This window comes from Squalius cephalus (genome assembly GCF_949319135.1).
Source record: "Squalius cephalus genome assembly, chromosome: 15".
Classification (NCBI taxonomy): domain Eukaryota; kingdom Metazoa; phylum Chordata; class Actinopteri; order Cypriniformes; family Leuciscidae; genus Squalius; species Squalius cephalus.
Window position 1 is genome coordinate 7,473,103 of NC_137136.1, and position 60,948 is coordinate 7,534,050.

The 60,948-nt window shown below is 37.3% G+C and overlaps 4 protein-coding genes and 1 long non-coding RNA gene across 6 annotated transcripts in view; 3 read left to right on the forward strand and 2 right to left on the reverse strand.

The window, feature by feature from the left end:
- Nucleotides 1-3,479, reverse strand: part of LOC307172508 (uncharacterized protein) — a 7,612-nt gene extending 4,133 nt beyond the window's left edge. The window contains exons 1-5 of the mRNA XM_079894934.1: nt 3,460-3,479; nt 2,845-3,026; nt 1,704-1,777; nt 1,482-1,621; nt 345-1,114 (exon numbers count right to left, since the gene is read on the reverse strand). Coding sequence (XP_079751060.1) covers nt 345-1,114; nt 1,482-1,621; nt 1,704-1,777; nt 2,845-3,026; nt 3,460-3,463 — 1,170 coding nt within the window. The 5' untranslated portion in view covers nt 3,464-3,479. The remainder of the gene's footprint in view (nt 1-344; nt 1,115-1,481; nt 1,622-1,703; nt 1,778-2,844; nt 3,027-3,459) is intronic.
- A 3,150-nt stretch (nt 3,480-6,629) lies between these two features.
- On the forward strand, nt 6,630-24,138 carry mtx1a (metaxin 1a). 2 transcript variants are annotated; one of them, XR_013823638.1, is made up of 9 exons: nt 6,630-6,772; nt 16,719-16,788; nt 17,564-17,643; nt 19,528-19,620; nt 19,699-19,881; nt 20,949-21,025; nt 21,166-21,323; nt 21,453-21,968; nt 22,642-24,138. XR_013823638.1 is itself a non-coding variant. In XM_079893991.1 (8 exons), exons 1-8 carry the CDS (start codon nt 6,692-6,694, stop codon nt 21,674-21,676), a joined length of 966 nt encoding a protein of 321 aa, XP_079750117.1. In that variant the 5' UTR covers nt 6,630-6,691; the 3' UTR covers nt 21,677-24,138. The 2 variants fall into 2 exon arrangements, 1 of the variants encoding a protein (XP_079750117.1); XM_079893991.1 differs by having other exon boundaries at nt 21,453-24,138.
- LOC307172006 lies at nt 10,775-15,743 on the reverse strand. The gene is made up of 5 exons (XR_013823639.1): nt 15,071-15,743; nt 14,804-14,835; nt 14,390-14,636; nt 13,815-13,980; nt 10,775-11,253 (listed from the first exon to the last, which is right to left on the reverse strand). It is a non-coding gene; the product is annotated as an uncharacterized lncRNA (long non-coding RNA).
- A 2,113-nt stretch (nt 24,139-26,251) lies between the features above and the next one.
- On the forward strand, nt 26,252-43,849 carry thbs3a (thrombospondin 3a). Its single transcript, XM_079893989.1, has 23 exons — nt 26,252-26,455; nt 27,751-27,957; nt 28,310-28,563; nt 29,472-29,574; nt 29,682-29,708; nt 29,805-29,887; nt 29,966-30,017; nt 30,853-31,001; nt 31,185-31,325; nt 32,471-32,545; nt 32,630-32,782; nt 33,447-33,557; nt 34,099-34,206; nt 35,092-35,251; nt 35,341-35,459; nt 36,308-36,360; nt 37,200-37,402; nt 37,484-37,662; nt 39,644-39,692; nt 39,770-39,966; nt 40,053-40,225; nt 43,148-43,287; nt 43,459-43,849. The coding sequence occupies exons 1-23, from the start codon at nt 26,380-26,382 to the stop codon at nt 43,518-43,520; spliced, it is 2,874 nt and encodes a 957-aa protein (XP_079750115.1). The 5' UTR covers nt 26,252-26,379; the 3' UTR covers nt 43,521-43,849.
- A 791-nt stretch (nt 43,850-44,640) lies between these two features.
- On the forward strand, nt 44,641-59,499 carry hjv (hemojuvelin BMP co-receptor). Its single transcript, XM_079893990.1, has 6 exons — nt 44,641-45,361; nt 47,092-47,271; nt 48,909-48,986; nt 49,896-50,064; nt 54,765-55,264; nt 57,799-59,499. The coding sequence occupies exons 4-6, from the start codon at nt 49,962-49,964 to the stop codon at nt 58,414-58,416; spliced, it is 1,221 nt and encodes a 406-aa protein (XP_079750116.1). The 5' UTR covers nt 44,641-45,361; nt 47,092-47,271; nt 48,909-48,986; nt 49,896-49,961; the 3' UTR covers nt 58,417-59,499.
- The last annotated feature ends 1,449 nt before the right edge of the window (nt 59,500-60,948 follow it).

The following is a 60,948-nucleotide window of genomic DNA, read 5'->3' on the forward strand; positions in this document are numbered from 1 at the left end:
ACTGTTGCAAAACATATAACATTTTAGAAACATAATAATCACAGCAATAATAATCCAATTATAGACTCTTAAGTATTTGCCTATTTAAATCCAAACAGCGACTTATTTTTTGTCTTAGATGAATGTGGTAATCATTTAATAGTATGGTATATATCAAAGGTTAAATTGCATATAATCTGGTATGTACCGCCACTATAATTATAGATGGTAATATAGATGTTGAATACATTTTTATTATTTATTCAGATGAATGTACAATCAATACAATTTTAAAAGTTGCTACCATGTTCTCCTATAAAACCAAAGGTTCATACAATATTGATCCTACACCCTCGATCACTCACCAGAATGATGAGGATGATGAGGATGAAGAGACTGACAGCCGCCAGCGCTAAGAGGGCGATGCCCCATCCCGGCACCAGAGCGGAGGCAGTGGGAGATGGATAATTCACAGGCGTGGTCTTCGAGGACTGTGCTGTTGGAAATGGAGTGGAGCTGAATGTCGGGTTCACAACAGTGATGTGGATGGAGGTAAAAGTGGACTTGAGGGCTGTAGTGGTGTTATTGGGCGCAGTGGTGGTGGTGTTATTGGGGGCAGTGGTGGTGGTGTTATTGGGGGCGGTGGTGGTGGTGCCTTTTGGGGTTGCAGTGATGGTGGTATTTGGGACTGTAGTGATGGTGTCAGTGGTGGTGGTGCTATTGGAAGGGAACGTGATGGTACCAGCTTCTGTGGTGGTCTCAATAGGGACTTCAGTGGTGGTCCCATTGGTTACTCCATTGGTGGTGCTGTTGGGCGCTGCAGAAATACTTGTATTATTCATCAGTGAGTTGGTTGTGGTGTTTGGGTGCATTGTGGTGGTGTTAAAGGGAGTGGAGTTGGTGGAGTTGATGAAGTGTGTGATGTTTTCCACAACAACAGAGGTGGACATGTCAGGTGTGTGTGTGGATGTAAGGCGGCTGGTGAGGGATTCGGCGTCCGTTATGATCGCAGGAGTGGATGTGAGGGGCATGGCCATAAAGGGTGTGGTTGTAAAGGGTGTTCCTTTGTGTGTTGTCGTTGGTGGACTGATGAAGTTCTTCTCTTCTTCAAAAGGTTCTTCAGTTGATAGTTTATCTGCAGGTAGGATTGAATGTACTTTTCATTAGTTGTTGATGTATTTGTCAACACAATCTCATGACAATTCATATCTATTTTACATTTTGGCAAATCGGTGGCTAAATTGTATGAATGTGAACAGTCTCATTTGTACATTTTCCTACTTTCAGCTTATGCCCTAGTAATGGTTATGTTTAGGGGTTTTCACATTGCATGGAATCATACAAAATCGCCATCTTGTAAAATGGTTACTTTTTCCTGTGAAATGGGGTTGTGTTTGTCTGTTTTAGATGGTAATTTCTTTAACTTTTAATCCTATAAGTATAAAAACCCCAGTCAATGTGAAAACAAATCTGAAAGCAACCATTGTTGACTGTTATTTTACTTTCAATGTAGCTGAGGTCGATCTCTAGTGCCGGCGATGGAATTTGCTTGTACGCAGGCAAAAAGATGTCTCTCACAATCTCTGGATTGACTTGTGTCGGCCCAAACAGCAGTCGAGAAGTGGCGATCACAGACCCATTACTGCAAGAGAAGCACTTATAAGATCAGATATTCTCTGTCGCTTGGTTGTATTGGATGTAAATCTAAGATTAGTTGATCAAACCTGAAGGTCATCTCCTCTGTCCCCCAATATATCAGGTGAGTGGTGTTAAATGGTGGAGCATAAACATCTTCAAACTGGAAAAAGGAAAGAACAATGGTGAAAAAAGTCAAAATTCTTCAGAGTAAAACCAATTTAGGGGCCGTTTACATGACACCAGTTTCAACTAAAAACTGATTTTTTGTTTTGTTTTTGTGTTTTGTCTGTTCATTTACACTACAACAGCGTTTTGGGTGCCTGAAAACGAAAACTTTTTTAAAGGGGTTTCAAAGTGCAAGTTTTTGAAAAGAATACCATTGCCGTCTCTGTGTAAAATACAAAAACGCGAATTTGTGAAAATGGTGACATCATGCACATTATGTGTTCCTTTACAAAATGACATCGCCAACTACTGGCCTGGCATTATTAATACAGAGTTTTCATCATTTTCGCAGATCCGTGTAAATGGGGATCGTTTTGACAACGTTGTCGTCCGTACAAAGGAACTCCGATTTTAGTACATTGTTGTTGTGTAAATGTACCTTCAGTCGTCTCAACTGACCCTTTAAAATGCTCACTAATTTTGATTTAGTTTTGTTGATAATTACACTTTAAAAGTACCTTGGAATCACAATTTGTTTTTGGTCTGGGTACCATGGTAATGATATGGTTTCCATTACATTTATGCATTTGGCAGATGATTTTATCTAAAGCGACTTGCATTGCATTCAAAAATAGAGTACGTTTAATCAGTTCAATTTATCACATTGATAATACTGTGATATTCTATAAAGTACTTTAATTATTAGCATATTTTATTTTATTGGTACCATGGTAATAGAAGTGCCATGGTATGTCATTCATCATAATATCTTGTAAATACTATGGTACATTAATCTGGTACATTTACAAAAAATACTGTAACATGGCAGTATGATGGTATTACCATGGTACTTTAATATAAACTGTGTTATTAACATGGTATTCTAAGGCAAATGGTCCTTTTCTGTTAGTGTAATCATGGTATTTCCATCTGAGACCATCACTGTACCATTCACTTTCATGGCATACTGTATCCATTGGATGTATGTAATATATCCCAGAATACTGTAAATACCCCATGAATGCTTTACATACACAAGCATGATTAAAAAGAGACCCTCACCAGTCGTTCCACCTCTTGCTTGAGTGTTGTATACTCTGCTGATTGCTGGTCAGCCAGTGAGTCATTATAAACACGGTTAGTGATTCTGAGATCCATGATAACTGAAGTAAAAGCATGTGGAGTCAAGGCATCTGTGCTTTCAGTTGGGGAATCCCACGCAGAGATATTGACAGACTTTACACCTGAATCAGATTTTGATATATTCATCACAAAAAGTTTTTTTTGTGTGACTTTATCCTTTTCGCATAATATTTAAAATGTATAATTTAATTATTTCATCAAAAATGAGAAAATGTCATCAGTTATTCACCCTTGTGTCGCGAGACAAAAGAAGACATTTTGTACTGTGAAAGTCAATGGTGTCAAAAACAACAAATACAATTACTTTCATTGTATGGACAAAAAAAAACAAAAAAAAAACACAGACCTTTTTTAAATTATCTTCTTTTGTGCTCCACAATAGAAAGATCATCACACAGGCTTGGAACAACATGAGGGTGAGTAAAAAATGACAGATTTTTCATTTTTGTGAAAACTATCCCTGTTACAATGATACATAAAAGGTAATTGTTATATTTTGTGATTTAACATTTTTAAAACATAGCTGCTACTTACCCATGAAAAGTGCAATCCAAACAAAAGCTAAGGTGGTGGAGGCTCTTAGGATAATCTTCATCATCTTTGAAGACGAGTAATCCTTCAGCATGTGATCTGTGCCAGCGGGTTGAGTCAACATCAACTAATGTTCTGGACTCTAGAGAAAGTGCCTCTTTATCAGAGTGAACAGTCCTTTTATTGTTTGAGCACCTGAGCAGGTACCACACACAGGTGGGTGGAGCTCCTGCACTGCATTTTCTCTGATGCATTTTATAAAACCTCACAAATGAGATCTCAGTCATTTCTCCTTGACCGCAATTAGATTAAATGTCGACCTTTTTCTCATGTCTCATGCTTTTCAGATGGTTGTCCTGAGAGAAAAAAACACTTGTGATCCCACATGGCTCCAGTAGAGTTTAAGAATAGGTCTCACCAATGTCTTACAGTGTGCTTAAATTGGCCAGTAAGTCTGTCAAAAGTATTTTTTTTAAAGATTTTTTTCTCTCTCCAAGAACATGATCTGAGCTATGTTATCCACATTGATTTTATAGCATCTGAGACAAAAGGTTTTTCTAACATTGCCATTTAAAACATTGTTTATAAATGTTCTCTGAATGTAGATATGCACAAGTGGCTGTGGAATATCTGATTTACTTTGAATAGAGATATGAAATTGTGAGTGAATAAGAATAGCATTAACAGAATGGACATATATATATTCACATGAGGTTTGGTCTAAATGCATTTCATGAACCTTAAATTCAGTTTCTCTCCAGAAGACATTTGACGTTCAGCTTTATGGTCATAGCTTCTCACCATAAATAGCACATCTCACCTTTGCTGAATTGTGTGTGATGAGATCACCCGTGACATCAGCAGTGGCATTATCCAGCAGGGTAAGTGTGTGTGTGTGTTGTGTAGTGTATGTTTCCTCTGGCTTTAGCAGGAGACATCTCTTCTCCTGACCATTTCAACAGCTGTAAACCACATCTGTCTGCATTTTTTTAAAGTATCCACTCAGATAAACAAGATAATAACAGGGTCTCTTACTGTGTTCTAACAGAAATGTGTTCTAAGAATGTTTTGCTAACGTTCCCTTTAAGTTATGAAAATGTAATTTCTGACTGTTCTCTGAACATTCAAAACTTTTTTTTTTTCTTGGTTATGCGATCATTAAGGAAACAAGTCGTATCATCCTTCTAACATTATGAGATTGTTACATTTTTATGTTATCCAAACCTTCTGAAACCAGTAACGTAGGCTATAAAAAAACCTTTAGACAAACATCCAACTAAAAAATTTCAGAAAATAAAATATGCATAAATAATATTTTTTTTTTGTGCTAATATTTTGAGAACATTACTAAAGACCAGATAACAAACGTTCTATTAACGTTACAGGAAGAACATTTATTCATAACTTTAAGAGAACCTTGCCAGAATGTTAGCTAAAGTTCTTAGAACGTTCCCTGTTAGATGGGTTGCCAGATTGCATTAGTTAAATCATTGTGGCATGTTTGTATCAGATGGTTCAACAAAATCATCTGTATTCACATAAATATTTTAAACCACTTGATGTTTTTTTACTCCAGGTCAGAGAAAATACCACACTGTGGTAAGAACTCTTCCCCTTGGGTCAGGGATGTTTTATTCACTTGAGGTTTGAGTGTTTGTCTGTGTCTGAAATTTGAGTTGTTAAACGGGTCATTTGGTTTTTCCACAGGGCTTCAGTGAAGTGCTTTATGCCACCCTGATGTTTGCTCATGGGAGGAAGGACGTCATCTTACCACACACAGTCTAAAATGTTTAGTGACACTCAGTTTAGTGACTGAATTTACACTCTTCACTGTCTTATTTGCTATTTTAGTTTATTTTCCAGTCTTGTGTTTTTGTATATTTAAAAATCCACACAATGCGGTCTGTTAAATCTGGAGAACATTATCCATCAACATTTCCATTCATGGCAGTTGCCTGGCTGGTGCAGGTGTGCATAATTTAAGTACTATTAAAAGTGCTATTATTTTTTTTAAAACTTATTTTAATGTTGGGAAAATGATTGCATGTCTTTAAAAAAATAAGTAATACACATAGTGAAAATATGCAAGGTTCCTTTTGTCCTTTAGTTGTTCTTGGAACAATTTCAAAGAATTCCAGAATGTCCCAATGATGCCCAAAGCCCTTTTCCAGAGATTTTCACAATATGTTGAACTTTTCTTGTCTTTACCCTTGATGAAACTTAATTATCTAAATGGGAACACACAGTTATATTAAGTGGTTACATATGTGATTTTTTTTTTTTCAGGCCATAGCCTACATTGAGTAAATGTGGTCTAAGAAAGAGAAGAGGATTAAACTCAGAGTTCACACAGACGGACGGGATGGGTGCTCATGGCCGGAACAGGAATGTACTGGACTCTATCAGTCCCTTGGGACTCTGATGTCTTCATGTGTGCATGTGTTTTTTGCTCATGAATTCTTGGCAGATTCCTGGGATGGAGAGTTGCAACACAAGCGGCTGATTGTCCATTTAGCCAGATCTCTGCTGTTTCCTACAGGCCCACTGCAAGCAATGATAAAACACAATTACCTCATGAAACCATGCCATGGTATCCAAATTGTGTCTTATTTTCTGCCAAGATATGATACACTGCTACTACAAAAGTAAACAAAGTTACTAAATTTATATTCAAACACACTAGCTACTGTTTAATGTTTTTGAAGAAAAAAAAAGTATCTTATGCTCACCAAGGCTACATTTATTTGTACAGTAATATTCTTAAATATTATTACTATTTAAATGAACTCTTTTCTATTTTAGTTTATTATAAAATGATACCTGTGATGGAACATCTATATTTAATGTTACATGATCCTTCAGAAATCATGTTGATGCTTAAGAAAAGGTTCAACAGTTGTGCTGTATTCCCCCTCTATTTTTTAATATATAAAATCATACTTGTCACAAACGTTTGAACTAAACTTGTTCAATCAGTTTGGACAGTGTGAACACGACCGTTTTTCCCCCATAAAATGTCAAATCCAACGGCCAACTTGTTTGTTAGTGTTTGTCTGTGCGGTGTGAATTGGCTTAATACACCATCCAAGACTCTCATTGTGGACGGTGAAGCCTTCACAGAAAGAATAAGGGCATTGGCATGATCATCTTAGAACACCGTCCACATCCACTTAGTTATTGGGACTTTTATTTGTCAAAGCAGCAGCTCCGGGTCATAGGTGTTTGGTCTGTGAAGATGGCGGCTCCCTGTGAGCTGTTTTGCTGGAAGGCTGGTTTGGGTTTACCGTCAGTAAATACGGACTGTCTCATCGTGCTGGTGAGTTTTTATCACAGGCTCATGTACACTGGATATTTATATGGGTTGGTTCTGCTCACCTGCCTATATTTGTAGTACAGCGATTCGGCTCGGTACCGCACTTACTACAGTGTAACGTTAGATGGTAACGTTACAGTGATGCCATGGCACCTAACGTGTGTATTTACTGTATATATGCTTGTTTTTTAAACACAAGGGACTTAAAATGTAGTTTTATTTGAGTAGTGGTCGCAGGTGTTGTTATATGTGTGTAACGTTATATATTATTATGTAAAATAATGAATAATAATGCATCCATCCATTCTCCAAACTGCTTATCATATGTCCTGTATAGGGTAACGTTACTAACGTTAGAAAATATATATACTTTTTAAATATCGTTAGCCTCATAGCATAATTGCCAGTCTTTTTTTTTTTTTTAAATAGGACATAGGCAATTATGCTATGAGGCTAACGATATAATATATTTAATATTACTATTCGTGTTTAAATAATAATAATTATTATCAATTACAATTTTGTTTAATTTCTCTCTTCTGTGAAACACCATTTTCCAGAATGAAAGTCTGGAGATTATCAAGATGAGCACTAGGGCCCCAGCTAACTTACTATTTTTATCCTTTTTATTTAAAGCATACCAAAATATGTAGGCTATACTAATAAAAAAAATTACTGGTTGCCCAGGGCCTCACATGACCACGATCTGACCCTGTCTAAATGCCGGTCTAGCCTTTGAAACTGCAAATCTCCATTTTTTACTCTTCATGATTTAAGCTCAATTTTCAATCTCAGTTTTATTCCAAAGCCAAGGTGCTTATCAACAGATATTTCTATTGCATGAATCATCATGTGGGACATTTGCTCCACTTTTCTTATTTTTCCACTTCAGTTTGGTCACACCAGGGCGCCACCTGTCTGTGCTACTGTAAACCACAAACCCACCACTGTCATCTGGAGTTAGCATCAATCTCATCCCCTATCGGCAGTTTTGGAGACTGAATTCAGATCCATTTTATTCCTAATCAGCAAAGGTTGTATGTGGGTAAAGAACCAGGTTACTATTGCTGAAATCGCATGTTAAAGTGATTAGGTTACATCAGTGCTGTATGTTTTGGACTCTCTGAGTGTTGTGGGATTTTTCCAGCTCGCCAGCGGTCGGGTTGATGTCTGTGCATTACAGTCTGTCTGCACCTACTGAGGGCGCTTTAAAAACCGCAGGCATGTTTTGTTCCCTCTGTCTGATGGTTTGGTAATGTGAAGTTCATTCAGAATTTTCCAGATTATCTCACTGCACCAGAAAGGATATAGTTGCATTAAATTGTGACTGTATGTGAAGGTCTGAGGATGTTTGGAGATTTGCCTGTCTGCTGCCAACTTGAAGTTAGGCCTGTCATAACATTATAACAATATAACCATATTTTGGCAGTGATACATTTTTGAGCACGTAATTGTGATAAATAATTTTATTATAACTTTTTTTCATTAGTCTCGCGTGTATGCTTATTACACATACATCTTTTAAGTAGATGTTCATTAGTAATGTTAACTTACATTTCTATGCCATGAATAAATGCCATACAAATGTAAAAAATAAATAAATTAAAAATACTTTTTAGTGTTCCCATATCCTATTACTGCACCTGGAAGGGAGGAATGAAATTAAATAGAAACAGAATTTAATTATTCAGTTCAGTATTTGTTTAAAACAATGTGTGCAACATATGAATGGAATTTAACATTATTTGATCAAATAATATAATATAATATTAAAAACAATAATATAAGAAATTAATCAAAGAATGACCAGGCTAAATGAGTAATAATTATGACAGGCCTACTTTTAGTTAAAGGTGCTGCATGTAATTTTTTGACTGTGCTAAAGCATAATAATTACATAATATGGTCGCAGATATTTAGGAAACATGCTTGTTTCTCTGAAAAAGAAAATGCTACAGCCAGTTATTCTATTTCTACTTTTTGTTTTGGTCTGTGTGATCCCGCCCACTGCCAATTTACCCAATAGTATTTCCGGAAAACCGCGTATTGCAGCCATGGAAGCCAGCAAACGAACTGGGTCCAATATCGCAGATTCTACCTCACCTAAAAAGTCTCAGCATCAATCTAAAAAGCTCTAGGACCAGAGTCATTTTAAAATGCAGATACGTTAGATGATCAACTTAGTTTGAAGCTTGTCGCTTCCCGTTGTCAATTGTGCTCGTTCTTGTTGCGTTCTCAAACTGGCAACCCGTGTGAGCGCTGAGTCTGAGGAGGAGGAGGAGGTGCGGAAACAACTGCAATACCGATGTCAACCACTAGCTGTCAATATTACATACTTCACCTTTAAGAGATTTTTTGTGATGGTTTGTGTTTTATTCTACACGTTTCAGCCTAGATCTTAAAATATAGTATGCTTATTTGACATTTAGGAAGTAATTTTTTTCATTATGTTATGCTTGATGTTTTGCAGTGGTCTGTTAATTTATACTAACACCTAATGTGGATCCAGTGTAATCTATGTAATACTATGTAGTACTATGCTTTTCTTTTCGTGGTAAACCTACAATTTAGTTACTTGGAACTGGAATAATATTTGAATGCTACCGATCCCGATCTGAATTCTGACTTGTGATGCAGCCTAAGTCATAATCGCACCGTGTTTGTTCATTGGCCAGAGGAGAATTTGCCCCCCGACTGCTGGTTTCTCTGCTGGTTTCTGCTGTCACCTGATGGAGTTTGGGTTCCTTGCCACTGTCGCCTCTCGCTTGCTTAGTTGGGGACACTTAATATTCAACAATATTATTGATCTGACTGTACTGACGCTGTTGTATGAGAACTGAACTCAGCTGGACGATGACATTATTTTTTTGCAGAACTGCTGAAAGATGAAATGAACTAATTTAATAATTGAGGATCTTTACAACAGAACTGAATTGACACTGAAGTGACTTCGGCTGAACAACAGCCAAAATGCATAATTTCCCTGTTATCACTGTAAAGGTGCTTTGAAACAATCTGTTTTGTATAAAGAGCTATATAAATAAAGGTGACTTTGACTAGAGATGACCTTGAAATCAATGAAAAAGTGCTCTAATGTGGAAAAAAACAGTGAAATGTTACTGTTCAGTAAAAAAAAAAATCTGTAGGGTTTTTTTATTAATAAATTAACCCCTGCTGTGGCTGCTTGTGCTGGTGTATTAGAACACTCCCTTAACGACAGAGCAGTGATTGGATACACAGCAAGACATGGGCGGGGCTTAAAATCAAGAGAGTCCAATCATAATCTGCGCCACTCTATTTAAGGATCTTATGAAAGGTTCAAACTAATTATTACCATCTGCACTTTCTAGAGAAGCTGTTCTGTCATCCGTGGCCTAATTTCAGTGTGTTTATGTGTACAGCAGGAGTCTGATGAACTGCTTTTACTGTGGGCAAAGTGGACTTCAGCCAGCTGTAGTTTTCCTCCTCATGTTTGTTTTGGACTCTAACAGTTGTTCTCGTAGGAATGATTTATTTTCAAACTTGATCCTCTCCACTTTACGAGCCACAATTTAGGATCCTGTACACTGTAAAACTTTTCACTGTAAATTTACAGTAAAATACTGGCAGCTGGGTTGCCAGCCACATACTGTATTTTTACAGAACTAGTACTGTAAACAGCATTTACAGTATTGTACTGTAAAACGTTGTACTGTAAATTTACAGTAAAATACTGGCAGCTGGGTTTCCAGCCACATACTGTATTTTTACAGAACTAGTACTGTAGACAGCATTTACAGTATTGTACTGTAAAACATTGTACTGTAAATTTACAGTAAAATACTGGCAGCTGGGTTGCCAGCCACATACTGTATTTTTACAGCACTAGTACAGTAAACAGCATTTACAGTACTCCACTGTAATTACCAAATACAGAATATACCACATATTTTTACAATATTAAACTTGTCTACAGCAATAAATTGTATAGTAGTCACACTAGGAAAAAGAAAACAACATTTTCTGGGTTTTAAAACATTTATTTTGGTTAAAAGCAAAGATCAGAAAATTGCCTTCTGTGAACATGTTGGCTGAATTTTTTTTAAACATAAAATGCAATTTTAACACTTAACAACAAACAGATAACACTTAGCACTTAATTAAAGGGATAGTTCACCCAAAAAATTAAATTAGCTCAAATTTACTCACCCTCAAGTCATCCTAGGTCTATATGACATTCTTCTTTCAGACGAATACAATCGGAGATATATTAAAAAATGTCCTGGCTCTTCCAAGCTTTATAATGGCAGTGAATTGCTGTTTCTGTTTTGAAGTCCATACAAGTGCAAACGAAATCCCATTCAAAGTCTTCAAGTTTTCGCAGAAGTGAGGACACCTGTAGGCTTACAGTGTTCTTTTTTTGCACAACTTGGCCAGTTTTGTTTGAAGTTACTTGTCCTTTCTTTGTTTTTGATCCACGTTCAGGATTGATGTCAGGAAATCGTCTAAAAGGCAGAAAAGAAAGGAAAAAAAACAATGAAATATTATGGACTGAGTTTATATATTTTGACAGAGAGAGACAGCACAAAAGATGTGTAAATAAAAAACAGATATCGGTTTTAACGACTAATCTGTTTGGATAAAACTGAACAACATAAAAAAAAATGCAATGTTGGATGTTGTGATCAATAACTGATATTTTTTCTGCCCTGGTTAAAATACATCAACTCAATGTGTCTGTTTACATGTGCACTGTCAACTAACTAAACTTTTGGAAGTGGGGTTGCCAGATTTAAAGTTTTATTCTACAACTTTTAATATCATCCCCTCATCAGGTCCCATCAGAGTATCAGTGGAAAGGCAGCCATAGACTCTGTTTATATAGAGCACACATTGCCAGAATCCAGCCCAAACCTTTGTGACAGAAATAATTTAACTTTAATTGCAAGCCTTGCAATGTTTATTGCATACATGACTACATGATAATGTTAAACATGACATTTACCAGACTAAAATGCATGTTTGCACCCAAAAATGAAAATTCTGTCATTATTGCTCACCCTTAAGACTTTCGTTCGTCTTCGGAACACAAATTAAGATATTTTTGATGAAATCTGGGAGGTTTCTGTCCCTCCATTGACATCAATGTCATTGCAACTCTCAAAGCCCAGAAAGGTGGTAAAAACATTGGTAAATAGAACATATAACTACAGTGGTTCAACCTTAATATTATGAAGTGACGAGAATACTTTTTGTGTGCAAAATAACCCCAAAATAACCTCTTCTCTTACATGTCATTCTCCTACACTGTTTTGTGAGGATGAGTAGGCCGGAGTGTATTAAAGGGTAACTCTCGCCAAAATGCAACCTAGGGTCTTTTTGTTAATCTACCAGAGGCAAACTTTCATTTAAAAGCATAATTAGGATGGAAACGCCACTTAAGTTTGACCGTATTTTCGTTTTCGGTCTAATTGCCTTTTGAATGGGAGTGCTTGGACTATGATAGCATTAAAAATCGCTATTTTTTAAAACACTAAGGAGGCTCGACACAACATGAAACTGTGCTCGAAGTATCACCAGGGGCTCTACACATGAACTCCAGCATTGAGAACATTGTTTGTGTACACAGAGTTTACCAAAAATAAAGATTTTGAACAACTCACGGAAGCTGTGTCCGCCTGCATTTTGACAGTCAAAAATAGTCGATCTAATAACTATATTCTAGAGCTGCTGTAAAGCCAAAACAATCTATGTTACTGTAATTTCCTATTATCACTGTAAAGCTGCTTTGAAACAATCTATATTGTTAAAAGCGCTATATAAATGAAGGTGACTTGACACTGTTTACACTACGTCAACAGCGTAGGAGAATGACGTGAAAGAGTAGAGATTGTTGAATAATGTCGTTATTTTTTTGTATTTTTTTTTGTGCACAAAACAGGTTGCACCACTGTAGTTGCATGGATTATTTAAACAATGTTTTTACTACCTTTCTGGGCCTTGAAAGTTGCAAAGACATTTCTGTCTATGGCTGGTTCAGAAACCTCTCAGATTTCATCAAAAATATCTTCATTTGTGTTCTGAAGATTAACAAAGGTCTTACAGGTTTGGAACAACATGAGGGTGTGTAATTAATGATAGAATTTTCACTAATCCTTCAACTGAAAACAACTTGCACTGACATATCTTAAATATGTGACTGCCACTGTTTTGTCTCAAGATGCACACCAGTAATGTTTTTTTTTATTAGACATTTTTATAAAAGCTGCTTAAATACCCTAATTTTATTGAGGCCTAGACCTGTCTTAAAGGGTTAGTTCACCCAAAAATGAAAATGATGTCATTAATGACTCACCCTCATGTCACTCCAAACCCGTAAGACCTCTGAACTCTTCTGAAGACATCTTAAGATATTTTAGATTTATTCCGAGAGCTTTCTGTCCCTCCATTGTAAGTCAATGGACGTGTCACTGTTCACGTCCATAAAGGTAATAAAGACATCATCAAAGTAGTCCATGTGACATCAGTGGGTTATTTAGAATGTTTTGAAGCATCGAATATACATTTTGGTCCAAAATGAACAAAAACTACGACTTTATTCAACATTGTATTCTCTTCCGGTCTGTTTTCCATCCGCGTTCACGAGTCCATATTGACGCACCAGATAACACGTCAGCAGCGTCAATGTGGACTCGTGAACGCGGATGGAAAACAGACCGGAAGAGAATACAATGTTGAATAAAGTCGTAGTTTTTGTTCATTTTGGACCAAAATGTATATATTCACTTACAATGGAGGGACAGAAATCCTCTCGGAATAAATTTAAAATATCTTAAGATGTCTTCAGAAGAGAAACGGAGGTCTTACGGGTTTGGAGTGACATGAGGGTGAGTCATTAATGACATAATTTTCATTTTTGGGTGAACTAACCCTTTAAGCTAAGCCCAGTATGGAAACCAGGGCCATATTGTTCATACCAGTAGTCAGTCAGCTTAATAAATACTGTCAAGACAAGTCACAATTCAGTCTAATAGTTATATGAATGGCAAATATGCTAATGACTAACCTCTGAACAAACTCAAGGTGCTGCCTCTTCCTGGTACTGCAAGCTGAAGTTATAGGAGGAGGCAAACAGCGCTGCCAGGCCAGCGATGAAGCTAGGCTGTGATCCTTTCCACACACACCTTGACCTTCCAAACGTAATGTCCAGCACTGGTTGCTTAGAGATTGACCTGTAATTGAAAAAAAATAAAATAAAATGAATTAATAAATAATATTAATAATTAAAATAACTATTGTGGGTTCCACTGTGGTTCGATGTAGTTGTCTATCTATTCATAGTTCTATAAATTAAAATTTTCACCTAAAAATTAAAATTGATTAGGGTTAGAAGAACACTAAAACGCACTGCCATATTATTTTGCTTGTTTTAAGCATAAACTCACAAAATTTTTACTTATTCTTTCAGAAAACAAGACACTTTTTACTTGTCAATGAAATGCTTCTTCATGTAAGAATTTTAGATATCTGGACTGGAAACAAGAAAAAAACACTAATTAAGAAAAACATATTTTGCAGTGGAGTGAGTAAATGATGGCTTTTCATTTTAGGTTTAAACTTAAACCTTTAATGTTTACATACCAGGAAATAAGGCGTGGACTCTCTGGCAAATGTAGATTGCTGGACATCAGCGTTGCAAATTCCTGAAACAATTTTTAAAAAGGACAGCACAACCATGATCAACAGAACCAAAACATAAAACATATATTACAGATTAATGAGATTTGTTGAATATCATCTACTTATCTGCTTGAAGGATAACACCGTCTAACTTCTCTTTGAATTGTTAGGCAATTTGTAGGAACATATGGCATGGCAATCAGGAATACTACATTTGAAAACAGCATTAACATGGATTTTTTTATGCTAGCAAAATTGAAAATTCTGACAATGATTCAAAAGCACGATCACAGAACTGACAGCATTTGATAGCATTTTTTTTTTTTTTACCACATAGACTATAACTGTAACACTAAGTTACTTAAAAGCACTTACATTAGCACTGGACCGTCATCAGATTACAAAGCCTGAAACGAAAAATATATATCAAAAGCAGGTCATGCAAATAACATGGTAACGTTATATGTTGCCTATTATGTGAAATATCGAAGTTAACGTTAAGTTACTTGGTAAACAGGTGGAACAGAGTGAATTGTTTGCGCGGCCGCGGTAGAAAACCGCGATCGCAAAATCAAACCAAATAAGCATTTGTGAAAACAATGTAGAAATGCGAACGCAAAAAAACAAAATATATTGGCTTACCGTATCACTCAGTTGAACAATTTTCCATCTTCTCAAACTCTAAATCCCACTAATCGTCACAGGCGCAGGTTATTCAGATGACAAATTCTTCCATCCGTCTTCATGTAACATTAATGTCGCCCATTTTCTGCTGCGTCACAGACAACTAATGTTTCAAACACGAACCGAAGCTCACAAAAGCTTAAAAATTGCTCACAGATTCGCAGACACTGTTTATCTTGTTAACAGGAATGATTATTCTGTTCAGTTGAATCCCGCTGACAAATCAAGTTTGCCTGTAGTAGCTACATGTCGGCTCGCGTCACATTTGAACTGAATTGAGCGCGAAAGAAATCAATCCCACAATGCAGTGCTTTTACAGTATGATACTGTATTACGAATTTATCGGGTTGAAAACAGAAATGTGCTGTATATTTACAGCTGTTCTGTAAAATATACAGCCTAATACTGTATTATGGAAATACAGTACAATTCTGTAGGAAATTCGCTGTAAATTTACAGTAAAGTTTTACAGTGTAGGAATCAATCTAGTAATAAATCTGAGGTTATGATGTCAGCCTTTGATGGAGATAACTACGCCTTTTCAGCTCACCGCACAACTGCAACTGGGAAAAGGAGAAAATCTCAGAACTCAGTACTCAGCTCTTTCCACAAATCTGGTTTCCTCTCCCCCTTTTACAGTCACAGTTAGAGTCCTGTAAGTGCTGGAAGCCTAATGTTAAAGTAATCACCCCGAAATGAAAATTCTGCGGCTGTTTTTCATTGAAACACAGGAGAAGATTTGAAGCATCTTTATGCAGTTCTTTTCCATTAAAGGAAAGTTCATAAAAAATCCCATATTCATGTTCTATATTCCATGTCTCTTACATCATAAAATATATTTGAGGGACAGACTGGCATAATTTTATGACATAATTATGTCCATCCATTTTCTTCTATACCCACTATGGAGAGTGCTAGAATGAAATGTAAATTATTTCCTTGAGTTATCCACTGTATCATTTTTGTAATGACTAGCCTACATCATTTATGGTATTTTATGACATTTGGACACACATGGTCAGTTGTTCAAGAGCTCCATGAAAATCACACGAGGACCAGTAAAAAAATGTCAGAATTTTCGAGGCCGATAATACTTGAGTCATTCTTGGCTTCAGCCTGAAGTGTGAAGGAATCATTCCAGGGCATTTAAACTCAGTGATCATTAGTATACAATGCTTTCAATGGAAAGAATCTGCTAAATGACGTACTGAGCCAGGTGTGAAGCACTGGATCTGTCAGCTCTCAGCTGCATGTGCTGGAATGTGAAATTACGTCCTACTTTATCAGATGTCGTCGTAAAACAAGGCATCCCATCCAAGAGCTAACCCTGTCCAAAAGCTAAAGCTGTTTTGTGTTGTTGCCTTTGGTGTAGCTAACTAGCTATTGTTGTTTATTCAGGTTGTGCTCTTGCTTATGTTGCTGTTCGAGTTTGTTGCGACTTGATATTATGTTGTCGCAATCTATATTTTGTAAGGTTGTGTAGTACTCTTGGTTTGTCTGTTGTGCTAGAACATTAAATGATACTCAAATTGCTTCTAGCACATAATATTTATAATTCTAGCTTGGTAATAATAATAATAATGTCTTTTATATTATAATTTTCCAGGCATATGCTCGCTTCTCTGGAGCTCCGCTCAAAATTCACAAGATTTCTAACCCCTGGAGAAGCCCCACAGGTAAGCAGGCCCAGTTTTAACAATCTGTTTCTTGGCAGACACTCCACATTCATTAAAGAGGATCATTTAGCATGTTTTAACTGAAGCACACAGGCCTCTTCCTCTTTCCTGCCGAGCTGCTGATAACTTGCATCTGTATGTTTCTCTTTCCACATTCTTGTCTATCTCCATTGTGTTTTTTCCTTGGCTCCTGAATTCTTCTGAAGTTCCATATTATTCCATATCGAATACATAAAAATTAAAGACCTATCAAAAGTATAACAGTTAATTAGCCCATTTATCGCATTTTAGTGGATCCCCTCTTTGGGTGTAATGTATTATATACAGCTACTTAAACATATAAAATAAACAAATTACTTTATCATTTATTTATTTATAAGATTTCTTTGGACAGAAATTATTACTTTTATTCAGCAAGTATGCATAAGATGTATCGAAAGTGACAGTAAAGGAATTTGTAATGTTACAGAAGAACTCCATTTCAAATACATGCTGTTCTTTTAAACTGTTTTCAACTTTGATAATAATAAATGTTTCTTGAGCACCAAATCAGAATATTAGAATGATTTCTGAAGGACCATGTGATATTTTTGATACGTTATCTAGAGTTCATGCATTTCCATTATTGATATCCATTCCAGAGTGATAGCTAGCTTAAATGGATTGTGTTCTTGGTCTTCTTTAGGCATTTATAAAAATCACAAAACTTTGGCAGTAAACTCATCCAGGCAAAAAAAAAAAAAGTGCTTTACTGACGCTAATGTCTTCACTGAAGGTTCACTACCTGCTCTCAGGACCAAAGAGGAAGGCAGCTGCTCTCAACCCAGTCAGATCATCATTCAATTGAGGAAACAGGTGATTATCTCTCGCCCACAAAAACCTCTATGATCACATTTTGATCACATACCGTGTCCCTGTATATTTCACCAAACAAAGCTAAGTTTAGTAGTTTCGGGTTCATTCATTTGAGGACTGCAGAATTTCCAGTGATGCATGTTGGCATCATAAAGGCCCTACTTTTCTCATTAATCATGTTTAATTGCACAATGAAAGTATCCATTAAGTTTGGAATGAGACACAGTAAGTATGTGTTTTCAGGAAAGGTTTTAATTATGTGCATAATTGAAACCCTTTCTATAAATATGTTTCTTGTCTCTCATTCTACCAGGTAGTAGTGCTGTTCAGAGTCAAAAACACACACAGATCAAGTCAATTGTTGTGTTTATACTTGCACTCTTGCAAACTATTATAACTCAAACTTTCCAACTTGTAGAATTTAAAATAAGAATTATTCTTGGTGATGGTGACGTTGAAGTTGTGCGACCATGGTGTAGTTCGTTTATAGCCTAACTTTTGCTTTCTACTTCTGCTGCTTTTTTAGGCCTCAAAATTCATAAGTTGTGTTCATTTGTGAAGAATATCTTGATGGAAAAAAATGTGTGAGAATCATTAACTATTTATTATAACTTTATTAAGCTTATTTTCTGCTATAATTCAAAAGTCAATTGAAAAATCCTTCTGCCTTTTTGTCGAGGGAACTAGGTGATGCTTACTTCTGGGATGGCCTACAAAAATACAGGGGTTGAACAATGTGGCCAGTCCTTACTAATTTTGCATTTCATCAATAAGAGCAGAGTGTGAAGGTTGAATTAGCAATAGCACAGTTGTACATTAAATATTGCAATCCACATAGCACAATGGGAGACATCTCAGTTCAAAAGAAGACAAATTGTTGGTGCGTGTCTCACTGGCTCATCTATTGTCGACGCAAGAGGGAGCTGTCTGAAAGGGATGTCCAGGTACTTACTCGGATTGTATCCAAAAAAACATAAAACCACAGACGCCCAGCTCACTGCAGAATTCAATTCTGTCCTCGACTATCCAAAACTGTTCGTCAGGAGCTCCACAGGGTCAGTATTCATGGTCGGGCTGCTATAACCAAACCTTTGATCACTCATGCCAATGCCAGTAGTTGGTTTCATTGGTGCCAACAGTGCAAATCTTGGGCTATGGACAATGTGAATCATGTATTGTTCTTTGAGTCCACCTTCACTGTCTTACGGTGTGGAGAAGCCCCAAAGAGGCTTAACACCCGGACTGTTGCTGCCCAGATTGAAGCACAGGGGTGGATCAGTGACGCTTTGGGCTGCAATATCATGCCATTCTCTATGGCATATTTTGGAGGAGCAAGTCAGAAAACAGCATCACAGTGGCCTGGCCGCTGTTCTGGAAGAGGAATGGCTCAAAATCCCTCTGGCAACTGTGCAGGATTTACAGTATCTGTAATTTTCAAGATGACTTCATGCTGTATTTGCAAAAGGAGGCTCTACACCAGGGGTGTCAAACTCAGTTCCTGGAGGGCCACAACCCTGCAGAGTTTAGCTTCAACCCTAATTAAACACACCTGATCCAGCTAATCAAGGTCTTTAGGATTACTAGAAACTTCCAGGCAGGTGTTTTTGGAGCTGGTTGGAGACAAACTCTGCAGGACAGTGGCCCTCCAGGACTGGAGTTTGACACATGTGCTCTACACCATATTAATAAATTATTGTGGTCTAAATTCAGGTGTTTCATTGTCCAATCCCTGTACATAATCACTTCAGTGCTCAATAAATAAGCCATTCTTTGGTTGTAATCACCGGCCCTGCTTGAACGGTCAAATGCATGATTTGGAAAGGGACTACTTGTTTGTCTGAACAATAGCAGATGTAGTAGTAATGCTGTAACTTTGTCTTTCAGAAATACAATGCAGACTATGATCTCTCAGCCAAAGAGGGTGCAGACACGCTGGCCTTCACCTCGCTGCTGGAGGAGCGACTGTTGCCTGCGCTTGTGAGATTCGAATCCTGAAACTCGAAGATGATAGTTTTGGTGGTTACGTGCTCAAACTCTCTCCTCATTTCCCACCAGATCTACGCTTTATGGGTCGATCCTAAGAACTATGCGGAGGTGACGCGCCGCTGGTACGGGGAGAATATGTGCTTCCCGCTCAATTTCTTCCTGCCGGGCCGCATGCAGAACAGGCAGCTGGAGCGACTCCGTCTGATCCGAGGAAACAGCGCGCTGGAGGCGGGAGAAGAGGCAGAGAAGGAGGTGAGATAGGACGAGTTGGCTACATGCTCTCCGGGTGGGATTCTGGATATTGTGCTTGATAGTATTTGTTTTTATGTCCTGTGAAATGGTCATCAGATGGTGTTTGGGCTATTGTGACACTAACCCCCTCCTTCAGAGAACAGGGCGGCTGTTAGACTCAGTGTTCCAGAGGCAACGATGTTCTGGTCCCTGAAGAGGACACTGATAAATCAGCAGATGTGAGGAATCTGGGCTCAGATAGAGCAGAAGTTCCGTTCTGGCAGAGAACTAGTTTCTAGTGTTAGGAAACAACTCTGCTTATGAAACTTTGAGTCACAATGTGCATGCTTGTGATCTGCTCACTACGACTAAGCAAAATGTTATATTTTGCAATGTTTAGGCCCAGTCACACCTATAACTTTATTAGAATCCACACCAATGCACAATATCGTTCTGTTTATAGTAGGGCTGTCAAACGATTAATCACGATTAATCGCATCCAAAATAAAAGTTTGTGTTTACATAATATATGTGTGTGTATGGAGTATAATTATTTTCTATATATAAATACACACACATGCATATATATTTAAGAAAAATGTGTTATTTATATATAAAATATTTATATATAATATAAATTATATATAATATAAATATATATACACAGTATATACATGCAAATATTTCTTAAATATATACATGCATGTGTGTGTATTTATATATAGAAAATAATTATACACCGTACACACACATATATTATGTAAAAACATACTTTTATTTTGGATGCGATTAATCGCGATTAATGGTTTGACAGCCCTAGTTTATAGTAAACACACCCTGCAGTAATGTCGTCTGCTGCTTTAAATGCTCAAGCTCTTTAAAATCGTGTTGATAGAGGAATCACTAGTAGAACTATTTTTTCCACCTATGTCGTTATCATTATAGACTGCCCTATTCTTATAGACTTCTCAAAGATTGATTATTAAAACTTTATATATAATTTTTTTTTGTTACATAGTGACATAAGAGTCTGTAATCTAGTTGTTTCTTCTACATCCTCTCTATGATCTATGACTATGACTCTCCAGCTTTACCATGATGCTCTGGAGTGCCTGAATCTTCTCTCTCAGCGCCTGGGATCGAACAAATTCTTCTTTGGAGATTCGTAAGTCCTATAGTTAGAAAACTGCTACGTGTTTTACGCATCAAGGTTGATCTTTGAGCTTCACTTTGAGACTCTTGGTTAATTATTGGTTAGGTGTAATACACATTTTGATATACATTTGATGTATTTGTGTGTTAAAGGCCCTCTTCTCTGGATGCGTATGTGTTTGGTCATCTAGCGCCACTTATTAAGATTCAACTGCCTAACTGCCGACTGCAGCAGAACTTGAAGAATCTGGACAACTTGAACACATATTGCTCTAACATACTGAGCCTGTACTTCCCTAATGAGAGTAAAGGTGGGCAACTAACAACTACAATAAAATGTTTGCAAAGAACAAAATGTGCAGCATGTTGTACTTCTGTCTGTTGAATAAGAGAAGATTTTTCTTAATATGGTTGCCTGTTCGTGTCTGTTCTGTGTGCAGAGGGCGTCAGTCGTCCGGTGTCCAGCACACAGCAGGGGGGCGACTCTGACAACGAGCCATACAAGAGACGCAAGCAGCTTCTGTCAGTGCTGGTTGCTGTGGCAGCGATGTTGAGCTACGCTCTCCTCACCGGCATAGTAGCTATTGAGCATATGCAGGAGGAGGAGCATGTAGGCCCCGCCTCACTCAGAGGCCCCTCCCATGAGGATGAAGAGGAGGAGTGAATGAGAATGAATGAAAGTAGGGCTTTCTGTTAGTTGCACTGGGATGGTCCCTTTACATGGAACATACAAGAAACCATATATTGTTATTTATTCCGTGACTTGAGCTTTAATTGCATAAGCTTTCATTTTCTATTTTTGTTAAATAATTGTCTGTTTTTCCGTTGATATGTATTGTTGCTTTAATCTCTTAACTTGGTATGTTCACGTGTGTTTTTATTTAATTTTTTTGTACCAAAAATAAAAAGCATAACTATTCATAGCTACTAATATTAAGCTCAGTTCAGGTAAGAGAGCACTTAAAGGAGAACTAAATTTGGAGTGCTGTCAGTACAGAGAACAACAACAAAAATCGGTGTTGCCTACACTGTGTTATCCTCTTTTTAAAATTTGCACCCTGTTGACTTAAATGGGGCAAGTTTTAAACCTGCTTTTAGCCTCTTAACATCCTTGATGTGTCATTACAAGTGCACAGCCAATGTGAGTGATTCCTTCAGAGTCAACACGGTGAATCTGACTGCAGTAGATGTGAAAGATATGAATAAAAATGAAGTTAATTCGGCCAGCGCTCATGCCTGTATTTATTTCCTGTTTTCGGTCGAAGTCCACAGTAATCGATTGTCGAGTTCTCCACTGTTGCTTAGCTACCTATGATCACGCGTGTGAACTCGACAATCGACTACTATGGACTTCGACCGAAAACAGGAAATAAATACAGGTATGTGCGCTGGCCGAATTAACTTCATTTTTATTCATATCTTTCACATCTACTGCAGTCAGATTCACCGTGTTCACTCTGAAGGAATCACTCACATGGCTGGGCACTTGTAATGACACATCAAGGATGTTAAGAGGCTAAAAGCAGGTTTAAAACTTGCCCCATTTAAGTCAACAGGGTGCAAATTTTAAAAAGAGGATAACACGGTGTAGGCAACACCGATTTTTGTCGTTGTTCTCTGTACTGACAGCACTCCAAATGTACAATTTTTTTTTTAAATTGACCGGAGTTCTCCTTTAAAACTTGTCACCAACTAAGCGATTCCCTCAACTTTTATTGTGTGACTGTGGACCATAACAGAGCGTTTTAAACACTTTCATAGCTTTACGACAATGACAATTAGACTTTCACATCTCTTATGTGCTATTGCTTTGTTTGAAGGTCAGTCAGTGTTTTTCTTGTTTTAATGCACATTTTATTTGCTAACTGCATAAATCATTCTTTCCGCTCTGCTGTCAGTACTTGTCATACTTCAGACAGTTTGATGCTCATGTTAATGTGATTGATCCTATTGATGGAAATAGAAAATGACCAATATTTAATCTAAGAAGAGTCATAAAGAAATAGATCACAAAAAAAAACATTTATTCTCCTTCATGTTGTTCCAAACCTGTGCGACTTGGTTTCTTCCGTGAAACACAAAAGGATTTTGCCAGAATGGCAATGATGCTTATTTCCACATAGAGAAAGTGGCTGCTTGTAGTTTTTTTTTTTTTTTTTACTGCTAAGCTCCAAAACAACATAGTAACGCTAACGCATTAGAGTAGTCCAAACAACTTGTGCGGTATTTTCAAAGTATTCTGCAGCCATACGATAGTTTATGTGAGAAACTGTCCCTAATTTATATCATTATTTGCTAAAAATATTCCTCTTGACTCTTGTATCTTATTTGCTTTAAATCAAATAATCAGTGCATATGCATATTCAAATTTGGTGCAGCATGCTTGGTCACTTGTCATGTGAGGACCAATGGCATTAGGCATCACTAATTTTGTGTATTGCACATTTGAATTTTGCCAGAATGATCCAAAATAGCATTACACATTGAATAAAAAAATTGATTCAAAATATGTTCTTTTGTAAAAATCATACAGGTTTACAACACAATAGGGAATAAAATAACAATTTTAATTTTGGGCACAAAAACTTTTTTTAAACAAGATATATTCAAGGATAAAGAGAGAAACTGTAGAGGATTAGAAATGCTGTCAGATGGAGATTCTTTTAGGAGGCAGTAACAATTATTAAAGCCAAAAGATACTGTCCAAAGGAACCTTGCTGACAGACCGCAAAACTGGCTAAGATGTTTCAGTTCCTGTAACTTTCCATGAGGTCCATGAGGTTTTCTGTAAGGTAGTTAACTTACATGAGAGTGATTTATTCTCTCTAGTTAAACTAGAAACAATGCATTTTTGAAGGTTGCTGATTCGGGTATTTTTCCTCTCAACATCTTTGTTTTGCACCTTTAAAACCTTTCACCTTTTACACTGATGTGTTGATTTGTTCAAAATCATTAATAGACAAGGCATCTGTCATGGTTAAGCATGGGATTCTACAGAAATGTAAAGGAAATTTGAACAGCCAGTTGATATCTTTTCATTAGGTGTTATGTGCTGTAATAATATTGATTATGGATTTCTATTTTCATAATTTGAGGGGCAAATAAAACAGTCCTGAATAATCCTTATTCTGCATGGGGTTTCTTTATGTTCTGCAGATGCAATGTTGCAATGACACTGAGGGGGTTGCTCCAACAAAAATCTGATTTTATCTGTTGCATTGTTGCAACAGAAGGCCCTGAGGACTGTGTGTGTGAAGTGGAGGTTGTAAGAGAGAAAGATATTCTCTTCAAGCTACAATTTACCTGCCGGCAGTGTTTCCGATCATCAGAGTCGGCTGAGCGAGGGCTCTGTGAATTTGTGCCCTGGGGAGACACAGCTGTGTGTTACAGCACCAGACTGGAATCTCTCTCTGGCTCCTGTTCATTCCTGGGTTTGCTTCCTTGTATTTGTGCGTGGAAACATAGTGAACCCCCTCTGCACCACTAGATCCAGAGCAATCAGGAGCTCCCCGAAGCCGCACGACAGCGTTTAATGACCTCAACAAAAATCATCTGGGAAAGAATTTCTGTTTGAGAAGGAAAAATGCATTTGGATTGTGCTCATTTTCCACACAGGGATTGAGACGGGGAAGCGGTGGGTGGGGTTATGCTCTGAAACTATGTGTCATGGACCAAACTGGTTCTGGTTTTGTTCAGGGTGTAAAAGTTAGATTCATGACTCCATTGTGAAAATTTTACTCCACTCATATTTTCCTTTCTGGGAAGAGGGCTGTTTAACAAGTACCATCATTTAAAGCACTTTCGGATGGTGCGTAGTACAAAAAGCTGAACAATTTTTTCTGCTTGCAGGGTCCAGTAAAGCTCAAGTATGACAGAACTGTTCCCCTGACACCTGCTGTTAAAAGCTGTTTCTAAGGAAACTCCGAGGTAATGAAAAATAAACATCACCCCAGGACAGACTGTCGAGACTGAACAGTCCTCATGCTGCTCCGCTTTAAAATGTCAACAGCTTTTGCTTTCTTTATGACAATAAATTTTGTTTGCTTGCAGATTGGTGCAAAATCAAAGGCTGACACTGGAATTATGAGTTTGAGCAAGAATAGATGGCCAAAGCCACTGTTTGCATTTGTTCTTGTCACTTAAAATAATTGAGTTTACCCAAAAATTAAAATGTTGCTCAAGTTGTTCCAAACCTGTATGATTTTTCTTTCTTCAGCTGAACACAAAAGAAGATATTTTGAAGAATGTCCGTAACCAGAAAGTTGACGGTACCCATTGACATAGTGTTTTTTTTTTTTCCTACTATGGAAGGTCAATGGTTTCTGGTTATGGACATTCTTCAAAATATCTTCTTTTGTGTTCAGCTGAAGAAAGCAATTCATACAGGGTTGGAACAACATGAGGATGAGTAAATTATGACAACATTTTCATTTTGGGGTGAACTATCCCTTTAAGGGAAAGCTTTTGTGTTTTTTTTTTTGTTGTTGTTGTTTTGCCCAACTGTCTTTAGTTTTTATCGCAGAATTTTTTGAGGGTCAATGTGAGGTGACGATACAAATTATAGCTAGCTAGTAGCTTCTGAAAAAATAAAATAAAAAATAAAAAGGTGGCATTGGAGTACGGTTTCAGTTACCATAAAAGTCTACCTGAGTGACCACATATCTTTACTTGACGCTAAACAGGCCCTAGCAAACGGAGGTCACGCGGGTAGCTACAGAATTATAACAACAGCACGATGAGAACGTCATGAACATAATTTTTTTAGATTCTACATATTTCGAGTATATCACGAGAACAGTAACTGTTAGGCTATTTATTTAGGCTATTGTTGAGGGCGAGGACCCTCAACCAATTGAAAATGACCGATATCGGCGACTTAGTTTGTGCAACTTTTTAACGGTTTTCCTGTTCTCCAGAATCAACCACATGTCCATGGCAGTTGCGCAGTGTTAAAACAGTTACAAATAGTTAAACTTTCAAAAAGCTGTATCAGAGTATACGCGTGCCATCAATGAGTGTGTGTGTTTTACAGAGGAATAATGTATTGTATGATGATGAAAAAGAGGGCGGATTCAGTTCTCACTCAGATCAGTTCAGTCTGTGAACGCAACACTCACTCACTCTCTCTCTCTCTCTCTCTCTCTCTCTCTCTCTCTCTCTCTCTCTCTCTCTCTCTCTCTCTCTCTCTCTCTCTCTCTCTCTCTCACACACACACACACACACACACACACTCTCTCGCTCTCTCTCCCCCTCTGCGGCACAGCGCAGGTTTGTTCCCGTGGAAATATTTCGTGTTTCAATGCATCGTTGACGGATCTGTTTCTGATATTCCCTGCATCACTTTTTTGCTTGTATTATTTTGTAAACATGACATTTTGGGTCAGTCTCTTCGTGTTGATGTTCGTCCGGTACGCAGAGAGCGCACAGAAACAAGACGTGCCGGGTAATTATTCTGACTTTTTAAAAAAAAATTTTTTTTTAACTTAATTAGTTATACTGACTTCTCTCAGGTAGTTAGATTCATTCAGGTAGTTAGTTACCAGTTAATGTTTTGTCTTTCTTTTATATGCATATGTTTCTTTTAAAGTCTTTAATCCGTATTCACTCCAAAAAGTTAAACGTTCTTAATGGTCCAGTTAAAAGAACTGTGAAAAAGATAGAGAACTCTGATAGAAAAAGAGTCACTGGGCATGAGGAGATTTACAGGAGACAGAGTGCAATTTCTCTCAGAAAATATAGTAGACAATTCATCATTTACTCACTCTCATGTGATGTTCTGCCAAACCTGCATGACTTAATTTCCTCTGCGGAGCACAGAAGAAAAAATGGAATAATAGGCCATATAATGTCAATGTATAAGGAATAGGAGAAAGAGCTTTCAAAAATGACGCAAAAGCATTATAAAAATGATGATGCACATGACTCGTTCATATGGGATTCGATTCAAAACTTCTTTTCGAGTCAGAATTTTTTTTTTTTTTTTCAATTAGTTGACCCATTTCACAAACCCATTCTGAATGATTCATTCACAAACAGGTCTGCTCAGTTCTTGAGTTCAACTCGCTGACTTTTGACCTTTGACCTTTATTTTGCCAGCCAAATAACTTAAGAACAATTACGACGAAAGATTAGGAGGTGGTGAATGGGAACAACAATTAAGAATAATTACATCAGATGGTAAATAGAAATAATTGTATAGGCTATAATATGTTATATTAATTATAGATCATTTAATATTGCTTTTTAGCCTACTTGAATTTACATATGTGACCTTGATGGAACCCAAAAGTAATCAGATTGCATTACTTTCATATTTTGGTGCTTGGAATACATCTCTGTATACTTTTTTATGAAGTAATTTGTAACTGTAACTGAATACATTTTTAAAGTAACCCTGCCAACTTTATAAATTATGCTGAGAAAAGATTTCAAATAGAATATGAAAAACTTATAGGATAAAATAATGGAAATTTAATGGACATTTAAAATAATGAAATATGGTGTACTGTATGAGTCATATGCACAGATTTTATTGCTTTTTATTAAATTGGTCTTTTTTGCAGTTATTAGAGTTTGACAGCTGTGGTCATTATGATTTATCATTGTACAACATTGCAAAAAATCTTCTGTTTCATGGGGAAAAAAAACATATATATACAGGTTTGGATCAACTCCAACATGAGGTTATTAATTGCCTATTCCTTTAATTCTCCCTGTCTCTGTTTCTCTCTCTCTCAGTGATAGACGTGTTGAGTTTGGAGGATGTGAAGCAGACTGTGGCCGCAGTGGAGAAGGTCTCTTTAGCACTAAAGACTCTCAGTGATGTGTATGTGATGTCTACGTTTCGTCTGCCTCCTAAACTGGGTGGAGTTTTGCTGGGCCTCTACAACAAGCAGGATAACAAGAAATACCTGGAGGTTGCCATCATGAGCAAAATTAACAAAGGTAATGGAGCGATGACCCATTTTTATCATTATATCATAATCATAATCAACTTGCTTTTTCTCTGAAACAACTGTACTTTTCCGCTGACATCACAGCATAGGCTGTTGTATAATGTTGACTTACAGCCAAATAGCAGGTTGCTTGTTTCAACAAACTTGCATTGAGATTTCGCTCCATTTTGGTATGGAATGCCCACTTTTCACCATCCAATCAATTCTTGATGGATAAAAACAAGTCCCGCCCTTCATTTTTTTTTCATTGAATATCCTGTTTCACTCATAAATATGTAGCATTACAGGGTTATGAATGTGGTATCGGCTCAGAACATCTCTAAAAGGTTTGTTTGTTTTAGTTCTGGTCCGGTATGTTCGTGAAGATGGGAAGCTGCACACGGTAAACCTGCAGACGCCTAATGTGGCAGACGGACGGCCTCAGTCTGTTATTCTACGAGTCGGTGGCCTGCGCAGAGAGTACCTGAACCTGGAGCTGTATGTGAACTGCCGTCTGGCTGACTCCGCACAGCGGCTGCCCCCATTGGTCGCTTTGCCCAGAGACAGCGAGCTGGTGGAGATTCGTAATGGCCACAAGGCATACGTTCGTATGCAGGTGAGATCCAACACAATATGACCTTGATCAGATGATGTCTTGATAAAGCCTTCACACAACAGCTGCATATACACTTCTGCTCAAATGTTTGGAATTGTAATGTTTTTGAAAGAAGTCTCTTATGCTTATTACTAAGGCTGCATTTATTTTGGGGAAAAACAGTAAAATTGTGTGAAAAATTATTATAATTTAAAATAAATGTTTTCTATTTTAATATATTTTAAAATGTAATGTATTTCTGTGATTGCAAAGCTGAATTTTATATAATCATAGGATAGAAATATTTTGTAACAGTGTAAAAGTCTTTACTTTTTAATTGAATGCATATTTGCTGAATATAACTATTAATTAAAAAAAAGAGTAATATCCCCACATTTTTAAACAGTAGTGTGTACTGAATAGTGCTGTCAAATCGATTAATCGCGCACACACACACACACACACACACATATAATACATATATAAATATGATAATATACAGTATATACACACATTATGTTATATAAACACACAAACTTATATGTTAGATTCACGATTAATCTATTTTACAGCACTAGTTCTGACTTTTTTTTGTGTGTGTGTAGTTCCCAATTTGTTCCCAATACGGTTATTCTCCAAAAGTTGTTCTTTTGTGTATCACAGAAAAATAACAGCATTCAGGTTTAGATCTAAGGTTTAGAAGTAAATAATGACTGATTTAACTTGTTTTTTTAAAATGAGTTTTCATTGTTGCGTAAACTATTCCTTTAATTTTTAATGAAAGGAAAGATTAGACGTTATGATAGACGGAAATCCAGATATGATGATAATATATGATATCCAAACTGATATTATATAAAATAGTATGATCAAAGGATGAACGTACAGAAACCAGAGGAGCTCTTGTAACTAACAGGTTTGTCTTCCAGGGCTCAGTGGAGTCCCTTAAACTGGCACTAGGTGGCACTGTTGCCCAGGCTGGAGCTCTCACCGACTGCCCCTTTCAGGGAGACGCCTCTTCATATAACATAGGTTAGCCAACATCAACACAAGACTGTACATGGGGCTTGAATATGTAGCTTTTTGATTGCTTGCGAAATCTTTGTCTGAAAGTTTTTTTTGCTTAATTTGTTTTTCAGTGAACGGTGAAGTTAATTCTATTTTAGGTGAGTTGACATCTCAGGACATTGGTGAAGTCATAATATGCGACTTGTTGGCTTTTATTTATTTAATTTAAAGATATTGCATTATTTTTTGTACAGGTGACCACACTAAAGCTCTGATTGGCCAGCTGATCATCTTTAATCAGATTTTGGGAGAGCTGAGAGAGGACATCAGAGAACAGGTGTGTGAGTGAGTGAGTGTGTATATGTAAGGGAAATTGTTCTGAACATGTTTAATTAAAGTTTTTTGTACTTTTTAGGTGAAAGAAATGTCTCTTGTTAGGAACGCTATTCTGGAGTGCCAGATGTGTGGTGAGTAGCAAACATCAAGCCAACCTGACAGAGCTTATGGTCTGCGTTCAGAGTCAGACTGCAGCACACGGTCATCAGTCCTGTTAGAAGCGCTACCTGTACATAAAGTTGTTCATCATACACAGTTGAGTTAAGAAAGAGAGTGATAACCAGAACCACAGTTGACACACTGTTGTACATACTGAATAATTCCTGACAACATTAATAGAATGAATGAATGAGGCATTTATATAGTAATATAAATAGTAAATATAGTATAATATAGTAAAATGCTATATAAATGCCTCATTCTAACATTAATAGATTAACATCAACATTTATTGTTTTTTGTGTGTGACAATACATAATGATAAATCAGCAGGAGGTGCAAGTAGCAGCACTGGAGAAAATTATTGGAACTTATCTGCCATTTTTCAGGCAAACTGATAGTCCCTCCCGAACCCCGCAAGAATATAATGCAGCACACTGCAAATAACGTATACCATAATGCAATGCAATTGACTGCTGTGATTTTCTTATTTTTTACTCATCATTTGGTTGAACAGCCAAGACACCTTTACACAAAATTGGATTAAAAACACAATAATGAGGTCATGTGACACTAAAGTTTGAAAAGTTTATCGCCGCAAAATGTATACTTTTTCCACATACTACTACTTTTTAATTGTAGGAAGCATGCAGTGTATAGTGTGCAGAAAGCAGTCTGGTAGTATTCCATTATGTCCTAAAACTATCCGCTCACAGACATTTATGTATGTATTATTCGTATGATATTAGATTTCTGGAGCTCATTTACAACTATCTGGTTTTGATAATTCATCTCTTTGGTTTGAAGGATTTCATGAACCGCGTTCACGCTGTCAGCCCAGTCCTTGCTTTAAGGACGTGGCCTGCATAGAGACGTTTGATTTCCCAGGGTATAGTTGTGGCCCCTGTCCGGAGGGAATGACAGGGAACGGCACACACTGTAAGGATATAGATGAGGTGGGTGAAGGCATTTAGCGCTGGTTTTATCTTAGAGTAATGATAAGTCTTGGTCCAGAACCCACTGTGAATGTTTATGTCCATTTTTCAAGCGTCTCAAATAAACATGCCTTGGTTTTTTTTAATCATAAAGCTGATTTATTTTTACATCATTTGAATGATTAGCATGTCTCTCTCCATCAGTGTGCAGTGGCTCAGCCGTGTTATACACCAAGCGCATGTGTCAACACAGCAAAAGGTTTTACCTGTGAGTCCTGCCCGCCCGGGCTATGGGGTCCACCTCTCTCTGGAGTCGGTCTGGAATATGCTAAGAGTTACCGTCAGGTACAGTGCATTTATTTGATCAGTAAAAACAGTAATATTGTGAAATGCACATTTTTTAAAAATCAAATTTAAGACTTTTTAAGACCTGAAAAAATAACAAACTTTGTATTATATGTATTTGTATCATTTGTAATATGAAAATAGTATACAACTCAGTATACTATAAAAATAGTAAACGCATGACAACTTGTAACATCTTAAAACATGTAATAGATCATGTTATGCAGCATGTTCAAACATGCATAACTGGAAGTAATGTGACTGATCAAATAACATGTCAAATGACATTTAAATACTTTTCAAAAACAAAAAGTAGTGCAGCCTGCTTTGTTGACAGGGTTACTGGGGTAACGGCTGATTTCTGGTTTCATAAGCGCCATCTATTGTCAGAGTGAATGTGCATTTTATTCAGTGCGTCTCATTCACTCGTTCTGCCATTCTGTGTAAAAAAGTAAAAAAGATGTACATAAGAGTCAAGTTGCGAACTCAGGTTCAAACTTTTAAGACTTTTTAGTGCCCTGCGGGAACCCTGTATTACATTTACTTAAAATAAATGTTTTGTATTGGAATATATTTTAAAATGTAATTTATTCCTATGATGGCAAAGCTGAATTTTCAGCATCATTACTCCAGTCTTCAGTGTCACATGATCCTTCAGAAATCATTCTAATATTCTAATTATCTAATAATTTTTTTCAGCGTTCTTTGATAAATAGAAAATTCAGCAGTTCAGAACATCATTTATTTGAAATATAAATATATAAAGTTTTGAAATATAACATTATAAATGTATTTGCTGTCACTTTTGATCAATATAATGCATCCTTGCTGAATATTACTGAGTATAATTTCTTTAAAAAAAAAAAAGCATTTCTACCTAAAACTTTTGAACGGTAGTCTGTATAATTAATTATTTTGGCTACAGATTTAAGAGGATAAAAGCAGCAGAAGTGTCAAAAATGGCAAGCTTTTTAGAATAAAGGTGAAATAATTTGGTTGTAATTTTGACTAATTTGAATGTCGATATGGAATATGCTAAGAGTCACCTGAATTTACATTTAAAAATGCTCTAATGTCATTGCATCAGATAGCACAATATCAAAGCAAGTGGCAACTAATATCTTTTTGCAACAAATTTATTTCAGGAATGCTCTGACATCGATGAATGTCTTGATTTGGTCAACGCCTGCACACCCAACTCCATCTGTATCAACACCATTGTGAGTATGAGACATAAAAACTCCCAGACATTTTCTCTGAAATCAGTATGTTAATGTTTTTTAAACTTCTTTCCCTTCTCTCAGGGCTCGTATCGATGTGGTCAGTGCAAAGTTGGATATGTTGGGAATCAGACAGCTGGATGTTTCCCTCGGAAATCGTGTGCTTCGCTCAGTTTCAACCCCTGTGACACTAATGCTCACTGCATCATTCAGCGGAACGGGGACGTCACCTGTGCTGTATGTGTACACTCAGTTACCAGTTACCTGTAGTAAGATTTGAAAGACAACTCGCATCCAATCAGAAAGAATTTGAAACTTAAAGTCAGCATGAAATGGAAATTCACTTTATTATTTTATGATCCTATTGTGAATGATTCATCCACGCATTTGTAACCAAAATGACCTCTCTGGTGATGCATACCGAACTTCTCCAATCATTTAGTCCTCTTAAACTCTGCCCATTTCTTATAAACAACTGAAAGCTTGCATTCATCCAATCAACAATCAGTGGATTAAACCAAGACCCCACCCTACAATTTGTTTTTTTACTATAGTGGGGCTATCTACAATGCAGTAAATAAAGGTTCTTTATTGGTATCTATGGTTCCATGAAGAACCTTCAATATCCATGGAACCTTTCTTTTACACAAAAGGTTCTTTATAGTAGAAAAAGTATAGTAGTGAAAGTTCTTTACTCTAAGAACAAAATGGTTACTGAAAGGTTCTTAGGTGTAAAAAAAAATGGTTCTTCTATGGCATCACTGCAAGAACCTTTTTAAATGCCTTGTCACTTTATCATGGCTGGTTAGGACAAAAACTCAGATTTACATGTGTCATATTGTATCTTAAATGCATTATGACTGTCAAAGTTTTCTGATAAACTTCTGTATGATTCTCTTAGTGTAATGTTGGATGGGCTGGTAATGGTCACACTTGTGGGAAGGACACAGATATTGATGGTTATCCGGATCGCTCCTTGCCCTGCATGGACAACAACAAGCACTGCAAACAGGTATGAATCTCACAATCATTTTACCCACAATCCTTCTCCCTGCACACACTGATGTTGTATCTACATTCACTGAATTGTAGGGGTGTAACGGTTCACAAAATTTAGGTTCGGTTCGATATGACACAGTGGTGTTCGGTAAGTTTTCAATACAGAAAAAAGAAAGATATGCCAGAGAAATGTCCTTGATTTTTAAAAAGCAGTTACTGAATTGATATTCGTTATAAGTATTGTTGAGAAACCATATTGTTCTATTTATTCTGATGGTTTATAGACTTAAATATTTCCAGTTCAAGTGCAATTGTTCACACGTCTTGTACCTTTCAAGTAAATTAAGCTATTCATCCTAGATGAGGTAATGTGTTTGTAGAAACTAAGTTTTTTTGGGGGGGTTTGGACTTTTATATGACAGATTCACCGTAGTTTGCTTCCCCTGGAAATTCTCCCATGAGCTCTCTTAGATTCAGTATGTCTGAAAGCAGGATTTTATTCAGTTCCAGCTTTAAGTGTTGTGCTAGGGTTTTTCACATTCTGTGTTTTTCAGGACAACTGCGTGTTCACACCCAACTCTGGTCAGGAAGATGCAGATAACGATGGGATCGGAGACCAGTGTGATGAGGATGCCGATGGAGACGGAATAAAGAACGTAGAGGTGTGTTTGTGTCCCATCTAACCAGTGTTGTTAATGTTAACTAAAATGATTTTTTATTTTTTTTATTTATTATATTTATTTATAAATTTATTTTTGTTAAACTTCCCCTATAATGCTATTTTAAAAATTCCTCATTTTGTTTTTGAGGTTTCCTACAATAGGTTTACATGCATCCAAGATCAAAAAACACTTTAATTTTCTCATAATATATATTGCACTTCACCTAATTTCTCTGAAGTCTGAAAACGGTTAGTTTGAAGATTCAGTCTCTCTAAACCCTCCTTTCTGAGAGCCTTCTCTGCTCTGATTGGTCAGATGGCTCAGTCTGTTGTGATTGGTCTACCGCATGCAGTGCATGTGGGAAACAAAACGCCTATTACCATATCTGAATTTTAGCGTCGGAGGCTTCCTCAGCGCTTGATACACAATTAGACGAACAGTAACCAGGGTTCCTACGCAGTTTGGAAAAGAACATTTTTTCCGTTGCTATGTAGGTATGTAACATGAAGTGAGACTGGAATTGCTTACGACTCGTTTCAGGCAGTTCAAAATCAGTTCTTTCTTTTAGGAGACAATAACTTTATTTGTTGTGCACTTTGATCTTTTGAATGAACTTTGCAGACCTTTTAAATTCACAAATAGCTAAATAACACACTACATGAAAGGTAATATCTGAAAAAAGAAAAATAGGGGAACTTTAATGAAAAAAAAGTTGACAAAAATAATAAAAATGACAAAAGCACATAACAAAATTAATTAAACGTAAACTGAAAACTGAAAATCAGTGTATCAGTTATACTAAAATAACACTGCATTTGATTTGGCTGTGTGAGGGGTGATTTTTTATTTTTTATGTATCTCTATGAATGAATGTGTATGTTTCAGGATAACTGTCGGTTGGTGTCCAATAAAGATCAGCAGAACTCTGACACCGATTCATTCGGTGACGCGTGTGATAACTGTCCCACCGTTCCCAACATCGACCAGAAAGATACTGACAATAACGGAGAGGGAGACGCTTGCGATGAAGACATCGATGGAGATGGTAAAGACTGTTCAGCTTGATGAATTGCTCCACTTTGTGTCCCAACAACATAATCCTTTGTGTATGTGATGTGTGTGGATGTTTTGCAGGAATCCAGAATGTGCTGGATAACTGTCCCAAAGTGCCGAACCCAATGCAAACAGACCGGGACAGAGACGGAGTGGGTGATGCATGTGACAGCTGTCCTGAGATCAGCAACCCCATGCAGGTACTGCATCACATCTTACTTTATATCAAACTTCACAATTTCATTGTAAGTTGATGCAGTGTCGAAAAGAAGTTGTGTGACTTTCTTCTATGGAAACATAAAAAAGGACATATTTAAAGCCCACATCTGATTTGAGAGCTACAATGGAGGGAATTACATTTTGGTTTGTTCCTCATACAAAGCTATCGTATAGACACTTTTATGATACCTTATGGTGCTTTTTAGTAATTTTGAAGCTTGAAGCCTTTGACCAGTGTATATTTTTGTATTTTTGTTCCACAAAAGAAAGTCATACAGGTTTGAAACTATTGCTATTTAAGTATTATTTATATACTACGATAGCTTTTATTAATATTTTGAATGAACTTTTATTTTTAAAAAAAATATTTTTTATTTTTTATATTACTATTTAGGTTTAATTTATTTTTATTTTTATTCTATTTAAATTTTAATCAATTCATCAATTTAAATTTTAGTCACTTTAGTACAACTTTAGTACAACTAAAGTTGAAACTTTATATTCAACTTAATACAGTTAGTTGTTTAATTTCAGTTAATTTTCATTTAGTTTTGCATTTAATATTTATATTTTATTTTGTTTCAGCTTGATTTCAGTTAACGTAAATATTTTTAATAAGTTTTGTTTTGTTTAATGCTAATAATCCTATTTGGAATGGCATTAGTAAATGATGACAGAATAGAACATTTGGGGTGAAATATCTCTTTAACAAATAATTTGAGTAATTAAAAAACAGTAAGATTTTGCTTTTGCAGTGAATGGTCTATTTTATATACTTTTTTTCTCAAATTAAATGTATGAATAATAAACTCAGTTCATACTATTGCAGACAGATGTAGACAATGACTTGGTCGGGGATGTTTGTGACACCAACCAAGACACGTGAGTATGCGCACAACTCTGGTCAATTTAAATATATAAATCCCACAATTGGCAGACTATTCTTTCACTCACTAACCTGTATATGGGAAGATTGCTGCCATCTAAACTTCATTCAGACTGTCAGTCCGAATTAAATTTTTGTGCATATCCAATCATATTATGCAAGAGTAAACAGCAAAAAAAAAAAATCACATGAAACCAGAAATCTGTTTCAGGCTTCATTCATATGTGGCTTGAAATCCTATTTAAATCAAAAAGTCTGACTGCTCTGATTGGATTTTGCTTAGCTGTTTGAGTTGTCACATGTCACTTTCTCACAGCATGTAAAAGGTAAACACATCAGACATTGATGCAGAACAGATAGTGAATGTGCCGGCACGCATTCTGAAGTTTGACAGCCACATCCCTTCATCAAATTTGGTTACCACACGAGAGGGAGGATGCATCCACACACATGGAGACGGCAGCATGGAATAATGCTACACTGCTTCATTAGACATAGTAGTCCAGTGCCGTGGCTACTCATCATTGCCATCAACCCCCTCCATGTTGATGTTGATGCTTTTTGGCGTATGCCTACTAATGCAACTCCATTGGCATAGCAACACAAATATTCTGGAAAATGAAAGAGTGCCACAGCACACACAAATTGGATCAGTTGTGATACACTGTGTGGACATTCAATCATTTAAATCATATTTCAATCGGATATACAAATAATCTGATCTGGAATGACAGTGTGAACATAGCCCTTGTGTTCTCATTGTTGCTTACACCAGTTATTATCACCTCAAACAATTTCAGTTCCACTCATAATGTTGAATGTTGTGTGTTTTCAGTGATGGAGACGGACACCAGGACACTCGAGATAACTGCCCCGACATTCCAAACAGCTCTCAACTTGACTCGGATAATGACGGCATCGGAGATGACTGTGACGAAGACGACGATAACGACGGGATCCCGGACAATCACGCCATCAACGGCATCGGACCTGATAACTGCAGACTCATTTCCAACCCCAATCAGAAAGACTCGGACAGTAAGAGCGTTCATATCCACTGATGGTATATAATCTTCCTTATTAATGACTCGCCTAATTCTTTTCTTTCTTGTCATTTAGGTAATGGAGTTGGTGACGTGTGTGAGAATGACTTTGACAATGATGCTGTACTGGATGTGATTGACGTGTGTCCAGAAAGTGCTGAAGTCACTCTTACGGATTTCAGAGCCTATCAGACGGTCATTCTAGACCCTGAGGGTGACGCTCAGATCGATCCAAACTGGGTGGTGCTTAATCAGGTAAAGCATCATGCAGGGGCGCGGGAAGATGTTTTGGGTTGGGGGGGGGTTGAAAGGTAGGGAATGTGGGTAAAGAAATAGTATATAAAGAAATAATATATAAAACATGTCAACGCCATAAGCATAACAAACAATCCCCGAGAACACTTGTTTAATAGATTAGTACATTTTTGACAGAACATGATTGCAATTGTAATGCAACAAGGAATGCGTTTGTAATACACTATTTCAAAAAAGGGGCTATTGAGGTATTTTTGCAGGCAATAAATGAGCCTGCACGGCGCTTTGTTTGGAACTATTTTCGTTGAAGGAGCAAGTTATTTACTTAAAGCTGCAGTCTGTAACTTTTTTGGGTTAAAAATTATCCAAAATACATTTTTGAGCAAGTACATAACCAGCCAGTGTTCAAAACTATCTGCTTGCCTTAGCTCGATTCAAAACGGTAAGCTTGTAATAATGTTTTTAATTCCAGTGGTACTGGTGGATTTCCACGGGAAATTCAAGCATGTCTTTGCTTCACATCTCAGAAGGTGAGAAGGTACACATAAAGAAGGTGTCTCGGCTAGTAGAGGCTATGTTGCGTGTGAGGATGTTGGAGGTGGAGATTTAAAGCCTTTTCTCACAGCACTTGATATAATTAACTCTTATCAATTTGATGGCGGATCCAGAAAGGTTCAAACGACAATCACCAGTGACAACTGGAGATTCACCCGTTGTAAAATGCAAAAGACTTCAGACTTCGGAGTTAAGAAAAAAAGAGACAGCAACCGGGCCCATGCGAAAACAAGGATAAATATCGGAAGGGCATTAAATGTAGTCACACAATGCTGATGTTGGTAACATTAACAATTTGAGAACAAAGTATAATTTGCACGGTTTGACGTGATATGATAAACGATCGATAGATTTAATCAGCGCGATTTACTGCAATGCTTTTTTCCCCTTAGTCGGTCAGAACAAAAGTGGATGTTACTTGTTCAGATGACATTTTCCACTGAAAATTCTTATGTTGGTCATACTTCCAAAAAGTAGAATCTGTGATTGCGAATGACAGTATCCACACCGGCGCGGTGACTGACAGCCGCACATTCTCCTCAAAACATTGGATTCATCCGCGCTGTGCCGTGCGTAAACCCACGTAAAGTTGATCATTCCGCGAATAACTGCAATTGCAGTTTTCGAACAGAGATGGCGACAAAGAGGAAAAACTACGGACTGCAGCTTTAATGTTAAGTTCTTGATTATTTAACTGTTTTATAATATCAACATCACATTTGCAATATGTTTTTCGGGAAAAACAGCACTCTTGCTTGTGTTATAGCCTATTGCTTAACTATATCGTACAAAAATCAGGAACTCATTCTTAATATTGGGGGGCATTTTTGTTCATTTTGATTGAATTTGCTCTGAGTGTATGTGTGTGTGTGTGTGTGTGTGTGTGTGTGTGTGTGTGTGTGTGTGTGTGTGTGTGTGTGTGTGTGTGTGTGTGTGTTCACTACTCACTACTCCTAATGTGTGTGCACTAACTTGTATGGGTTAAATGCAGAGGACGAATTCCGAGTATGGGTTCTTACCATGTCACTTGTTAATTTCTCTCCCTGGTGTGCGTCAATCAATATCCAAGAGGAATGAAATAATAGTCCAATTTTGAGAAAGTAAACTATGTAAGATTAAAACATTTTAAAAAGACAAAAGATTTGTAGCCTACTTACAATTTACAGTTAAATTCCTTAATAAAGGTTAACTGATTTAAAATGTATTGATTTCGTTATAAAAGTTGCGTTGCGTTTATAAACCTGTGAAAACGGGCTGCTTCAGCACCCCTACTTCTGACATCATTAGAAATCCTGTTGATCTCATTGACACAAGTCAACTTTTTTTGGGCATCCATTGATGTCATTGATATTATTTAAAGATGAAGTCTGTAATTTTCTGTACTTTGCGAAGTGCTTTTATTAATAAAGATGAATTTGGGTTTCAGGGTATGGAGATTGTTCAAACCATGAACAGCGACCCGGGCTTGGCAGTGGGTGAGTCCGGTTTCAGATTTCAAGAGCTAAATGCCCAGCAGACACTCAAACTTAAACTCTAAATCACTTCTCCACAGGTTACACAGCGTTTAACGGTGTGGACTTCGAGGGAACTTTTCACGTTAACACGGTGACTGATGACGACTACGCCGGCTTCATCTTCGGCTATCAGGATTCGTCTAGTTTCTATGTGGTGATGTGGAAGCAGACCGAACAGACCTACTGGCAGTCGGTCCCATTCAGGGCCATGGCTGAGCCGGGCATGCAGCTCAAGGTACGAATGTTACTTCATTGTGTAGTTTCATTGAAATATATTGGCATATGACCTCTTGTGGAGTAAGACCTCTTGTGTTTGTGTAGGCAGTGAAGTCTCGTACAGGCCCCGGTGAATTTCTTCGTAACGCTCTGTGGCACGCGGGGGATACGGATGGAGAGGTGAAACTGCTGTGGAAAGACCCACGTAATATCGGCTGGCAAGATAAAACCTCGTACCGGTGGCAGCTCAGCCACCGGCCACAGGTCGGCTACATCAGGTGAGATCTTCTACAAGTGTGCAGCAGCAGGATATACGCTACTGTTCAAAAGTTTGCTGTCAGCTAGATAAAAAAAATAAAAATGATAATACTTTTATTCAGCAAGGATGCATTAAATTGATAAATAAATACACTTGTGTTACAAAATACTTCTATTTCAAATTAAATCTTTTTAAATAAACTTTCTATTCATCAAAGAATTCAGCATAAACATTTTTTTTCACGGTTTCCACAAAAATATGAAGCAGCACAACTGTTTCCAATATTGATAATAATAAGAAATGTTTCTTGAGCAGCAAATCAGCATTTTTGAATGATTTCTGAAGGATCATGTGACACTGAAGACTGGAGTAATGATGCTGAAAATTCAGCTTTGTCTCAGGAATAAATTACATTTTAATATATATATAAAAAAATATTATTTTAAGTTGTAATCAGGGTTATTATACTTACCTAAAAACTAAAAACGTATATGCCAAGGAAACATTTTTTATTTTCATTTAGTTTAACTTGATGTACGAAAATAACTAAAACTAAAAGTGAAATAAAAATAAATAAAACTATATAGACATATAAATGAATAAAATGTTCAAAAACACAAAAAATGATTAAAACTAACTAAAATTAAATGAAAATGGAAGATACGAAAATAAAAACCAACTCAAAAATATGTTAGTATCTCAGTGTTACTAAAATAACACTGGTTGTAATATTTCACAATATTACTGTATTTTTGTAAAAATAAATGCAGCCTTTGTGAGCAAATCAGCATAGAGACTTTACAAAAAACCCAAAATCGACCCTAAACTTTTGAATGGTAATGTACATTACTCTAAAAAAAAAAAAAAATCTTAGTTTTTTTCAAACTGAGTAGCTAATTGAAAGTATTTTAATTGACTGCATGCCAAAAATGTTATTGTTTTATTTTAAATTATATTATTTACCTTGTATATTCCTTTATGAAGAGTCATAATAAGACATTTGTCCTTGGTGAAGCAACTTTTTTTTCTGTCCGAATGTGGACTGCGTTTGTTGTCACAAGAGGGCGCAATACCAGATTGGGTCATTGACTGCACTGGTGCGAGCGGCAGCTGCTAGAACCTTGTGCTGGTATACTGGGGAGGGGGGGTGGGGGTGCTATGACTCGTTATCCTTAAAATTTCTTCACAATTGCCCCCTCCTCTTGCCCTCCTCACACCCCTGAGACTCTGCTGAGTGGTTGGGCCCCCTGGCCGCCCATTGTTGTGGTTGCCATGCCAATGAAATCCTTGGCAAGAATTTTCTTGGTGCCTGTTCATATGCAGATCCAACGGAAACTACTGTAGTGGACGGGCCGTTAAAGAAAGAATGAGAACGGACCGCAGAGGACAGTTAAACATGTATTGTGTATGATTTCCTGTTCTGAGTAATTTCTTGGCATTGTGTTGTAAATCAGATGCTCATGCCAAAGAAACAACGCATAAACTCCAGCAAATGCTCCAGCAATGTCATAACAGAAATTGCCTAAAATAAATTCTCATTTCATAGTTAAACAGTTCTGAAGCTTTTAAACTTTGAGTCTGCATGATTATTGAACTTTTTAGAACATTCCCAAGATTCTAGTTTGCATAAATATCTACAAGAAGAGAGAGAACTGTGTGGAGCTCAGTGTGTGTGTGTACGTACACGTGTATGCACATTTGTGTGAGACAATGTGTAGCTGAGGCTTTGTAAGGGCCTTTTCAAACACACACACATAAACACACCTGCTTTGTATTCAGTGAGAGGAGTGAATAAAGCACTGGACTTCAGTACGCACACACACACACACACTCACGCTGAATTGTGCTGCAACCATTCTCTGCTCATACATAATGCAATTTAAGTCCGGCCTGCTGCTAAATCAAATCAGATCTCATTTATTATCAGGTAATTAGAGGTCGAGCAGGTGGAGTTTAGTAGTGGCATAAAACAGCTCTCTGCTTCATTCAGATCAAATATTCTAGAACAACGGTTCTCAAAATTGGGTCGCGATGCTAAATGCAAATTATAAAATGCAACCGTATAAGTTGGGATTGCAAAATAAATTGGTTTTTAAGTGGGAGGACAAAATGTTTCTTTTGTTGTTGATGTAAAAGTTTGTGCGTCCAACAAGACTAAAGTACTTGGGTGCAAATGAATTTGTTAGTTGGTAATTTTACTATATTTTGTAATATTTTATACATTTTAATTATTAAATTTATATATTATTTAAAATATATTTTGAATACATTAGATATAAATTATATTATTATATATAATGCATTCAAAATAAAATGTGGGTGTGCATATATATATATATATACATAAACACACACACAGTATATATTATTTAATATATATTTTGAAAGCAGGCATAATATATAATAATATGGTATATTATCTCTATAAGATATAATAATTGTATTATAATATTTATAAAATATATGTAATGTTTTAACAAATATATATATATATATATGCACAGTATATATTATTTATATATTTTGAAAACACATAATATATAATAATATGGTATATTAACTATATATTATATAATAATAGTATTATATTTAGTATATTTTAGTATTATATTATGGTATAATATTTAGAAATTATATCTAATGTATTAACAAATATGCAATTATATATATATATATATATATATATATATATATATATATATATATATACACACACACACACACACACACACACAAAACTACACTTGCAAAACTGAATTTTTCTATTTATGATATTTGTGGTGATATTAATGAATTTCAGTGTTTGATCTTAAGGATAGTTTTGCTCACTTTTGTACGTTAAACAATTTTGCTGTCGTTTATTAAATCTGGATCCAGTAGTAGTCCTGCACAGTAGTATCTGACAGTGACTTTCATGCGTGTGTGTGTGCTCCTGTTGCAGGGTGAAGCTGTATGAAGGCACAGAGATGGTGGCTGACTCCAATGTTGTGATTGACACCTCCATGAGAGGAGGCCGTCTGGGCGTGTTCTGCTTCTCTCAAGAGAACATCATTTGGTCCAATCTGCGCTACCGCTGTAATGGTAAAGATTAATCCACTCTTTGATATTTAAATCATGATCCCTAGTCCCCCAAATCCAATGCTCAAAGTCTCCAAGAAATCTGCAAATTCTGTATAAAAATTGTTTATTGACAAAACCCAGCATTACAACAGAAGAATAAATCAATAAGCAGATTAAACATATCTTTTCCAGATACTGTTCCAGAGGACTTCAGTACACACCGTAAACAGGTTCTTATGCACATAAAGGTGTGAGAGGAGTGAGACGCCCTCCGTCTCTCTCTCTCGACCCCCTGAAACCCAGTGTGGGGCCACTGAACTCCTGTGTGCGAGGGGCCAAACAACCAGGACAGATGAGAGATTTACCCAGCGTCTGTGTTACTCCGGTCGAGGAGACTGAATGAAAGGAGAGAAAAGACTTTTATTTTACCTTTTGCGTGTTTTTGTGTCGTTGCGGAGCCGTATAATGTGAGTATGAGAGTGTATGTTTGAAAGGGTTCATTAGAGTGTGTATGCATTAACAATATGTCTTAAAATAAAGGGATACGGTGTATTTTCTAGAACACAATAAATACCCGACAGTACTTTTGTTTTATAATATAATGACAACAGTCAATTTTAAAAATGCCAAAAGTGACAGTTTAATGCGTCAATCCCAATTCTCCTGTTCTGTATTTCATTAATGATGAATAAGAGATAAGCTCTCTTTCCACTCTCAAGCATATGTATGGAAATATATTAATTTAACATTAATTAAAATAAAACCATCTTAGCCAGTGTGGGGTAAAATGTCATATCTACTATGAATGCTTCAAGTAAAAATTTAAATATATAAATATATATATTTATATATATAAAAAAACATCACATTTATTGGAAATTAAATCAAACATATTTTAATATATTTATGTATCATTTTATATTTTCCTATATATTTTGTTTTTTATTAAGAATTATTTTATATAAACAAAAGAAATCTAAGCACACTATAATGCTTGTATACTCTTACTTTTTGTGCAGTACATAGTATGTATAATACATTCATTTTATGTATGCATAAACACCAGAATTTGAAAGCACTTGCTTTATTGTGCAGTACGCATCAGAGCACACTGTGTAGAATACTGTATCCCACAATGCAATGCAAAATGAGTACACAGTATACAGTGCATGCTGCACAAGTCTTAGCAAGCAGTAAGTTAGTATTCCATTCATACATAGCCACTGTCATAGGCTGTGTCCGAAATTGCATACTTGAGTAGGTACTTATTTTAAATAAGTAATTACTTCACGACTGCTAAAAAATCATGTTCTACATAGTATGAGTGTGTGTAGTATGAATGTAATCTGGACATACAACATTCGCCATGCTGTCATTATCATGTGGCCTACCAGCGTCAGTTACGTCGCTTCACTGCCACTCACAAATCCTCTCCCTCATGGGATGGTAAAGTGTCCATTGTACGCACACTTCAGAATCTCGCTGGAAGAAGTAGGTCATCCGGGTACTTTTGCCTACTCTTTTATGACTACTGTGCGTTTGGGCTTACTTCTTTTGTCACATACCGTTTTTTGCCCACTATATAGTAGGGAAGTATGCGATTTCGGAAGCAGCCATATACTCACACTGGTGTTGAAGATACACCTGCAGTCTGGCGCCGCCCTAGTGGTCGAGCAGTTCATAAGCTGTTGTTGTGGCGGGAGATTCCAGCGGGGAGTCGCGTGTTCCTCGTGGTCAGGGAGGCCGGGACGAGTGCAATATTGGCGGGAGATTGAACAACAGTGCACAGCATCCCACACCTGCCAGACCTCAGGACCTCAAACACACTCTACAAGGCTTCAGTTCAGACTTCTTCTTCGCAGAACTACACAATTAACACAAATACACATTTATTTACTATCTTACATAGAATAGTTTGAAACAATCAAAATGTTGTTTTTAAATGAAGTTTTCTGCTTGTTAGAAAAACATGGTAAACGTATTTGTCATTTAGTAGGGAAGGACCATGCGGCATGGGGGTTTTGGAGCACCTGAGGCCCTAAAGCCAAACTTTGTTTGCATGATCTTTAAGATCTTGTGAAACACTGAATATAAGGTACTGAGCTTCATGATTCCCACCAAAGTTTCACAACCTTTTTTTTTTGTTTTTTTCGGCTTATCCCCACACACTCCCATCATTAATGTTCTTATTAACTTATATCAACATGTAAAACCTTTACGATAATAATAAAACGATCACAGGATGTCTTGTGTGTCGGAAAAGTTATAGGCCAATTAAATTGTCGCAGATTTGGAAAAAGTTTAATGTTCCGTAACTTCCGTTTGAGTGCCTTATTCAGTTATTTTAGTTATTCAGTTAGGTTAGTTATTTTAATATATAATGACAGCTCAAATATTTAAGTATTATAAGTAAGTTAAATATAAATTTCATTTGTTTTCTTTTGCTTTTTAGGTTTAACAGCGCGAAAGCGAAACCGTTCCAAGTATTCCTGGCGTACGCGCGTGCTGCTGGTTGAGAATCACTGTTGCTTAGTAACGGGGTAATCTGTTGACCAGCGAATAGTCCAGTAGAGAAAAATGTGCAACACAAAAGATGATCTATATGTTTGTGAAGAAAATAAAGTTGTCTATGATAACAAGTTGAATAACGCACTTCTCTAAATATACTATATAAACAAATAATAGATCATGAAATGGAAAGTTTTCTCCTGACCCCACAAGGAGTTTATTACTCACCTAAAAATTCACAACGCTGTATTGAAATCACATCTCTGTACCGGACGTCGCTGCTTGTGAAGTTTTTCTTCACAAAATATTTGTGTATAGCCTGGTTACATGCTTTTGGCGCGTCTGCAGCTCGGTTGTTCTGGTTTTGCCCAAAATGTGAGGGGCACAAAAGGACCTGCGGCCCCGCCTCCATCCATCCAGCCAGCCAACAAAGAGCCTGAGACTCACTGATGCATGCATGCATACTGCAGACAACAGAGCAGATCACACACAGTCCCATATCACACTCTGATGAATGCATCACACCCAGTATATATGCATCAGTGCATGTGCAGTGGGCTATACACTGACAACAACTTTTGTTTTTAAATGTAAACTTTTAAGTTTTGAAAAGCTGCATGTATTTCAGTGTTTACAGTATTCATTTTCGTGTGATTTGCATCAAACTCGCTCTATTCGCGCACGTTCATGTCTCGCTGGTCAACACCGCCACCTGCCGGACGCGCTCTGAACTGCAGCTCTGAACTTTCATTTATGTGCATGTAAACACCAGAAAATGTATCTAACAAGTGCGAATTGAGCGACCTAAATCAGTAAAAGAGAAACTCTTTGGGACGTCCTGGAGATAAAATGGCCGCTAAATGAGTCCAAAGATGGGCAAACACATCCTCAAATACACACATTTAACAGCAAACAGAGATATCTCACAAACACACACTTACTGTTCGCTACACAAACCTTTTATCCTTTTAGATTTTCACCAAGCCATTAATTTGTATGTATTTTAAAAAAAAATTAAGACTGCTGGCAGCTTCCCACCTGTGATTTTAGGACATCACAAACGTATGTTTATCATAATAACCTTAACGCATTTTAATATATGACTTATGGTTTATATTCCTTAAAATACAGCAAATACTTTTTTGATGCATTTATTGGATTATTTTTGTTAATTCGAATAATTTAAGTAGCATAAATCATTAAAACATTTACCAGTTTTGTTAATTTTACTATTGTAGCCTACTAAATTGTAGTGGGAAAGTAATAATAAAGAAGTGTAACGTCTCGAAAGATCAATATTTGTGTGTTGACTAACAGCTCACACACAGAGAGAGATTGGAGCAGCTCTCCGTCAGCTGGTGATTTACGCGTCTCACGCGTGCGGGACAGTGACGCGGGGGTCACGCCGCACATGAGTCCGTCACATGAGCGCGTCAATGTCAGAAGTGACGGGGAAAGATCTCAGCGTCGGTCTACAGGAGAGAGTCCTCTGATTCTGTGAGTTTATCTCTCTTTTATTCTATGTGCATGGATAGTTAATAATTAACAATACAAGTAATATAAATATATGTAAAACTACAAAGAATGGCTGTTTATGCATTTAACTTAATATTCTATTAATCAGCACAAATATGGTTGTTTAAAAAAAAAAAAAAGAGGTCCCAAAGGGGAGTTTTCACACTGATGCCATAGAAGAAAATTTTTTGGTTCCCCAAAGAACCTTTCAGTGAACAGTTCTTAAATGAACCACGTTTTCCACATTCCAACCTAAATTATTCCAACCTTTTGTGGAATGGACCATTTCCATGGATGTTAAAGGTTCTTCATAGAACCATCAATGGCAATAAAGAAACTCGTGTACTTTGGAATATGTAAATTCAGCTATATCAGAATTATCTGATGCATTACGGTTCCATGGTATTGCTACAGTACTTTTTTATGTCCACAATAATGTACTGTATAGCAGAACCATTCAGTAAATGTATTGTTTTTATTTATTTAGGCATATTAATTCATTTATTTACCTTAGCAATGTATTCATTTGTTCCAAAGGTAGTTTGGATTGAGTTTACCTATATTAATAAGCAGTAAGGTTTGGCACCAAGAATTTAAGAAATTATTGATTTATAACGGAGTAATGCACATGTGCATGCCACGCCACAGACAGTCACACTTCCAGTCACGTCTAACAGGAGTCCGGGAGCTGACTCTGCGTTCCGAAAGAGAAGCAGCCGTTTACAGGAGGATCCTGTGTCCTGAAATATTTGGTACCCGATGAGCGTTTAGACACGTTTGGAGTGGAAATGAGCTCTCTTTAAAAGTGCCGGCACACCAGATCCTGCCAGTTTCCACATGCAATGGCACTATAGCGAAAGAGGGAATGATTCTGAAGTGTCCGGCTGAAATTAGCCTGCAGAAGGAAACGGAGAGCTGTTGAGTTTCTGCTGTGTGTCTCACACCTGCTTCTGTGCTGCAGAGCTTTCAGCCCTGGCTATTTCCACTGGGGCAGGTGCTGGAGGGGCAGGCCGGTGTGGTGGGGTATATTTAGACCCCCCCATTTCTGCCCTTCAACTCCCGTAAGCGCCCCTCCCGCCACCAGCCGTCCCAACAGCTGAAAAATAAATATCAGCTGTCAGCGTCAGGGAAAAAGCTTTGCTGGCATGAAGGTGGAAATGCATCAGAATTACAAGCAGTATAAATGAGATTTTAATGAGAGTTGAGATATTTGTCATGTGCTGAAAGTTGTCACCGGGTTTGTTCTGTTTAAACTGATTTAACTCAGATGGTTCACATCAGAGTTGTTGGTCAAGTGCAAACACACGGATAGGACTTTAGTTTACTCGCGCATTCCCCCACTGTTTGTTCTTAAGACTTAGTAAATAACACATCAGTGCTGAGAGTCCAAACTCTTTGTATGACAGTTCATTTCAGCTGATCTGATCTATTATTTATGTAGTTGCAGAATATGCCAATTTTATTACTTTATATAGTTCAAAATGGCAACTTTCATAGGTGAGGTGGTCTTGTCTCACTCTGTGTTTCAGTGAGCGCATGAAAAATGCTGACAACATGTCCACAACAGTTTGAATGCACTTACTATCAAATTCTTCATATATTCTTCTTTCTCTCCCAAGGCTGTACAACATAATCATGACATTATCAGTCTCTTGATGGGTCCCAGGAACTCATAACTGATCAGAGGAGCTTTTGAGGTAAGAGAAGGTTTCTAGAAACTATAGAACATGACATTTTATTGCATAATGCCTATTAGATTAATGGTCTTGTATTTAGAACACAGATTAAACCCATGCTAAATTATACTTTGATACAACAAAACTATAATATAATATAATATAATATAATATAATATAATATAATATAATATAACATAATATGCTGTTCAAAAGTTTGGGGTCAGTAAGAATAATACAACTTTTATTCAGCAAAGATGCATTCAATTGATCAAAAGTAACAGTAACTGTTTTTAACATTGATAATAATAAATGTTTCTTGAGCAGCAAATCAGCATATTAGAATGATTTCTGAAGGATCATGTGACACTGAAGACTGGAGTAATGAGTAACTTTGGAATAAATTAGATTTTAAAATATATTAAAATAGAAAAGAGTTCATTTAAATGTTAAACATCATGAATAAAATGCTCTTGATGTTCTGAAAATAAGACAATATTCTAACGGTTTAAAGGGACAGTTCACCCAAAAATTTAATTCTGTCATTAATTACTCACCCTCATTTCGTTCCAAACCCGTAAGACTTTCGTTAAATCAGTTCCACAAAAGCGATCAAGTCTCTTCAGAAAATTTTGACTAAATCACTCAATTCAAATGGATTAGTTTTAAAATTTCTTTATGGACTTTTTGAAGCGTCAAAGTGTCAGTTGCGTAGCTGTCTATGGAGGGACAGAAAGGTCTTAGATTTCATCAAAAAGATCTTCATTTGTGTTCTGAAGATGAACGAAAGTCTTACAGGTTCAGAACGACATTAGGTTGAGTAATTTTAATTTTGGGGGGAACTAACCCTTTAAAGCTTTCTAAAGAAGTAGGCTATGTTTTGCCAGATTTGTGATTGGACTTGTCTCCCCGTGTGGTTGTTTTATATAGAGCGCTTCAGCAATCAGCACCTGTGCAGACACCTGTGAGCAGGCCGTCCTGCCTGTGTCTGTATGGATGGGAATGGCAGCATCAGCTGTCCGTGGGAATCATTCACACACAACATGGAAACACATTGTGATCATTGTCACAACGGTCCTGCTCTTTAGTGCTCCATCAGGTAAAAGTATTCCAGTTCTATTTAAATTCACACACACAAAAATAACATTTAGTTTGAGTTAACAAAAACAAGACTGCATAACATTTATTTACATGCCACATTTTATTTAAGAAATATGATAGCTTAAATGCCTCAAAACAGGTGGAAAGTACCTAATTACAAATACTTTTGTTACAGTAACGTTACTTGAGTAGATTTTTCTACTTGAGTATGATTAATTGTGGTTTTACTTGAGTTGAATAAAAATAGGCTAAAGTATTCAACTTCGCTACATGTATTTTTCACCAAAAGTACAAACAAAGTACTTTGACAGACAAAGGTGCCGACGGAGCACCAGGGCAAGCTGACATTTGACAGACACTTTTCAAACTTCTGCGGTGGAACCCTGAGCTTCAGCCAATAACAGACAGATCTGAAGCAGTTTAGCCAATAACAGACAGATCTGAAGCGCTTTAGCCAATAACAGACAGATCTGAAGCAGTTTAGCCAATAACAGACAGATCTGAAGCAGTTTAGCCAATAACAGACAGATCTGAAGCGCTTCAGCCAATAACAGACAGATCTGAAGCAGTTTAGCCAATAACAGACAGATCTGAAGCAGTTTAGCCAATAACAGACAGATCTGAAGCAGTTTAGCCAATAACAGACAGATCTGAAGCGCTTCAGCCAATAACAGACAGATCTGAAGCGCTTCAGCCAATAACAGACAGATCTGAAGCAGTTTAGCCAATAACAGACAGATCTGAAGCGCTTCAGCCAATAACAGACAGATCTGAAGCAGTTTAGCCAATAACAGACAGATCTGAAGCGCTTCAGCCAATAACAGACAGATCTGAAGCGCTTCAGCCAATAACAGACAGATCTGAAGCAGTTTAGCCAATAACAGACAGATCTGAAGCGCTTCAGCCAATAACAGACAGATCTGAAGCAGTTTAGCCAATAACAGACAGATCTGAAGCGCTTCAGCCAATAACAGACAGATCTGAAGCAGTTTAGCCAATAACAGACAGATCTGAAGCGCTTCAGCCAATAACAGACAGATCTGAAGCGCTTCAGCCAATAACAGACAGATCTGAAGCGCTTCAGCCAATAACAGACAGATCTGAAGCAGTTTAGCCAATAACAGACAGATCTGAAGCGCTTCAGCCAATAACAGACAGATCTGAAGCGCTTCAGCCAATAACAGACAGATCTGAAGCAGTTTAGCCAATAACAGACAGATCTGAAGCAGTTTAGCCAATAACAGACAGATCTGAAGCAGTTTAGCCAATAACAGACAGATCTGAAGCGCTTCAGCCAATAACAGACAGATCTGAAGCGCTTCAGCCAATAACAGACAGATCTGAAGCGCTTCAGCCAATAACAGACAGATCTGAAGCGCTTCAGCCAATAACAGACAGATTTGAAGCAGTTTAGCCAATAACAGACAGATCTGAAGCAGTTTAGCCAATAACAGACAGATCTGAAGCGCTTCAGCCAATAACAGACAGATCTGAAGCGCTTCAGCCAATAACAGACAGATCTGAAGCGCTTCAGCCAATAACAGACAGATCTGAAGCGCTTCAGCCAATAACAGACAGATCTGAAGCGCTTCAGCCAATAACAGACAGATCTGAAGCGCTTCAGCCAATAACAGACAGATTTGAAGCAGTTTAGCCAATAACAGACAGATCTGAAGCAGTTTAGCCAATAACAGACAGATCTGAAGCGCTTCAGCCAATAACAGACAGATCTGAAGCGCTTCAGCCAATAACAGACAGATCTGAAGCGCTTCAGCCAATAACAGACAGATCTGAAGCGCTTCAGCCAATAACAGACAGATTTGAAGCAGTTTAGCCAATAACAGACAGATCTGAAGCAGTTTAGCCAATAACAGACAGATCTGAAGCAGTTTAGCCAATAACAGACAGATCTGAAGCAGTTTAGCCAATAACAGACAGATCTGAAGCGCTTCAGCCAATAACAGACAGATCTGAAGCGCTTCAGCCAATAACAGACAGATCTGAAGCGCTTCAGCCAATAACAGACAGATCTGAAGCGCTTCAGCCAATAACAGACAGATTTGAAGCAGTTTAGCCAATAACAGACAGATCTGAAGCAGTTTAGCCAATAACAGACAGATCTGAAGCGCTTCAGCCAATAACAGACAGATCTGAAGCGCTTCAGCCAATAACAGACAGATCTGAAGCGCTTCAGCCAATAACAGACAGATCTGAAGCGCTTCAGCCAATAACAGACAGATCTGAAGCGCTTCAGCCAATAACAGACAGATCTGAAGCGCTTCAGCCAATAACAGACAGATTTGAAGCGCTTCAGCCAATAACAGACAGATTTGAAGCAGTTTAGCCAATAACAGACAGATCTGAAGCGCTTCAGCCAATAACAGACAGATCTGAAGCGCTTCAGCCAATAACAGACAGATCTGAAGCGCTTCAGCCAATAACAGACAGATCTGAAGCGCTTCAGCCAATAACAGACAGATCTGAAGCGCTTCAGCCAATAACAGACAGATCTGAAGCGCTTCAGCCAATAACAGACAGATTTGAAGCAGTTTAGCCAATAACAGACAGATCTGAAGCAGTTTAGCCAATAACAGACAGATCTGAAGCGCTTCAGCCAATAACAGACAGATCTGAAGCGCTTCAGCCAATAACAGACAGATCTGAAGCGCTTCAGCCAATAACAGACAGATCTGAAGCGCTTCAGCCAATAACTGACAGGTTTAACTCGGGCGCAAAACCAATCAAAACTTCCAGTTTGGCTGTGGGGCGGGGGTTTAAACCGCGCTTTGACATTCAATCTCTGGCGCTCGTGCTGTGCTTTCAATCAGAATCGCTAAACGTTTCAATACCATACCCCACTTTTTTATTCATACTGTTGTAAATCTCTCTTTTTTTTATCGCACCTCTATTTATATGATCTTACCTGGACTTACTTTTCAAAATTAGTAATAAAACAATCGCTCTTGACAACAGGGAAAGCTAGTATGTTTAGCATATTACCGTCAAACACTACAATTTATGAGTTTAATATAATTTTTTGTTCAAAATCACCATACATGTCAGTCGTGTTTGAAATTACTTCTGTGGTTTCATGTTGCTTCTTAAACAGAGAGAGAATACATTTGATTAAATTATATGATACAGGCTATGTTGATTAGCATTGCATTAAAGGGTTCACCCAAAAAATTTCAATTAGCCCATGATTTACTCACCCTCAAGTCCTCCTAGGTGTATATGACATTCTTCTTTCAGACGAATACAATCGGAGTTATATTAAAAACTGTCCTGGCTCTTCCAAGCTTTATAATTGGAGTGTATGGCTGGAAAAAATTTGAAGCCCAAAAAAGTGCATCCATCCATGATAAAAAATACTCCATACGGCTCCAGTGGGTTAATAAAGGCCTTCGGAAGTGAAGCAGTGGGTTTTTGTAAGAAAAATACCCATATTTATAACTTTATAATATAAAATAACTAGCTTCCGCCAGACAACCGTATGCATACTTAAGCAAGAGTAACCCGTGGCGCATGTATGACATGTAAGGAGGATCGTAAGCTTAGATGCCTCTCGCGGTTTAAACAAATAGGGCTGTGCAACAAACTGAAGCTCCTATTCTATTATATAGAAATCCTCTGACAATTCTTTTCAAAATTGCTAATTCGCGACTAGGGTTTTGTTTTGCTCTTACCTCTGCGCTTTCACGTTCGTCATTACGCTGTGCGCGGTCAGGGGTTAGTCTTCACCGTAAATCGATGCGTACGGCTGTCTGGCGGAAGCCTGATTAAAGTTTATAAAGTTTTAAATATGGGTATTTTCCTTACACAAACGCATGGCTTCACTTCAGAAGGCCTTTATTAACCCCCTGGAGTAAAAGTGGAGCACTTTTTAATCATGGATGGATGCACTTTTTTGGGCTTCAAATTTACTCCAGTCATTCACTGCCCTTATAAAGCTTGGAAGCATTTTTTAATATAAATCTGACTGTATTCGTCTGAAAGAAGAATGTCATAATACACCTAGGATGACTTCAGGGTGAGTAAATAATGGGCTAATTTTCCTTTTTGTGTGAACTATCCCTTTAAAGACATACATCATTCTTATGAAAATACCTGAGATAGCTTGATGAACAGATAAATTATCACTATCATGTGTTTGTCTTCATGTTTCATCATTCAAAACGTCTCTTATTTGCATGTTATTATATCCATATATGAGGCATTTCCTGAAACATCATAAGTTTAATACTTCTATGAATCTAACTTGTGGACTTTCTGTGTGAGGTATGAATCAGTATGTACTGGGCTTCCAGTATGAATGAAACAGATATGACATGAGAGTGTTTAGCGCTCCATATCGCTATCATCTCCCCATTTTAGGTAAAAATAGAAAAATAATACTATACTTTGTAACGTAGTTACTTGAGTAGTTTTTAAGCAAACTAGTTATTTACTCTTACTTGAGTCATATTATTTTTCAGTACTTCTACTTGTACTCAAGTAAATTATTACTTAAGTAGCAATACTTTTACTTAAGTACAATTTTTTAGTACTCTTTCCACCACAGTTTTTAGTTAGTAAATCCTGTTAAATGTCATTTGGTGTCATTTTCATTTGGTGTCTGACTCCTATAATGAGTGAATTCTGCCAATTTGGCCACTTTTAACATCTAGGTGAAATAATGCATTTGTTTTTTCCCTACAGTGTGTGCACAGTGTCGAATCTTGCGATGCAACTCAGATTTCGTGGCTGCGACTCTGGAGATGGGCATCATTGGAGGTGGGGGTAAAGAGGGTGCTAATGCTGGCTACTGCAGCGCCCTGCGATCCTACGCTCTCTGCACCCAGCGGACGGCCCGAGCGTGCCGTGGAGACCTGGCGTACCACTCTGCCGTGCAGGGCATCGAGGACCTGCTCATCCAACACCGCTGCCCCAAAACCGGCCCCACAGCTCAGCCGCGGCCTCTGCCCCCGTTCCCAGGGGACGGATGCTTCTATGAGAAGGAGTTTATGCAGAGGGAGGGCCGGGCCCCTGAGTACCTGCACTGCGGGGTGTTTGGAGACCCTCATATCCGCACCTTTAATGACGAGTTCCAGACGTGTACAGTACAGGGCGCCTGGCCTCTCATAGACAACCAGTACCTGTACATCCAGGCCACCAGCACGCCCACTAGAGGGAGCTCTTACACCACCATACTCACAAAGGTGTGGAAAAATCACATTTACATTTATCCTCTTCTATAACTTATAATCATATAATAATATAAAATTATTCATTTAATAACACTTATTTGTATTGTATTTGTAATTACTATTTTTTAGGGATGAGTTGTATGTAGGCTAACTCATTATTTTAAATAAACCTAAGGTTTATAGATGGTGGACTACATTGCTGCTAGTATTTGCAAAAACTCTGGATTAATCCAAACACGAAGTGGCGACACGTCATAAAAGGGATCTTTTCAATTATTTCTGCGACGTCGCAGCTGAAAAAAAGCTTGGTAATTGATAATCTCAGGTGCTGTTTGTGGTCCTTATTTAATGTTAAAAGCGTCTAAGTGAGTTTGAATATAATTTTGTGTGCTCTTTATAGCCATACTGAAAACAATAGATAATTCACCTCAGATCTTGAAAATAAATTAAAGGGAAAAAGAATGTTCAAACTGTAAACTCAATGTGAACAAACAAGTGTATTCTATGACAATGATTATGTCAGTCACTTAGTATGTAGTTTTAATAATGTTAAAAGGATGTAGGCCTAATATATATTAATTTTACTTATCCATTTCGTTGCGAGTGCTCCAAGTAGGAGTGCAGTGCACTTGCAGAGAGACTCCGCCCACACGATCTTCTGATTGGTTGTGATTTTTGATTGATTTTGTCATCTTATAGTTGTGTCGTCTGGTGTGGACACTGGACAGACAAATTCGTTGTTGCTGGAATCTTATCACATCGTGTCTGGTTAGGACACAGTTTTGTTTTGACACTCAGTCATCATCAACAACTGTGAAACATTTCTGAGAAAACACTAAACCGTGTCTACACCAGACCCAACACAACAAAAGCAAATAGAGCCCATTATAATGAGTGATGCTGTCTACAATGAATGCTGTGCTGATGTAAACTGATGTCCCATTCTATTTCTGACGTACTCCCAAGCGCTTGTGCAACTTCTGACACAAAAGACAAATGGATTTGCAATGGTCGCTTTATCGCATCCAGTGTGGACAGCTTCTAGCTTAGCGCGTCCAGTGTAGACATGGTTAGTTGCTGAAAGTCAGAGACAGATTTTGGGCAGTTGGAGTTGACAGATTTCACAGAAAATTGCATAGAAATTGGCCCGGACTCAGATTTTTTTTAGCTTCAGACTATGATTTTGTCCAGTCAGAGAATATCTTTGATATTTTGAGCTGATATTAGAAGATGTATTGTTTTCAAAAATATTGGCAATTCTCCTCTCGTGCTCATACTTTAGATTGCATCCAGTCAGGTCACAAGTGGTTGCGTACAGTCCAGCCATAAAAGTTCCAATATTTAAATGCAACCGACGCTCAAATCGGACCCGTTAGGTTTGAGATCTGTGCTGTTGGTCCTGATTCTAAGGAGTAGGCTTATTACATTAGATAGTTTCTGCTTTAATTTAATATGATTTACTGGCTTTATGCTACTTTTGGGAGCACCAGTTTGCCTGGAAACAAGATGTGATTATGAAATTAGCAAGTTGATGCAGTTGCACTTTTGAAGAAGAACCAATCAGTGGATTTGCCAGGTTACTGCAGCATCAAATCGGTAAAAGATACACATTTTTTATTTGAGACTTAGTAAGTAGATTCGTTCTGTTTTATTTAGGAGTTATGGTTATAAAATAATCTGCACGTATTCGTTTTGAAATGTTATTAGAAATTCTAATAACAAATATTTGGCTTATTTTTATTAGTGCATTCTGTACAGCCAGTTGAGAACTGATGATGCTGTGCAATAAAAAAAAAAAAAAAAAAAATTCTATCCAGTGGTTTGATCAGCTGATTCAGGGGACTCCTTCCCTAAACAGCGTATAAAACCAAAACAAACTGTTGGCCTTTTTACATGCTGGTCAGACATTCTCTTATTGTTTATGTTTGGGATTCCCTAACCCTATAGTAAGTACATGTAGTTAATTAATATTACTCGGTACTTCAAAGTATAATTACACTGTAACAAAGACACCTTAAAATAAAGTGTAACCAAAATATTATGGTACAATGTAGAGGTTTCAAGAGTGGGATCTTATGGTGACCTTTCAGGGAACAGTTATTAAAAGTGGAAAGGTTTCATGAATGTTAAAGGTTCTTCACTGAATCACAGATGCCTTTATTTTTAAGAGTGTACATGAGGCTATCTGTTAAAACACTCCACATTTTCAGTCAGTCCTTAAACACAAACACTTTTTTATTGCCATATTAAAGGCTCCAGCATTACTTTATTAACAGCCCATCTTAATAAAGACTGTTCTTATTCCCTTATACGAGCCTGTCCAGCTGAGAGGGAGATAGATAACACATTTGTCTTCTTTCAGCGCTGCTGTTCAGTGCTTTCAAACACATTGGGTTGAGGTAATGATATTCTACAGCCTGACATCTAATGATGAATTGCGATGAATAATTAATAGGACATGCATAATGGGATATGTGCACGGATTTAGAATCGCTCCTGTTTTAATGTCCTGCAGCTGACATTTCTCGGGTCTGTTTCCTCATCAGATCACGGTTATCTTGAAGAACTGCCGTGCATGTGCAGAGCTGCAGATATATCAAGCAGAGCTGGATAACGTTCCCCCGGCGTTCGTGGACGGTTCTGTGACCAGCGGCGATCGCAGAGGGCACCAGAGCCTGCGCGTTCACTCTCACGACCCAGGCCGACACGCTGAGATCTGGGCGACTCACATCGGGACGACTCTAGTGGTGCGTCAGGTCGGCCGGTCGCTGAGTCTGTCCGTGCGCTCGCCTCGTGCGATCGTGGAGTCCTACACACCCGAGCAGGACCTGCAGTTGTGCATGTGGGGGTGTCCGGTCTCACAGCGCCTGGAGATGCCACACGCTCATCCGTCCTCGCCTGCGTACTCACACTGCTCCTCACTGCTTCCGGTGCGGGATGTGTATTTCCAGGCTTGCCTGTTTGACCTACAGGTCTCTGGGGACGTGAACTCCAGCGCATCAGCTGTGGCTGCTCTAGAGGACGCTCGTGCGATGATCTCTGACCCTGGTAGGGTTCACCTGCTGACGGACAGGGCAGGTACTAACCCTCCGTCACTGCCGGTGGTGCTGGCCTTAAGCGTCCTCACAGAGACACTCAGACACACTATTTTGGGCCCAGTGTGACATCAAAAACACTGCACTAAAGCAGGCCTTGTGTGATATTTAAAGGGTATTTATACTATTGTTCAATGTTTACATCTCAGTGGTTTGGAGGCTTGGGTTTTGGCTGTCTGGAACGGCCTTGTTAAGAAGAATTTGATTGTGTTTGTTTCAGTGTTATACGCACATGTGTGTGAATTATAAATGTAACACATTTGTGAAGATTTTTAGCAGGATAAACTTGAATAACCTTTGCAAAAATGTAAATATGAATGATATTTGCTCATGCAGCTCGTGTATGTTTTCTCAAAGGTGGATTAACTTTATGCAGGAGTGTATTTATAATAAAGAAGAAATGTAAAATATTTCCACAGAGCAGGTTATTGTCATATGCTGGCCTACAAAGTATTAATTAATGAAGGGTTATTCATGTTTTTTTAGGGCTGCCAAAGTTAATGCATTACCTGAAATGATTTAAATATATTTTGGTAACACTTTCCAATAAGGTCTCATTCATTAACATTAGTTAATGTATTACCTAACATCAATTAACAATGAGCAATACATTTGTTACAGTATTTATGTTAGTTAATAAAAATGCAGTTGTTCATTGTCTGTTCATGTTAGTTCACAGATAATCAACAAATCATTTTGATTTTAAGAATGTATTTGTAAATGCTGAAATAAACATTAAGATTAATACATGCTGCAGAAGTATTGTTCATTCCTAGTTCATGTTACCTAAAGTAGTTAACTAATGAAACCTTATTGTAAAGTGTTACTTATATTTTTAATAGCGATTAATCGATTTGACTAAAGGAAACAAAGTAGCCTAATACAAAAATAAATTCAGGACTAAATTGAACTAAAACTAATTGTATTTGTTTTTTCAAGTCATTGTATTACTTTATTAATTTTCCCATTATGACATTTATTTATTTTGAATTTCTGCAGGTTTGGGCCTCCGTATTGGTGTCATGAACATGTTTCTCAGTGTGTTAACAACAATAACACTGGAGACGTACTGTAGAATAAAGCAGTTCATGGCAAATTGCAATAATCACTTTCTCAAAACTAAAATAAAGAGTATTGAATCATTTTCCTGTCAAACTAGTTCTTATGATTTCAGAACATTATGGACATTATATGTGTCAGAGAAATTTATCATGAGAATCAATGATTCTTTTCAGTTATTTTTCTCTCATAGATCTTCATTGCCCAGAGACTCTAAAGCCTGTGGAAGACCATGATGATGGATCTGTGGTATTCTCTGTCCACATCTGTTGTTTAAAGTTAAAACCATAGTTTTCAGCAGGTGTGAGATGGATGGAGGCTGTAGATTCATCTGTTTGAGGATCACAGGTGATGGAGGTTTCACTCCTTGTGAATTATCAAATATTGGTGGCTGATTCTGAGTCTTTCACACTTGTGTGACACTGAATGGTGTTCGTTTGGATGAGCTTGAATGTTTATATTATATTAGTCTGTGTTATGTAACTTAAAACTGTCTTTTCCCTGCACTACCTTAAAAGTACCATTCACTATAGTTTATGCTAGTTTTATGTTCATATGATATAATATAGGATGGAACAACAGGTGTTAAAAAGTACACAGACAGCCATCCATAACAGAGGGAGTTGAGCAATATCCCACACTCTTCGGACAGGATTGTAACTCTGGAGATAGATGGACAGCATAATGAATGAGGTAAGCAGCTGTTTGTTTATATAGGCTCCTCCGATCACTATGATGACAGATGAACGGGGTTATATAATCAGACTCCTCCTAAACTTTTTGTAGGGGCTCATGCAGTGAAGTGTTTTGGATCAGTCAGCAGATGGCAGTGCTCATCCAATCAGAACAGTCCATGTGAATAGTCTCTCTGTAACACACGTTTCAGAGCATGTGGACTGTTCATGGTTGCATTCCTTTGGTCATCTCTGATGACCACTGGACATGTCTAATCTGTCAGATATATCTTAGTTATAATATATTTCTCAAAATACAATGTAATACAATGTGTTTGGACATGTACCAGGGTAGCATGGTACAATGTACATTTTCTGGTCATGTACCAGGGCAATGCCATGGTATTTTGACATAGCCTATATCAAGGTAATACCATGTTTTTTTGGTCATGTACCAGGGCAATACCATGGTTTTTGGATATGCACCAATGCAATAACATGGAATTTTGGACATATGCATGCATATGCAATATTGTGTTTTTTGGCCATGTACCAGGTTAATGACATGGCATTATCTAAGGTTGGCCTACCTAGTGCCATTTAAATACCGTGGTGGCAAATGCATTTGGTTATCATTCGGTAGTAAGGCATATCCTCACATAAACCTACTGTGGCAGTACCATAGTACAGTGACAAAAGTAAATGCATATACCAGTGTACCACATTACTACTGTGGTATATGTCCAAAATCATAAACTTTTTGGTACTTTAAAAAAAATCTAATTAACATAGTATAACCATCCGATACCATTTCTTTACCATAGTACAGCCACATTCATTTTTGTTAAGGTAAACTGGGCTGTCTAGA

Excerpts from the sequence above, each read along its gene's own strand:
- hjv (XM_079893990.1), top strand. The coding sequence starts at position 49,962 with ATGGGAATGGCAGCATCAGCTGTCCGTGGGAATCATTCACACACAACA. Across the intron at positions 50,065-54,764 it reads GCTCTTTAGTGCTCCATCAG|TGTGTGCACAGTGTCGAATC; the intron begins GTAAAAGTATTC and ends TTTTCCCTACAG. Across the intron at positions 55,265-57,798 it reads ACACCACCATACTCACAAAG|ATCACGGTTATCTTGAAGAA; the intron begins GTGTGGAAAAAT and ends TTTCCTCATCAG.
- mtx1a (XM_079893991.1), top strand. The coding sequence starts at position 6,692 with ATGGCGGCTCCCTGTGAGCTGTTTTGCTGGAAGGCTGGTTTGGGTTTA. Across the intron at positions 16,789-17,563 it reads CCCCTGGAGAAGCCCCACAG|GTTCACTACCTGCTCTCAGG; the intron begins GTAAGCAGGCCC and ends TCTTCACTGAAG. Across the intron at positions 19,882-20,948 it reads GAGAAGAGGCAGAGAAGGAG|CTTTACCATGATGCTCTGGA; the intron begins GTGAGATAGGAC and ends ATGACTCTCCAG.
- thbs3a (XM_079893989.1), top strand. The coding sequence starts at position 26,380 with ATGACATTTTGGGTCAGTCTCTTCGTGTTGATGTTCGTCCGGTACGCA. Across the intron at positions 31,326-32,470 it reads ATGCTAAGAGTTACCGTCAG|GAATGCTCTGACATCGATGA; the intron begins GTACAGTGCATT and ends AATTTATTTCAG. Across the intron at positions 34,207-35,091 it reads ACGGAATAAAGAACGTAGAG|GATAACTGTCGGTTGGTGTC; the intron begins GTGTGTTTGTGT and ends TGTATGTTTCAG.